We start from the raw sequence: 72,089 nt of genomic DNA on the forward strand, positions 1-72,089 counted from the left end.
AATTTGCTCTGCCAGTGGGTGCTTTAATCTTGACCACATCTCCTACTTGGAACCTCACATCTTTGACGGTATGTAACCTATCGAACCTGGTCTTCCTGTCCCTCACGGCTTTGTGCTCTCTGTTTTGCCACTGTGACTCTGTAGAGTGGCCTGTCCAACCTTTGTACCACTCCATCCACCCTGGTACTAGCCTTGTGTTGGGTTTTCTCGCTCTAAGTAGTTCGAATGGGGGGATGCCTGTGGTTTGATGAGGGGTCAGCCTATAGGTCAGCCTATAGGTCTCCAGACGTTTCACTACCTCATCCTTCCAACTCAACCCACTAGCCCTCGCTAGTTGGATCCCCTCTTTTGATGGTCTTGTTGAACCGTTCGACCATCCCATTAGTCTCAGGGTGATACAGTGCACAATTTCTTTAGAGCAGAGTTGTATCCCATTGTCTGTCAACAAGCTGCTTAGCAACCCTTCCCTGAGGAATACCTCTTGTAGAAAATCTGTGACAACCCTCGATGTGAACTCAGACACAAATTTCACTTCTAGCCACCTGGAGAATAGATCCATGAGTACCAGGATGTAAGGCGTGCGATGCTCTCAGGTCAATGGGCCCACAATGTCCAACGCCGCATCCACCCATGGACCCACAGGGAGTGGCCTACACTGCATGGGAGGTGTGTGCTGTTTTAGAACCTTGTCGCTGGCTGAGCACGGTACACAGTCTCTTATCTTCCTCTCGATTTCGATATCCATACTCGGCCACCAGTAGTCTACCCGCAACCTTTGTTTGGTTTTGGTATTCCCTAAGTGCCCTTCGTGAGCCAGGTTGACTAGACAGTCTCTTGAGGTCTTGGGTGGGAACAATCTTGTGCCCCTGAACAGACAATCATCTGTGAATGATAGTTGGTTTCTGACCATCCAAAATGGTCTTAGTGCCTCTTTCTGTTTATCTTTGTCTTTCCAACCTTCCTTAGTCTTCTCACACACTTCTTTTAGGAGCCTGTCAGCTCTCATAGCTTCCTTCCAGCTACCTTCTACGATGGCTCCTTGGGTGATGATGCACACATTCTCTGCCTGCATCTCTTTATCATCCTCATCATCCTCCTCTCCAATGCTCACTTCCTCCTTCACCTCGCCCACAGGGCGCGAAAGACAGTCAGCTGCCAGGTTCCTTACTCCCGCTATGTATTCGACATCGAATGTGTACTCTTGGAGATTCACGATCCATTGTCTGATCCTGCTTGAAATGGAGTCTAGTCCTTTCTTGCTGAAGGCTTCGACCAGGGGCTTATGATCTGTCCTCAGGTTAAACTTTATTCCCCACACGAAGTCTCTGAATTTGTTTATTGCCCAATGCACTGCTAGTGCTTCTTTCTCAATCACCGAGTCATTGAACTCGGTCTTGCGGAGAGATCGTGAAGCAAACGCTATTGTTTCCTCTCCTCTTTCACCCATCTGCATGAGGACCGCTCCCAATCCTTTCGAACTTGCGTCGGTGGTCAGCACAGTCTTCCTCCTCGGTATAAAGGATTTTAGACTCAGGGCTTCGGCTAGTGCTTTGTTTGCATCTTCAAACTCCTTCTGGCACTCCGCGTTCCATTCGAAAGTCACCCCTTTCCTAAGTAGGTTGCGTATGGCATATGGGCACCTGGCAAAATTCTGCATGAACTTGCTATAAAACTCCACCATCCCCAAGATTGATTTTATCTCATCTTTGTTTTTTGGGTGGAGCGAGGTTGATGATAGTGTTTTGTAGATCTGCTTAGGGGCGAATTCCCTCTGCCGTCACTTTGTGACCCAGGAACTCTGGGGCATATTATCAAGGGATTTATCTCAGCTTTTTTGGCTTTAAAAGTCAAGAAAGCGGAGATAAAATTATCTCCCTATTACCTTGCTGTCGCTAACACCAGTTAGGACAGCTAGTAGGAGATAGCGACAATCTTGGGCCCCGCTTTGCATATCAGAGAAATTTATCACTAATGACATGCAAAGTGGGCGTGCCAAGATGTTAGCGACTGGAAACAGTCGCTAACATCGCTATCTCCTATTACCAACTTTTGAAGATATTCGCGCTAAGTGCGAATATCTCCAAAAGCTAACACCTGCCCTGAGCAGTTCTTAGCCATGTTATCCAATGGGAGGTGGATAACATGGCTAAGAGCATTTGCTCGGTAATGCATGAATATCGCATTTCGGCCGATTTTTTTCGCTTAGGAGAAGGCCCCTACGCGATAAAAATCGTCGCTACACGGCGATAAAATTATTGCCGCTAAGCCAACCTAGCGATAATTATCGCTAGTTGTTGGTAATATGCCCCTCTATTTCGGCACAGCCAATCTTGCACTTTTTCTTTTTCACTGTTAGTCCCTGCTCTTTGAATCTTTCCAGAACTTGCCTCAGCCTGGTGTCATGTTGTTTGCCATCCTTTCCGAAGAGCAGCACATCATCCTGGTAGCACATGACCCCAGGAATGCCTTTAAGTAGGTTGCTCATTATCCTTTGAAAAACTGCCGCGGCAGAGACTAGCCCGAACGGCATCCACTTGAATTTGTATGCCCCCATGGGCGTAATAAATGCTGTGAGTTCTTGCGAGTCAGGGTGGAGCCTGACCTGGTAGTAGGCTGAGGTCAGATCCAGTGTGGTGAATACCTTTGCCCCCTCCAATGTACTTATCATTTGTGAAATGTTTGGAAGTGGAAACTTGTTGACTTTGACTTCGTTGTTTAATGCCCTGAGATCAATGCATAGTCGAACAGACCGATCCCCCTTTTCAGCTGCGACTATTGGTGCCAGCCACTCCGTGACCCCTATTGGTTCGATCACCCCCAACCTGCACAACTTCTCCAACTCCTCCTTCACAGCCTCTTGAATGGCGATAGGGAGATTTCTAACTTTGGCTGAAATGGGCTTGGAATTCTCCTTAAGCCTTATTCTGTGGGAATAGTTTCTGAAACATCCTAATTTCTCTGCAAAGACTTCTTTGAACTTTTCCTCTATCCCTACCATGGTCTTCCCCACCTCCTGTACTAGTATCTGGGGATTCTTGTTGGGATTAAGATATATGCCTAATTCTTTTTGAGCTTGCCACCCCAGAATGTCGTCCTGTTTTTTAGACACGTAGATCTTGGCAACCATCAACTTGTCTTTGTAACCAACCATGCCCCAGAAGTAACCTTTCATGTATATGGGCTGCCCCCCATAACCTCCTGGTCGTACATCCATTCTCTGCAGCATCAGTTTACCTTTCGACACTTTCTCTAACTCCTCTGCAGATATGATCGTCATTTTGGAACATGAATCAAACACATTGCTTCAATTTCTGTCTCTTCCACTGTTATTAGATCCTTAGGATTGCTCACCGACTCACCCTGTACTTGTAACACAATTTCATCGCAAAAACGGATGGTACCATCCCTACTCTGTTTTCTGTCATTGTAATTGCTCCTGCAGCATTGTCTGAAATGTCCCCTCTTTCCACACTTATTGCATGTTGATTTTAGGGCAGGACATTCCTTGTCACTCGCCATGTGACCTGGCTTGCCACACCTGTAACAGTTTCCTTTGAAACCCCAACTCCTCTTGACCTCTCTGTGTTCCTTTTCCTGTTCCTTGATTGTGAGTACACTGTCACTCTCCACAGACACTTCACCTACCTTTACTTTACCCTCGCCATCTTGCTTTATTTCATTCACGCATTGCATCATGTGTTCCACTTGTTTCGCCACAATGAGCACCTCCCCCAGGGGCTTTTAGACACAGCTCCTCTCGTACACGCTCAATTTTACATGTTAAGACAAACTGGTCTCGAATTCTCTCTTCACATGCCCCCCCCCCAAACTTGCACGTAGCTGCCAGCTTGTGCAACTCAGAGACAAACTCTTCTACGGTTTCCCCTTCCTTCTGCCCTCTCTTACCAACATGGTAACGCTCCATAATGGTGCTTATTTTCGGTAAGTAATGTATGTGTAGTTTTTTCAGGCTTATCTCATAATCATTCAACCCCCTCGCGTCATTTGCGTTCAACTCTGGAAGATGCTGCAACACCTCCTGTTCTTCCGCACCCAGGTAATGCATTAATAAAGCAACTTTCCTTTCAAGCCCCAAATTCGGCCCACATACCACCACATAATTTTGGAAAACTTTTTTCCATTTGTTCGACTTGAGGGTTGGCTCCCCTGGGGTGGGCAAAAAGAATGGGGGAGGTGTGACATTCTGCATGGCTATACTGGGGCTGTGATGAATTGACACCTAAGATAGAGATTGGGAAATACTTCAAACATGCAAAGCACTTTAATCAACGTAACTTTCACCTTCATTGAAAGGCTTAGAAATGTGGTAGGGAAGGCAGCCAAAAGGATACACTTAAAAGTAACAGGAATGAGTTAAATATATGCCGCTGAAATAAAACCTATTGCTGGAGCTCACAAGGTGGCGCTGTTGGCCAGTTAGACTGTTCCAGTCAATGGCAGAGTCTTTCTCACGCTCTGCTCATTATTATCTTCCTCTTCTCCTTCAGCGAGTTTGTTTCATTAGGTAATGGGGGTGATTCGGGGAGTCTGTCTAGACCGAGTGTTGACCCTCACAGGCGCCCAACTCAGTGCTGATGATCCGAGACAACAAAGTTCCAGCAGAGGATTCCTCGCGCTGTTACTGTGCGAGGTGTCCCACTGTCACCAACGTTGAGGGGAAAGCTGTACCGGCCAACGTGACCGAACATCCTAAAGTTCCTGTCAGAGTCACAGGAGACCGCGCGTCCAGTCAGTACTTCTTCGATCCTGACTGCTTGGCCGACGTCACCCGCCTGTCAGGACGACACTCACCCTGTTCTCCACAGCGTCTCTCCGCAGGCCCCACTGCCCGTGGCTGTCTCCATCAGAGTGAACAGAACAGCTACTTTCTTCGCTGCCCACCAACGCGGATCAAGAGTGCACCCCTGTCCTTCGGCACACTCTTACTGGCCACGCAGTGCCCTCTCAAAGAGAGTAAGGCCGCATTATGTGCCTGTAGACAGAAGTCTCTCTCACAGAAGTTCTTCAAGACTTTTGTCCCAAACTACAATTCCTCCTCAGCTCTTTCCCCACTGTGCTGTTCCGTCCCTCCACGCTTCGCCACACCGCTCCTGTCCGCACCTGGCGAGATGGTTTGAACCTCCGTTCCTCCTCCCCTATGCCAGCACACCCGGTGACAGTCCACACCACCGCTCCCTGACACCAGCGGCGGATACCCAGTACCTTTGGTGATGCAGTTGACCGCGCTACCAGGAGTAGGTAGGTGGGTGCCTTTACTTCTTGGCTACTTTCGAACTTCCTCTGCATGCATCATGAAGGAGGGCTCCTACTATCCCGCAAGCGTTTCTCCCACACATAAGAGGAAATACTTCTTTTTTTCTTTGTTTATTCCTCTACTCACAGTGCTATTACTGTATGACTCTTGCTTCTTTTCCAGCATGTTGAGCTCCCTTTTTCGTTCTCCTCCGCTCCTTTCATCCCGTCCTCGTCGCCAGTGTAGTAGACTGGTCACTCAGGAACACCGAAGACACACGTGAACTCAGTATGTATCTATTAAAAGAGTTACAGGGAAAACAACCCCAGCCACAGCTGTATTCTTCACTCTCGTTTTCTCACTCCTCACAGGGAGCACGCTTCAGAATGTTCGCCACTGTGACATTCTGAAGCAAGTCACAGTGGTGTCAACCAATTACGAAACTAGAGGAGGGGGTGAGTGACATAATCAGGGTTCCCCCTAAGGCAGAAGATACCACAAAGTATTTGTTTGATTACAGGAGGCTCGAGAGAGGGAATTCAAGGCAACACAGAAAAAGAACGCGTCCCCTCTTCCGGGACGAGCAGGATAGGCTTTGACGTAGTTGGGACTTTCTACTTGACCCGGAGGTTGAGAGTATTCTTTGTTACCGACCATTTCAGTCCTGCGGAAAAGCATACCAGGTGACATCCTGATAGCTGCTGCCACCGGTGCTGTAACAACTCTATATACATCAAGGAATCTTGCACCCCTGCTACCAACTATCCTGCAATTACTCTGTGTATGTGAGGAAAGCTTTAACTGCTGCTGCCACTTATGGTGTAATTGCTCTGTACATGAAGGAAGCTTGCTCCCCTGCTTCTCCGCCTATGCTGTAATCACTCTGTACATGATGGAAGCTTGCACTGCTGCTCCACCTATGCTCTAATTACTCTGTACATGGAGGAATCTTGCACTGCTGCTCCACCTATGCTGTAATTGCTCTGTACATGAAGGAAGCTTGCACTGCTGCTCCACCTATGCTGTAATTGCTCTGCACATGAAGGAAGCTTGCACTGCTGCTCCACCTATGCTTTAATTGCTCTGTACATGATGGAAGCTTGCACTGCTGCTGCCACTTATGGTGTATTCCTCTGTACATGATGGAAGCTTGCGCTGCTGCTGCAACTTATGGTGTTGTTATGTGGGAATCTAGGACCCTAGTGTAATTGTTCCCGATTCATGCCCATATATAGGTATAAACCATCCAGTCCTTATATAGGTATAAAGAATCATTGCCTTATTTAGTTATAGCCTGCGCAGACCTAATACGGCATGGCTACTTCCACTAAACTCCGAGAATCCACATTGATTTTGTGGTAAAACCAACCTTCAGCAGTCAGTAACCTCCCCCTGCTTGGATACTGATTTCTCCAAGAAATCCGGGAGTTTTCAAGGAACTAAGGCACTAGTGACGGTATTATGTCCAATCTTACGTCAAACTCTGCACCTTCAGGGGTATAAATATTCCTACGTTTGCTCAGTCAAACACACGGTGGTTCCAGAGCAGATCGACTAACTACTTGCCCGACGCCCTGCTGCTGCAAGTGCTGAAGGAAGCCGACCCTCCAAACTGACGCACTGAAAAGACGCTGTCTTTTCTCCTGACGAGAAATCCAGCTCCAGTGTTTCCAGGCTACCCTTGCGGGTTGCTGGGAGATCGAGTCCTGAGAGAGAGATAAAAGACCTCTATCATTCTAAAACCAAGGTACGGAGCTGATTAGATCCCTAGAGAATTCTTGAACAGACTCTTGGCAGAGAAATACTAAAACTTAAACTACTCCTCACTTACTTCTTCCCTCGTACTAGGCTTAGGTTAGGTACACCGGGGTAGGTGTATGTTAGAAGCACCAGTTGAGTACTTTTAGACGCTATTTTATCATTGCATGTATTTTATGCATTTTATGTATTCTATGTTTATGGCTTAGAAACCATATCATGCTCTTACAGTGCTATTTTATAACACTATTCATATTATATGCATTGTACTTCTTAACTAGCATTTCAATTGTAGCAGTGCATTTCTTATGCTTAAGAAATAAGACTGTTCAATAAATACTTTTATTGAAAACGCCCGTCTCTCTATTTCTAAGCAACTCTGGTGAAACGAAGCATGCACATCTGACTGAGTGAAATAGCTGTCTATTGTTTCCGCGACTCTAGAGATACGTTTAATTCTGTGGGAAACAAAGTTGTCATGTTATATGGTTGTCTGAAACTAATCCCTTCTTGTTTATTCGAGAAAGTTTCTAGTGACCTCTGAGCTAGCTGGCTCTCACAATTAAGTCTAATATATTCGGCAGAGACCTAGTCGACTTAAGTCCTACGTCTAAGCTGCAGGATATATTATTCCAATGCGCAGAGCCTATTGGGAATATAGGAACTACACTACATGGCGCCCAATGTTTGGTAAGGCGATAATTTAACGCTAGATACTAGAGTAACTCAGTCGTGCTTTTCACACAGACCCATTTCTCCCGTAAAAACTCCAAAATACGCTTGGAGTGGGTGAAAGGCTAATATCCGCCGAAACTGAGTAGGAAAAAAAAATCCTAGGTATTAGTTTTTGGTTTGATTCAACGTTGAAGGATACAGTGTTCCAAAATATTGTGCACCTAATCTTTGTTTCCTTGAAACTTTTTCTGCAAAAACTCTTCAGTCAGTAAAAATGACAGAGAGTGACGACGAAAGGGAAAGATAGTAACCTTACAGAATGACACCGATGCTATACTCCTCCCGGTCAATGTAAGGAAAAGTATAACTTACAAACTGATAACTAATGGAGTATCAGCAAGAGGTGGCAAAGTAATCTTTGTCATAGAGGCACATGAATATCGGCAGACAGAGGTATTCTATTCATGGATTCAGTTCCCTGCAGCGGATGCAGGAACGCACGAGTTCCACTACTACAAAGTAGCGGAACCCCCAGAGGAATATGTTCCTTTAGAGGACATTGAAATTCCATTAACTTACCCAGAGCATCAGCTCTGGTTTAAAGGCACCCTAAAACATGAAAATCACATTACCAGGCTCGGTCCACTAGGTAGACCAGGAGCTACATGGCCGGTACTAGCCAGCCATACACCACATCCAGACATCGAAAGGATATCAGATGCAGAATTATTAGCTCAGCTAAAACAATTCATTAAAATACATAGACAATTGGTTCAATATGTCATGCGGACATTAACAGTCCAACCAGCTGTAAGAATTCCACAGCACACCCCTCACCAGGGGAACACAAATAAAATCACAACACAGACTATACAGTCAGTCATTGGTAAACTACTAGCAAAACGAGAACAAATTCCGTTCTGGCTAGCACAAAAAATTACTCAAATAGAGGCAGTATTTCCTGATAGTACACCTCATGAGAAGCACAGGATTCTGACAATCTGTTTACCTATGGGGATTGCACCACACATAGAGGACTGTGACACTTGGGGTATAGTCTTTGCTTCAATCTACACTAAGATACATGGTGTTCCGTCCATGGCGGTAATACCAGATGTTCTAAGACAGATTCAAAATGAATACGGTCCAGAACCAGCTTTAAATCTAGGTATGAGATTACTGAAAGATTTCAAACAGGTCTCGGCTACACTTTTAGCCAATATTAAAGGTGAAGCAGCATCAGTGGCAATCGCCAGAAATGAAAAGAAACAGACATTACTGAGCAACTTTATGAGCTTGCCAGAAAAAAATCCTATGAACAACTAGGTAGAGATAGTTTGGGTGGGAAACCACTAAAACCACAACTAACAGAGAATCCTGAAAAAACTTTTATAAAAAATAATCTCACTACTCCTAAAAAGAAGTGGGAGAACACTAAACAGACACTTCCTAAAGAGAAACACTCTTAGTCCAGAGGAAGATCTCCTCAACGAGGAGGTAGGTCTCCCCAACGGGAACCCTCTGAAAAGAGATACAACCTTAGAAATAGGGATACTTTAAGAAAACCTGATAAATATCAAGATAATGACACACGTCCCTCTCGATCCTTTCAGACTTCCTTGCAGAAATCGGAAAGAAGAGGATGGTCAGAACACAAGGAAGAACGCATTAGGTCCAAAGACAAAGAACCCATTCACCAAAGTAAAAAAGCTCAATTTTCCAAAAAGAAGGTAGCAAGCATAAAGATCAGACATGCCGAGGATTCTGAGGACACAACTCAAGAACTGGGAATGGGCTCAGACAATGCAAGACAGCGCAGCAGAAGTAACCATAGTTCGCAAGATCCTGAAGGATCATCTGGAGACAGTGGACTTGAATGAAAACATTCAGGTTGAAACTGCCGACACCAGAGTTAGTGTACCCCACAAGTTATATGAAGTAACACTCCGGATGGAGGGGGACATAACTAGAAAATAAAAGCTCTCTTCTGGGACAAGCTTTCCAAGGGTTATGACATACTTCTAGCTGAAAAGGACTGGCCACCTGCAGTTGTAAGGGAGTGCCCACATGGCGAAGAGATAATTATGCCAGCCTTCCCAAATTGCATTCCAATTCATAAAAAATATACATATGCCAGGAAATGGGCAGTGGCCCAAGCCCCAGCATTACATAAAAACCATGTAGGATGGGATGAGGATTCTCCTCACCACAAAATCCAGTTAAAAAATCAACCTACTGCTCAGAGGCAGTATCCAGTCAAGCAAGAAGCTAAAAAACAAGTCAGGGAGATCTTAGATCAACTTGAATATCAAGGGGTGATTGAAACATGCACCTCATCTAGGAACAATCCTTTGTTTCCTGTCTCCAAACCAGACAATACACATTGTCTAGTTTTGGATTACAGACACCTAAACTCTTGTTGCAAAACTTTTGCAGTACAAAATTCACATATTGCTGCACTGATGAATAACATCGTGCGCAAAAAATATAAAACCACAATAGACATTTCAAATGGGTTTTTCTGTCAAAACAGTGCACCAGAAAGTAGGCATTTGACCGCTTTCTCAATCTTGGGGTCACATCGGCAATTTTGCCGTCTCCCCCAGGGATTTAAGAATAGTCTGGGGTTATTTTCAGCGAGAGTAGCAGAAATACTACAAATGTACGATGATGAGGCATTATCTTATGTCGATGACATCTATCTTACAGATGATGATTTGAACGTGCACTTGAAAAGAGTGAACACCATAATACTCGGGTTCGGTTCTGAAGGGTATAAATTCAATTTTAAGAAATCACGAATTGACCACCTCAACGTCCTATTCAAGTGAAGGCAAAAGCCTGGCAGCAAACTTTCTTGAGAAATGTACACTGCTGCAACCTCCAAAGACGCTGAAAAAACTTACAGTCAATTCTAGGTTTACGTTCTAAACTACGCAGAAGGGGTTAAACCTCAGACCAACTAATTGGACTCAAATACTTACAGAAATTTTACGTTCAGTACAAACAGACATGTTGACTAAAACAAAATTAGATATACGCAATAATGTGCGCAATCTCATGATCCGTGTCATCCCAGGGAAATGCGGATTCACATACCTGACCTTTAATGAAGAAGAAAAGGTACCAATTGCATTCAAATCACACTTGTACACACAAGCAGAAATGAAGTTCACTTCAACAGAAAAAATTCTGACAGCGGTTCAAACTGCAGTAGCAAAAGAGAGAACTGTGGCGCAGGGTAAACGCATATTGATCGTTACACCTGTACCTGCCTTAGAGGCAGTAACAAAAGCAAGCATTCTTAATGCTAAGGCTTTACATCCAAGATGGATACAATGGGTTAATTCTCTTGCTGCGACAGACGTTGAATATGTCTTTGACCCTAATTTAAAGACACAAGAATTCCTACAATACGAATACGAATGTCCTATGCCGACCGAAATTCTGCCTCTAGAACATTACGGCTGTATAATATATACAGACGGATCAGCACAGCCTGCAATTGGTGGTAAACAAGCTTATAGTGCTGCGTACGCGATCGTTAAAGGTCGTTGGCACGAAGGTAAATTCAGACCTATGGTCACTAAAACTCAATCACTCGGAGACTGTACAGCTCAGCGAGCTGAACTACAGGCTTTCAAGATGGCGCTTGAAAATACCGATCGCGAATTCCCCACACTAATAGTGTGTGATTCGTATTACTGCGTCCAGTCTTACAATGAGTATCTACAGAACTGGGTTCAAAACGGTTTCAAAGACGCAAAAGGTGGCACAATTAAGCATAAAATGCTTTGGGAACAAGTAGTTCTGTTACCGAAAGAACTACAAAAGACTCACGTGATTCATACACTGAGTCATCGACGTGAAGCGTTCACGTTGCAGGGAATTCATTGGCTGATGGAGCCGCGAAGGCAGCTGTGCAAACGGCTTCTGTAGCTGCGATTACTTGGTAAAAAACAAAAATAGACAGCGAAATAATGCAAGCTGTAACTGCTTCAGTTAAAGACAGTGGTAAGACACTCCCGAAAGGCTTTCCAATAAAGTACTCATATACCACTGATGCGAATAATGTTCCTTTTGCTCAAATCCCTGGAGTGGGGGATAGGGCAATTCCAAGCATGAAACATAGGTTAGGACTGATCTTGGCAGCACATGAAGGACTGGCATCTGCACACGCAGGAGTTTCCGCCACAGTATCATTATTAAAACAGACGCACGCTGGGAAAGGCGATGATGTTTTAATGCTGGGGTAAAACTTTAAAACCCTTTTTAAAACTGTACCTTCATTGTATTTTGCACATCCTTCCTACTTTCTTCCTCTGACGCCCCTTTCGCCTCGCGCTCCTCGGTCCACCACGGGGTTTCCCCGATGGTTGTGGAGGGAGCGCACGGCAGGCAGCACCTCCGGGCTAGAGGTTGGAGGAGGCAGAGTATAAAACGCAGCCTGACAGCCACGCGCAGCAGACGCACGCTGGTAAAGGCGATGATGTTTTAATACTGGGGTAAATCTTTAAAACCCTTTTTAAAACTGTACCTTCATTGTATTTTGCACATCCTTCCTACTTTCTTCCTCTGACGCCCCTTTCGCCTCGCGCTCCTCGGTCCACCACGGGGTTTCCCCGATTGTTGTGGAGGGAGCGCACGGCAGGCAGCACCTCCGGGCTAGAGGTTGGAGGAGGCAGAGTATAAAACGCAGCCTGACAGCCACGCGCAGCAGACGCACGCTGGTAAAGGCGATGATGTTTTAATACTGGGGTAAATCTTTAAAACCCTTTTTAAAACTGTACCTTCATTGTATTTTGCACATCCTTCCTACTTTCTTCCTCTGACGCCCCTTTCGCCTCGCGCTCCTCGGTCCACCACGGGGTTTCCCGATTGTTGTGGAGGGAGCGCACGGCAGGCAGCACTTCGGGGCTAGAGGTTGGAGGAGGCACACCGTAAAACGCAGCCTGGCGGCTACGCGCAGCAGACGCGTGCAGCGGGCGCGCCGGCGGCGCACCGAATGCGTGCCAAAGGCAAGCCCGTCTGCGCCCGTCCGCCCCAGTCTGCCGCCAGGAGCCAGGAACTCTGCCATTTTTACGATCAAAGAGCCCATTGATCCCAGGATAAACTACAAATATACCAGACAGGAGCTAACTGCCCTCAGGTCCTCCTTCCCCACGTTCGACACACGTACAACTACTTCTCTCTGCAGGCACAAATTCCCTGTTGCAGTGGAAGGCCCCCTTGCATGCATTCATTGCAAGTTCCAGACCATCCCACCCTTGTCCTCTTCAAACAACCCCGACACTATAATTCTGCCTGCTATCTCGGACGCCACCAAAGCAAGCTGGAACTGCTTTCTAGCCAACGTGCATTCCCTCCCCAAGCATGCTATTAACATCTGGGATCTTATATCCTCTTCCGGCCCAGACATCGGCTTTCTTACTGAAACATGGATCAAACCGGCCTCTACCCCGGCCATCGCCATTGCACTTCCTGATGGCTATCGCATCTTAAAAGCAGACAGGCCACGGAAAAAAGGCGGAGACATTGCTATCATATATAAGGATCCTATGAAGGCCTACATGCTAGACCAAATCTGCAATGACACCATAGAAATCCTTATATTTCGAATAGGCATCCACTCTCTGTTGAGCTGGAAAGGAGGTTTGGTCTATCGCCCACCAGGCCCGCTCTTTCCTTCTCTACCTCATCTAATAAATATGATCACTCCTCATGTCATATCCTCCAACAAATTCTTCCTACTCGGAGATTTTAATGTACACAGCGAGATCCCTACAGATCCAGAAGCAGCTTCCCTCCTGTCAGAAATGACTGCATTAGGGCTGACCAAAATCAATGATGCGCCTACACATACTGGAGGTCACACACTAGATCTGATCTTTTCCAACTCCCCAGAGACAACTTATCACTCCACCAAACGCCTTCTATGGTCAGACCACTCTATAATCGATTTCAAACTTAAAGGCCCCCATGAACGCTCAGCTAAGATAAACCCACCCAGACAGGCCCACAGACAATGGCACACAGTATCACCTGTCCTTTTTCACGAACATTTTACTCCCCCTGATGAGCCAACCCTAGACACTGTGGACCAACGTCTTAAGGCCCTTCAGGACGCTGTTAAATCTACCATTGACACCCTTATTCCCCTTGAACAAACCTCTCACGTCCCCAAGCGCACCCAGACCCCTGGTACTCGTCCGCACTTAAAGAATAAAAAAGTATATGTAAAAAGCTTGAGCGCCTCTAGCGCCGCACTAAGGACGCTTCTGACAAGGAGCAATTCAAAACTGCCCTTGGTACCTACCATAAGAACCTAAAGGCGGCCCGGAAAAAGTACATAGCCACCCAACTGGAGCAAGCCGACAACGGTCCTAAAACCCTCTTTCAGGTCCTTAACAGCCTCATTAATCCCACTGCCTGTAGTCTGGCTGAAGAACCCACTCAATCCCTGTGCGATGAAATAGCCAGTCATTTCTCCCAAAAAATCGATGACATCTACAATAAAATATCTGCTTCAAATGCCAATCTCAGCCGCAACTCAGTCACTGATCCTGCCCACAGACCACTTAGTCTCATCACCCTGGACAAATTTCCCCTGCTGATTCCCGAAACCAAATCCATTCTTTCCTCAGCCAAATCAGGCTCTCTCAAAGACCTTCTCCCAGCCAAAATGGCCAAAAAACTCGCAGCCGAACTGGCCGCACCATTATGTGCAGTCCTGAATAGCTCCATCAAAGAAGGCAAGCTACCGGATGAGTGGAAAGAAGCCCAGATTATGCCCATTAGGAAAAACAATAAACTCTCGCTTGAAATCATTACCAATTACCGGCCAATCTCACTTCTCCCCCTCTACAGTAAGCTATTGGAAAAACACATTAACATCCATCTTTCCAACTATTTCGAATCCTCCAACTGTCTGGACCCCACACAATCGGGATTCCACCCTAAATACAGCACCAAATCCGCCCTTGTCAATGTGATCGATGACATTCGTATGCAGGCGGATGCTGGTCGAGCGGTAATTCTCATACTGCTCGACCTCTCCGCCGCATTCGATACCGTCTCACATCAGATCTTGCTCGGAAGATTAGAAGCAGTTGGGACCCAGGATACGGCACTAGACTGGATAAGGGACTTCCTGAGTGGCAGAACACAAACGTTTCATCTCGGACCTTACAGCTCAGAAACCACTTTAGTCACCAAAGGAGTACCGCAAGGCTCTTGCCTAAGCCCCTCGGTTTTCAATATTTATGTAGCCCCTCTCGCCGCACTCTTCAGGAAAAGCGGGTTCATCCCAATCACGTATGCGGATGACACGCAGCTCCTCCTCGCCTGCGACAAAGACACACTGGACATTAAAAACACTTTCTTCGAAGGAATGAGGACAATAACAACCTGGATGAGCAGAAACTTCCTGCAACTAAATGCGGGCAAGACCGTGATAATGCTCCTCAGAGAAGCAGTCTCTACTTGGTCCCCCAGTTGGTGGCCGGAAGAAATGGGCCAGGCACCATCACCCAAGCTAGTTGTCAAAAACCTTGGAGTTCTAATCGACAGCAAACTCAACCTGGACGAACATATAGCCACCACAAAACGAGCCTGCTTTCATGCACTCAGCCTTCTCCGCAAAGTTTTTCACTTTCTCCCCACTTCCACCCGAAAAACCCTGGTCCATGCCCTAGTTCTCAGCCGTCTAGACTTTAGTAACGCCCTGCTCATCGCGGCCAAAGAATCTGCCCTGGATAGCCTTCAAGTGGTGCAAAACACTGCTGTCCGCCTAGTAACCAGCTCACCGTCCCGCACCCCCTCACAGCCCCTGCTCCGTAAACTCCACTGGCTACCTATTCGCATGAGAATCAAATTCAAAATCTGTTGCCTTGTGTTTAAGAGCCTTAACCAGCTTGGTCCCTCATACTTGACCAACAAACTGACCAGACACTCACCTTCGCGCACTCTTCGCTCGCAGGGGAAAGGCCTTCTCTCCATCCCGCGAATAAAACAAACCAGAATGGGAGGCAAATCATTCTCCCATCTGGCACCCCAATTCTGGAATCAGCTCCCATTGGACAATCGCCTCTGTACTAACTACTTCAGCTTCCAAAAAAAAACTAAAAACCTCACTCTTCAGCTAATAATCCCCCACTGCCTTCCTGCTGCGTCCACAGTGCGGAGATACCCCATGTGGGGTGAGTCAGGCGCTCTACAAATGATAAAAATAAATAAATAAAATATTGGTGGCCGCGCATGAGGAAACAAACTAGAGACTATGTTCTAGAATGTGAAATCTGCCAGAAAATGAAAGTATCAACAGTGAAACGTCCTACACAGACGCCCCTCCTGATTTCCGATAAACCACTAGCGTGTGTTTATCTGGACCACTGTGGTCCCTTACAAAGGGATGGTAACTATAAATATATCATGGTCGCAGTGGATTCCTGCACAAGATTTACTTGGATGTGGACACAGCGCTCGGCTGACGCCAGAACTGTTATAAAGGATTTGCGAGTCTTTATCGGCACATACGCAATTGGCACGCTACACTCTGACCAGGGTCCTGCGTTTAGCTCTCGAGCTTACAAGGAGGCTATGGCTAGCTTGGGCGTTGCATTGCGGTATTCTAGTCCCTTTCATCCTGAGGGTAATGCGGTAGTGGAAAGAAAAAACCGTGACATAAAGCAATCCATAACAGCTAAGGTATTAGGTTTGGGTGATGGGTGGGTCAAACATCTAACAAGTGTCCAACGTAGTCTTAACAATCTGCCAAGAAATTCTCTGGGTGGAGTCACTCCGTATGTACTAATGTTTGGTACTAGAATGATAATCGAAGACCTCGATAGTCAGACTTCAGTGGTGGAATAAAAACTCTTTGATGTCAAAGATCGTTTGACTGTTTTACAGGACTTAAATGAAACAAGAAGAAGTCTGAGTAATACAATACAGAAGCAAACGCCCACTGAAGAGAAACCACCTGTCCCAGCAAGGCCTGTCTGGATTCCAAAGATTGGGGATCTGGTCAGTGAGAAGATCGCGATGAAGAAGGAATTTGGGGCTTCTTACAGAAAAGCAGTACCTGTCTTGGCCATCCAAGGAACAAGATCAGTAGTACTACCGCCCTTTGCTGGTAAAAGGGAGAACAGAGTTGTATCCATCGACCTGGTCAAACCAAAATCATGTGGCCAATAATAAGTAGTAGGCCCAGTGGAGTCCCGAGAAGTAGCAGACGACCAAATCTTGCTACAATCTAAGAGGTTCAAACTGAAAGACTTATCACTTTTGATAAGCCTGCAGTAAGAAAAGAAGGACTATGTAAGAAAGCCATGGAACTTGTACCTCTGAAAACCCAAATAACAGTTCGTCAAGAAACACCTGTCTACAATGATGTACCGTCCGAGTATACAAATATGACAAAGAAAGAGACAGCTCCAGTGATTTCGAGTAATCCTGATGCGATCCCAACAATTGACAGAACTGCTTCTGGCTACTTTATCAACTTCGATAACTTTTATGAGGATCCCAGTGAACTTGAAGATGAGCCAGCAAACAAAACTCTCAAGGAAAAAGTAACAGAACTCCTTCATCTACTAAAGAAAACATATCTGGTTTCACCATGGGTGGAATTTTGGATTGGATTGGGTGTACTTTTCCTCCTGCTCTGCCTCGTGCTAGTATTGAGCTTGGGAAGGATGATTGATGGAAAATACAGTACTATGGACAAAGCAAGTAAGAAAATCAACTTGGTCCTGAAACCTTACAAATCATCTCATCGTGAAAAAAGAGGACTGTCAGCAGTAAACATCACAGCCGTTCCAATACCTGGTGGTATAGCATGGGATAGAACTGATTATGACATCTATGGTCCAGTTTTGCTTTCGAAGCTTCCACACCAATTTAAGGTTTCTTTGAGTGACTTTGTCGCACCCAGTGAATTTTCAGATGATTGGGACTTTGAGACTATTAACAACATGATGAAAAATTTAGAAATAGCAGCTAAATTAACAGAACATGACTATTTAGAAGGGTCATCAGATTATGAACAAATGTATTGTTTTAATCATTATGGTCATCATTATTTGCATAAATCTGCAAGCCCTAGAAATGTGTTTTATTACAATCAATAGGAACATTGTCCAACACTGCCAAAAGGCAGTTCGAGAAAATTCTTTGAAAAATGTCCATACTTTACAGGGTTTAATGTTACAAATCCAGAAATGTTTTATTTTAAAAATATAATTAAGACAGGAATGAAAACAATGTTGACCATTACTAAACACATTTATTCTGCAAACTTTTATGCTCAACTGTCTACTTTAGGGTTTGACTACTGGAAAGACAACATTGAGACAAAAACTGCCTGGGGCACTACAGAATGGAAGGTACAAGGTTTAGAAGCACTATTCAGAGCCTGCACTATACCAGAACAAATTTTGTTTTTAAATGACACTGTTCAACAGACTACTTGTCTTGGCTTAGCTAAGATAAAAAATTTCAATAAACCGTCTTTACGTTAACCTGCACCGGACAGTAATAACGCTTCGGATGAGGAGGTAGACGTAACCTTTATATTAAAACCGAACAGAACTGATCCTAATTGAAAAAATGGTTAATCTGGCAAAAAGACACTAATAACTGTCATGAAGGATTCCTGAACAAATCACAAGGATTCAGATGGAATAGGCCAGATCCAAGATATTCCCAGAGACAACATCCAGGGATGGTAACTACTTACAGTGTAGGGAAGCTTTGCCTTGAATGTCTTCAGAAATCTACACTCCCAGAAATAAAACAAAACTTATCTTTACTTAAAGAAAGCAATGATTTGCGAGATTTCTTAATGGGACCTCGCAAGCCAAGGCAAAAACGTTTCATATACGTCGGTATATATGCAGCTTACAACGAAGCTTGGAAATTAACGCAAATAGAAACTGCAGAAAAAATACGAGCAATTGATCGTATTAATTTGGAGAAAGCACTTTCTGTAGTGGACAATGGGTTAACGACTCTGTCCTCCAGAATATATTCTATGGACAGCATCATGTCATCTGCTATAGACATCATAGAACAAGACTTACTAAAGTTACAACATGGTCAGTCTCAATTACGTTCTATAATGCTGTTAGGCTGGACGTTGCAAAATCTGCGTTCAGGCTATGTGCCATGGCATCTAATCAATACAACGTCATTGTTTGCTGTATTTAACCTTACAGAAAAACAAATCTCTTTGGCACAAAAAGGAGCAGACTATACGGTGCTGAGCATTTAAAAACTAGATAGATTACAATTGACAGTTTCCGAGAAACCTGTGATTGAGTGGATAATTCATGGCTCCATTTGAATTCCAGTCACGCCATTCCAGTTTCAGTATTGCCTAGAGCATATACCAGCGGGCCTGTATGAAAGGTTGGGTAAGGAATACATTAAGTCGACCTGGGTTTTACCATATACACACAAGTGTAGGAATAGGGGACATGAAGTTTTCCTTAGTGGCAATAATTGCAAAAAATCACTAAGTGGTACACTTCTGTGCAATGAAGTTAATTTACATGGAGCCTGTGATGGTTCTGCAAATAACCTTTCATGCCACCTGCACGCTTCACCCTCTCCTACGATAATACCGGTTTTCAGGCAGCTATCCAATGGCAGTTACGTTATGTTGAATGATCACAGCTGTTGTGGCATGTTGCCAGGAAAAAGTTAACTCGTAACTGTGTCGTCCACGGTCACTTGTTGTATGCAAGTATTGTATCAAAAAACTGAGACAGAAAGGGAGACGGCTATATGGCCTTCATTGAATATCTCTTCTATTCGAATTGATACTTTAAGCAGAATGAAAGCTATTCTTTTACAAAAAAATGTGCCACTTACCTCCTCTAGAGAAACGTATGATCTGCAAGAAGCAAGGTCTTCTGCAGAGATACATGCATTATTATCAACAAACTGCCCAGTGCATTTTGCAGAAATGTTAAGCCAAATCTGAAACATGTCTGATACTAGCGACATCGCACATGTATTTAAGACGATTTTTTCGGGACTGTTAGCACCATTTGAAGCAGTCCTCGGCATTGTTTCTAATTTCGTGCACTCTGTGTTCAGCGGCCTCCCTCTCATCTTGGGACTAGTAGCAGGAATTCTATTTTTATTCCTTCTGCTCCGATATGGCAAGTCCGGTCACCAGCAACACCGAAACTACAATGGAACAATGCCTCCTTGCAATGAGATATCGTGAAAGGATTTCACAGATTCTTGGCTTGGCTCGTTTAAGAGATCTGAACACAACCTGGTTTCTTTCATTCAAACCAATCTGGCAAGATTGCATCTTACGTGTTCTTCGATGCCTGCTTTGCGGACAGGAATGCGTGTTGGACATTTGTCTTACACTTCCATCAGCACTGCCATCGGATGTCGACGCTTTGCTAGGTCCTGTAACGGCTCATGCATCGTGTTGCCCCCAACGGCTGCCAATTCTGATGACGGCATTCATTGAGGTCTCACCGGCAAGTCTAACTGAAGGTGAGATACGAGAAACTACAGGCATACAGGTACATTCTACTACGGACATTGCTAATGCATCAAACGCTGACGGCGATGATCCCCACTTCTGCACTTTTGATATGCTAAGTGAAGTGGTTCCACTTTCACCTACTACGGTTAGCTGTTTCTTTGCGAGCCTTGACAATCTGATGTTTTCTCCCGACTCTACTGGCACTCTTGAGAATAACTTCTGATATTTTCACACAGTGTTCCCTGAACTCTTCAATTCGGCCTTCATTTTTTCGAAACATTCCACTGAATTGAACTTTTTTCCAAAAATAGGACTTTGGCACAGGGTAATCTGGTTGAAGTAGAAACTAGGTCAAATAGTGGTGTGCTGTCTTGAATGGAGAGAAGGATTCACAAGAAACCCCGTGTCGGTAACTTTGTTGGGTCACTCTTAGCAGAAAAAGTCCCATCAGACCACCCATTAGGCAGCATATCATCATTTGGGGATGGGCAGTTTTTCAATTTACCGCCCAATGTAATGATGCGGAAAGGGAGTGCCCAAAATGAAATAAAGTGCAGTGCTATGAATAAAGTGATGGTTGTTTAAAAATGACTACCTAGACTAAGGCATTGGCTTATCGAAGTAAGTATAGGTGTCATCATTAAAAACACGCCTGGTAGTAGATGAGTGAAACTACATTATGGCGCTGCGTGAGATGGTCGACTAGTTTCAGCTAGATGGAAAGGTGTTCCAGCTTTCATCAGGACCTTGAATATAATACGCTACTGCAACATAATCTGAAGGGTGTACAAATATGAAAAAGCAAAAGTTGCCTCAGAATGTTTTACAAAGAAAAATGTCACCCAGAATTTGGAACCTCTTTGTCCTCAGGAGACAGGAAAAGGATGTCCTACCTGTCAAGGAAAACACAAGATACGATATATATGTGTTACCCCACCGGTGTTCACATAACCCCACAACCACCAACAAGACAGAGCCACACCTGCATGAACACTTTGCGTTCTGCATTACAAACAAACTTATTAACTTTATCACAAAGAGGCATTTCCTCACAGTGATACTTACCCAACTTTGTGTGGGTGAAAAACCTCACCTTGCCCGGCAACCGCTCGGGGAATAGAGGCCCCGCTCTAATGTGTAAAAACAAAGGACACGCTTAATACATAGTTAAAAGGTGTCCAGCCCAATCGTGTTCATGCAGGTGTGGCTCTGTCTTGTTGGTGGTTGTGGGGTTATGTGAACACCGGTGGGATAACACATATATATGGTATCTTGTGTTTTCCTTGACAGGTAGGACATCCTTTTCCTGTCTCCTGAGGACAAAGAGGTTCCAAATTCTGGGTGACGTTTTTCTTTGTAAAACATTCTGAGGCAACTTTTGCTTTTTCATATTTGTACACCCTTCAGATTATGTTGCAGTAGCGTATTATATTCAAGGTCCTGATGAAAGCTGGAACACCTTTCCATCTAGCTGAAACTAGTCGACCATCTCACGCAGCGCCATAATGTAGTTTCACTCATCTACTACCAGGCGTGTTTTTAATGATGACACCTATACTTACTTTGATAAGCCAATGCCTTAGTCTAGGTAGTCATTTTTAAACAACCATCACTTTATTCATAGCACTGCACTTTATTTCATTTTGTGCACTCCCTTTCCGCATCATTACATTGGGCGGTAAATTGAAAAACTGCCCATCCCCAAATGATGATATGCCGCCTAATGGGTGGTCTGATGGGACTTTTTCTGCTAAGAGTGACCCAACAAAGTTACCGACACGGGGTTTCTTGTGAATCCTTCCCTCCATTCAAGACAGCACACCACTATTTGACCTGGTCTCCTCTTTTGTGTTTTGTATCTAGTGTTGGGGCACGAGTTGACAGGTCATTAAATTATTTCCCCTTGACCCTCCACACATTTGTTTATGTGAAGTAGAAACTATTCTTAAAGAACAAGATTTCGTGTTTGAACTTCCTATATGACAATATTTGGCTTCAACCTCGATTTCCAAGGAAAAAAAAAAATTATACTATGGAACTGATCTCAGGTATCGATTAATGACTGTACTTTCGTTTTATATAATGTGAAGATATATGCTCATAGTTTATATTTGATTTCATGATGCCTATGATTTTTTAACTTAATGTATGCTCCTTTCATGCAAACAAACCTATTAGAAAATGCATTTTTTGTATTTTGGGGTGGGATTGTACAAACTTTGCTTTGAAATATGTTCAGTGCTTATGTATGATTGAACTTAACATTCGTGGTGTGGGTGTTATGTGGGAATCTAGGACCCCAGTGTAATTTTTCACGATTCATGCCCATATATAGGTATAAACCATCCAGTCCTTATGTAGGCATAATGAATCATTGCCCTATTTAGTTATCATTGCCCTATTTAGTTATAGCCTGCGCAGACCTAATACGGCATGGCTACTTCCACTAAACTCCGAGAATCCACATTGATTTTGCAGTAAAACCAGCCTTCAGCAGTCAGGAACCTCCCCCTGCTTGGATACTGATTTCTCCAAGAAATCCGTGAGTTTTCAAGGAACTAAGGCACTAGTGACGATATTATGCCCAATCTTCCGTCAAACTCGGCACCTTCAGGGGTATAAATATTCCTACGTTTGCTCAGTCAAACACACGGTGGTTCCGGAGCACATCGACTAACTACTTGCCCGACGCCCTGCTGCTGCAAGTGCTGAAGGAAGCCGACCCTCCAAACTGACGCACTGAAAAGACGCTGTCTTTTCTCCTGCCGAGAAATCCAGCTCCAGTGTTTCCAGGCTACCCTTGGGGGTTGCTGGGAGATCGAGTCCTGAGAGAGAGATACAAGACCTCTATCATTCTAAAACCAAGGTACGGAGCTGATTAGATCCCTAGAGAATTCTTGAACAGACTCTTGGCAGAGAAATACTAAAACTTAAACTACTCCTCACTTACTTCTTCCCTTGTACTAGGCTTAGGTTAGGTACACCGGGGTAGGCGTATGTTAGAAGCACCAGTTGAGTAATTTTAGACGCTATTTTATCATTGTATGTATTTTATGCATTTTATGTATTCTATGTTTATGGCTTAGAAACCATATCATGATCTTACAGTACTATTTTATAATACTGTTCGTATTATATGCATTGTACTTCTTAACTAGCATTTCAATTGTAGCAGTGCATTTCTTATGCTTAAGAAATAAGACTGTTCAATAAATACTTTTATTGAAAACGCCCGTCTCTCTATTTCTAAGCAACTCTGGTGAAACGAAGCATGCACATCTGACTGAGTGAAATAGCTGTCTATTGTTTCCGCGACTCTAGAGATACGTTTCATTCTGGGGAAACAAAGTTGTCATGTTATATGGTTGTCAGAAACTAATTCCTTCTTGTTTATTCGAGAAAGTTTCTGGTGACCTCTGAGCTAGCTGGCACTCACAATTAAGTCTAATATATTCGGCAGAGACCTAGTAGACTTAAGTCCTACGTCTAAGCTGCAGGATATATTATTCCAATGCGCAGAGCCAATTGGGAATATAGGAACTGCACTACAGTGTAATACTCTGTGCACTTGAGGGAAGCTTGCGCTGCTGCTGACACTTATGGTGTAATTACTCTGCACATGAAGGAAGCTTGCACTGCTGCTGACACTTATGGTGTATTACTCTGTGCACGTGAGGTAAGCTTGCACTGTTGCTGCCACCTATGCTGTAATCCTTTTGTGCACTTGAGGGAAGTTTGCACTGCTGCTCCAGTTGCTTCTGTACTGTGTTCTGATCTTTGTGTTATGGAAGGTGGTGTAGCAGGTAGGTCCAGACCTCAAAGGGGCCCCAATGCCGAGGCCTTGGATGCACTACGTAGCTATTCTGGAGTAAAGGGCAATGGGCATGGGACCCACATGGAGGTATCACTTATCTGTGGTGGGCATCATACAACCTAGCCCATGTTCAGTGGCAGATATCTGAGGCCTGAGGGCCTTGTTCTGGTCTCTCCGGAGGGCTCAGGAACTTATAACATCACCTACAGCATCCTTCTTCTGACGCACATGCTTCCACCCACCAGAGTGGCATGCTTCATCATCGGGCCGTGCTCCCTCCTTGCTGTGCTGGCACTGCAATGTCCAACGGGCCCTGCGAAGGGGCTCTTTGCCAGAGATCTATTCTCCATCTATGCATCTGAAGACACTTAGCCACCTGACGTATGCCCCTAAGTAAGCTATAGGCAGAGTGATCGTAGATCGAAAAAAATTATAACTGGATTAAATTTAACTAAGGCTATCCAAATTGCTTTTATTATGAATAGATGTCCTTGTTATGGATAAAACCAATAAGGTGGAACCCTTGGTGGGCGAGGGTCTGTGCATCCTAAGAAGGATGCTCTATGTGTATTGGAAAAGATCCTGAATTTGGTCTTTTAGGAACCTTTTCTCAGTATTGAACATTGTTTGAACTATTCAACACCGGTCTGGGAGGTCGTGTGCTGGACCGTCATTTCTTCTCTATCCCTCTATAAGAAGTTGGGTTGCTGGCTGAGAGGGATAAAACCCTACTCAAGCAGAAAACAAAATCCTGGTCCTGGTGAAGTCACAAGCAAACCCTAAATTAACCTGTGCTGAAGCCCCTGGTAGCTTGGTACAGGCTTAACTTAGCTCAATGTGTAAAGTATTTGTGAAACACTTCAAACAGTAACACATTGAAAACTCACCACAAAAGGAACTCACTCCTGATTTAGAAAAATAGATAATTCTTTCATAAATAAAACAATACCAAAATGACAAGCATCAAATCAGTAGAACTCTAGATATGCAGGTTTAAAGATTTCTGTGAAAATAGCATATAAAATCACAAGAGCCAATGGTGGATATCTGAGAATGCCAGACTGGGAACAACGTCACAAGTTCAGGCTGACTGCAATGGAGCATGGGTTGCCTACAGGGACTCAGTTATGCTTGCTGAACAGAGTATGTTAAGTCCTGGTTTCGAAGCGTTATCAGGTCCCGTGCAAGGATGTGTTGCGCAGCCGAGGAGATGCATTAATTCCGAAGAGCTATGATGTGAGGTCCTGCATCATCATCGAGGATCCCATCGATGAGGACTTCCGATGTGCTGTCCGGTGTCAGAGATGCGTTGCACAATCGTGGCAATGCGTGGGTCCAAGAAGCATTGGAGCTGCGATGCGAGAACCTTTGTCATAGTTGACACAGCTGTTGATGAGAGGTTTGTGATGGGAGGGCCTGTGTCAGAAAAGCTTTCCACGGGTGGCAGTTCTGATGTGGGTTGCGAGGTTGATGTGGAGTCCTTTGCTTTGGGAGAAAGCTCTCAGCGGAGGTGATGCATTGGTTCTGTTTGGGTTTGCGTCCTACAGCAGAGGAGATGTGTTGGCTCTGCTGGGTCCACAGATGGGCTGGTAGAGCACCTTTAGGCACACTTATAACAGCCCAGGACTGGAGTGGCACCACTTGGCAGAGTAGGACTCACAGATGGCAGAGTCCAGGTGTTGCGTTCAAAGTTGTTGGAGCCTTCTGTTCCTGTGGCTCTAGTCAGGAGACCAACCAACTAGCCTTTGGAGTCACTTGGGGTCCTGGGTTACAGCAAATGCAAGTCCAGTCCTTCTCACCTGAACAAGTGGGCAGCAGGCATTAGGTCAGCACAGCAAAGTGGCAGTTCCTTCAGAGTAGCAGTTCAGCAGAGTGGCAGTAATTTCAACAGCATAGAAGTCCTTCTTCTAGGTAGTGCACCCATAGGTCAAGAAATGTACTGGAAAGGTGGTGTCTGAGTTCCAATATTGATATCTGGCGCCCTTCCTCTGGAAGTGGGAGAAGCTCCTCAAAATGTTTCCTGAAGTGCACAGGCCTCCTGCCTTCCCTGCCCTGGATCTAGACTGTTAGAAATGGGGATCGCAGGTTGGCTAAGGCTTGCGGCAAAGCCAGGCAGAGACCACCACTCTAGTCAGGGCAAGAGAGTTACATGCCAAAGATAACCCCTGCTCTCCCCCTTGGTAGCTTGGCACTAGCAGTCAGGCTTATCCCGGAGGCCATGTGTAAAGCATTTGCGCATGCACACAGCAACAACATCCCAGGCACAATACAAAAGGAACTCCACACAAGGTTATATCAAAAATAGCCTTTGTATTATCATAAAACCCATTGGAATGGTAAACACATATTATACATGGTGCCACCTGGCTCTAGGTCATATCTACAAGGGATTATTTACACCTGACAGGGCCCACTGGACCACTGTCAGAACCATCACAAAGCGAACTTCGTAAAAAAAGACATATCATAAACGAACAACCAGTAATCACTGGTAACCACTGTACTCAGCATCAGCCTGTAGGATAAACTACATTATGCACAGTATCACATTAGGCGCAAATTACATTCTACACCAACCTCACCAACATAAACACATTATGCAATCATCTCATAAATCTAAACGCATTAGACCCAAACCTCCTAAGCATACTCACATTAGGAAATAATCTCAGTGGAACATAATCTCACTAGCATAAACCATAATATGCAAAACAACCTCATAATCATAAAAAACACATTTAGAGGTATCAAAATAGGGTGCATAAATCATACTACATGAATCACATTTCCTAGCACCACATAAATCACATTTAGCACATAGTCTCCTAATAAAGACCATGGTAGACATAAATCACATTAGGGCCTGGCGCCCTACAAACCTCCCAGTCCCCCTGGCCAAACGGCCATCTCCAATGGGGCTCAAACGCCCTGCGTCCAAAATGTCAGGGCTGCTGCCTAGCCACTGCGCAAACCTAAACGTAGCAGATGGCTCCAAGTGCTGCGCAGCTGTGAAGATATGGGGCAAGGGAGTGCATCTCACTCATAACTCAGACATGTCCCCCAAAGAAAAGAATGGCCTAAACGTTGCAGCTGCCCACCACTTGCTGGGCAGCTGTGAATCTCAAAATGAGGCCTGGCACCACTGTGCCCTCTTATGCAAATGTGCGCCAAATGTGGGCGCTGCCCTCTATTTGACGGGGTAGTGGGGAAAAGTGGCCTGAGCCCTTCTCTGGGGCTCCAGAACAATAAAATGTGCCCTCTTGGTGCAGCTGGCACTAAGTGAATGGGGGAGCCCCGATCACTGGGCTCCTTCATGTGCCTAAGAGAAAGAAAATGCCCCGTCATTGGAGTGGCCCGCGATGGTGGGCCCGCTCATGGGAATGGCCATCTCCAGCACACAGGCTCCTCTAGCCCCTTAAGGACACATCTCAAGAACGGTGGAGCGGCACGCTCTCTGGCGGGACTACTCGGAATCTGTGCCTCGACCGGCACCACCTCGCCCCCTGAGCCCTCACTCACCAGCTCTGGGGGCAGGACACCAGTACAGCCTCTCTTCACACGGGCCCCCTCCTGGGACCCGGGACTTTACTGCGGAGCCCGTGAGGCTCCAGACGCCTTTTCCTTCCAATGTCCAGCGCGGGGTGGACTCCCTCCTGGATTCTTTGGTTTCTTCACCTGGCAATTACCAGCGCGGGGGCTTCCCTTCCTCACAGGAGCCCCGCTCGGCACTCGCGTCCCCGGCGGTAGCGGGTGGCCCTTCCTGTGCATGTCTCACCCAATGCCAGGCAACCTTGCCTGACTTCTGTGTCACTCGGCCACGGCAGCGATCCTTCAGTCGGTAAAGTGCGGGGTGGGCACCCACTTTTAGATAGATGCATAGGCGGACAATGAGTGGTAGGCTCCCTCCTAATTAAATTTAATAAGTGGGGTGGGCACCCACACACACAATCAATTTAGCGGGGTGGGCTCCCGCTTGGCAGTCATCACGGGCGAATTCCTCCAGTGGGGGATTCCCTCTACAGGGCCAGGCAGTGCCGCGCTGCACAGCCCACGCTCCTCTTCCATGGGGAAAGTAAAATAAAGCGCTCCCAGGGTCTAGGAGCCACAGCTCCTTTAGGAAAAATCCAGGAGAGGTTCAGGGGCAAAGCTGGGCCCAGGGAGACCAGCACACAGGGCCCTCCAGCAGGGAGGCAGCCCCCATGGCGGTTCTTCCTGGGCCCCAGCAGCCACAAGCCCCCCAGGAGTACAAGAACAAGAGGTGAACATTTTCATGGGGTCACAGCCCCTATATTTATATTAGCAAATCCCTTTATGTCACAACACAGGGTTTGGGGATACCAGTCAGAACTGGTTTAGAGGGGCTTTGGAGCACTTTGTTTTGCCCTGCTCCTCTCCCCTTTATCAGGTGGGGGCTCAGTGATCAGACACACCACAGGGGGCGGAGCCAGCATTGTGGAGGGAAGGCACAGCCCTATTCATGTCCCAGGTGCAACTCATCCCTCCCATCTGCATGCAGATCTCTCCATTCATCAATGGGCTAACTCACCCTCGCTCCTGGAGCCACCCACACCTCTCAGCTCCCGTCAATCACAAGTGAGACAGGCAGTTCACATCAGGCAGGCAGACCCACAGTACACAGAAATGCCAACTTCTAAAAGTGGCATTTCTCCACTAGTCACCATAAATCTGTGCACACCGTTGCGCAGCATTTCTTCTCACAAGTTCATACATACTAAACTCGCCCCTGCACTCCTCTCATACCAGGAATTACCATGGACACACATATCCCCCATGCATTCCTATGGAAGGGCAGGCCAATCTCACCACACGCACTCAGAGCGCGCACGCACTCCACAATGGGCCACAGTGCTAAAGTGCCCAGAGGCCTAAAATCACTACTACCATGTCAGAGCTTAAGGCAAAAAGTTCAGGGGTGAACCTGCCAAAAAGTGCAAAGTCCAACACAGACCAACTACAGGGGGTATGCAGAACTTTGTGTGGAGCCAGGGCAAGGCCTATTCAAATGTAAATAGGGCTGTGCCCAGCAATGCCCTACCATCCTGCTAGTAATGGCCCATCCAGGTACACCTGAGCTCTCTAGTGTGTGTGGCTGTCTAGCATGATTTAGGGTGTCAGGAGGGTACCTGCCGAGATTTTCTCAATGCGGGTAGTCACGACCGTTTGTGGTGAGAAAGCTGCCACTCGAGTAGAAAATCTACTCCAGCTTCAGTAAAACGAACTCTGAAAGCAGCACCCTCTGGCTTACTGCGTGGTGCCGCTCATGCTGATTTTTCAGCGTGGAGCAGCACCCGTTTGTGGAACTCCCTACATCTCACAGAGTTTTTATGAAACTCCACAGAATTCCGTGGAGTGAAACTCAGCGAGGTCCACCCATCCCTATTAAAAAGGAAGGTTTTCTTGGCACAAGATTTCTTTTGCCAGGTTGCATTGGAAGTTCAAAACTGCACACACAGTTTGCAAAGGCACACTTGAGACAAGTTTAAAGGGCTACTTAAGTGGGTGGCACAATCAGACCCTGGGTACATGTAGTGCCACTTTACTAGGGACTTCCAAGTAAATTAAAAATGCCAATTAGGGATGAACCAATGCTACCATGTTTCAAGGAGTGGGCACATGAGCCTTTGCACTGATTAGCAGTGGTAAAGTGCTCAGAGTTCTAAATCAAAAACCAGATCAGCAAAAACAATTGGAGGAAGGCAATACGTTTAGGGGAAGCCCACCCTTTGTCTGACAGGTCTAGTACCCTTCCTTTCTGTTTTTAGCTCTCTGGAGGGATGACAGTTAGGTAAGTCAGTGATGGCCGCAATGTTAGTGTCTGTGGCAGCGGTGTCCAGATCCGTCAGATCTAAACTCTGTCTCCAGAGGTTTTCCCTTGGCCCTCATTGGTGTCAGAGGCCAGATGTTCTAATGGCTGCAATAGGATGGCTCTTGAGTGGCTAGCCACAGACAGTGTGAGAGAGCAGTTAAACAGAATGACCAGGCGCCTCCTGCAAATAGCAGAGGGGCACCACAAGTCGCCCCACGAGCAGGAGCCAGGGTGGAGAGTCCTTCCTCTACTTCACCACAAAGAGGGTCTTGGTGGCGTCATCGGGAAACAACTAGGACTGGAGGCCTTTAAAACATTGTGAGGCAGGGGTTCGGCCCCTTTTTCCCCTCCACTGTGCATCAGCATCCAGCGTTCAGGAGCAGACTCCCACCCACCCACTCCTGTAAGGCGGAATTGCTAACAGTAGAAACAAACATTAAAAATGCAATAGGTCTCGCCTTTTATTAAGTTAAAGCCATTTGCTTAGCTATACAATACCATTAGCAAAGCATATGGCTTTAACTTAGTCAAAGGCGAGACCTATCGCATGTTCAATGCTTGTTATTCCCTTACAGCAGCAGATTAAAATTCTGTGTTAAAGTGGACAGTAAGCAGGAGAAGGAACGTTCATAAATCATGCACCTTTAGCACAGCACTCAATGTTTAATAGACATCTGCTTGCTGCAGAGGAATACTGCTCCTGGGTACACCGAAGTGTTGAGATATTTAAAGAGCTCCTCTGCGGCGTCTGTTTGTAATACCCACGGCTTTTAAGCCGGTACATTTTGAGAAACTTGCAGTAAAAAAATCATAGTCTAGCCGGTTTTGTAAAAACACAATATTTCGGGACCCCAAACCACTATGGATTACATAGGGGCTGCGTTCATTGTGCTTGCGCCATTTGGGGGTGTCATTAACTTAAGCAGTTTCCATGCCCCCGTGGCAGCTCCGGGAGGACGCACGCCACCGCAGGATTCATAAATCGACAAACGACCCTAACAGCTGTGAACATGGAGTCTCAGGTGATGGTCAACAACATCCCCCTCTCCCCCTCATTAGGACGTCAGTTCCCCCATCTCCACTAAATCCATGCAAAGCTATCTTTCAGAACAAAACCGTCATTTCCATGTAGCTGGAACCAGCTGGATAGAAGAATTGTGACCAGATACATTATGTAAATGAGCCTGTGTTCCCCCGAAACTTAAGCTTGCCCTCTCTGACCCCGACCTGCTGAATGATCCCTGTCTGGGTCACAATAAATGAGCGACCACCAGGAAAAGTGCTCTCTAGGTTGCGAACTCCGCCTCCCTCACCCGGGCACACCGAAGGCTTGTCTGAAAGCCGGAGCCCATCCTCGACGACCGTGAACCTCAAAGACTGCTCTTGACTGGCCTCCTGGCCTCAGTCAGCTCCTGGACCCCCTGGACATCAGTGACAATGAATCCCGCCAGGAGAGAGGCAGGTAAACAAAGCACTGACAATTGCTTTCATTCTCCTGCAGTCCATTCTCGTGCATGCAATTAGGTGAGGGGCTCAAAGTAAACAAATATTTTTTCTGTAATTAACACAGCACCTACTTCATGCAGCGTATGTGCATTGAATCGAGGGGGGCCGGGGTATATTTAAAATTTAAGCTGACGTGCTATGTGTTTGAGGGAGGAAAAGCAAAAGCATGCCGCCATGCGCACGCAAGGGAGGGAAAGCGAAAGCACGCTGCCATGCGGGCTGTCCACATGCTCGTGCATTTTTTTGTCCATCCGTGTGTGTTGCCATGAAAATACAAAGCTATTTGGCACAAGATGGCGTCGGACTGTCCGTACGTACGCGTGCATGTTTAGCTTTGGCTGAATGGCGAGAGCAGCCATCTTTGTCCTTCCGTACGCGTGCATGTAAAGCTTTGGAAGAATCGATCACAAAAGGCACTCTCATGGCGAGAGCAGCGCATGCACGTTGCTAACACCAGGCGAGACCTAAAAAGGGGGGCTACCCAAAAAAGTGGGACTGATATTCTGTGATGACTCCATGGAGGGGTGTTGATTGGTGTTGAACTTTTTGGGGAATTTGCCTGGTGACGGATACCCCGGCAGGGAAGGAGCACTAGGTGGTGCCCTGGTGTACGTGTTGGCATGGAACTGCGGTTATTCACCATTCCTCCCTGAGACAGAGGGGATGTTGCCACCAAGATATTCTTGCCAATAAGCCTTGCAATGCCCTTGGTTAAGGGCAGGGGTGATGGATAAAGAATAGGAGCCTTCTGGCACTGTGCAGTCGGAAGTGCCACTCTCCAATGTAAAGCGGAGACAATTATTGTATTGCTTGTAAATATTGCTTGTACATTTTTGTATCTTTAATTCTTTTGTTGATTTTATGTACTGTATTGTAATATCCATAATATCTGCTTAACCATGGTTCTCTTTTTTACTGATGCTGTGTGAATAAAGGTAAAGGGCTATGCCTTGGCTAAACCATAATCAATTGGAGTTGTCTCTCGCCTTGCAAGTTTTCTCAGTGGGAGTGGCGACTTGCACGTTGTGAGCGCGGTAAGAGACAGTTGCTTGTGCAGGTAGCCCAAGGCTGCACTCACTCTCGGCCATGGTCAAGTGGCACGGGGCCTGCGGTCCTCTGGTGCCCAGAAGACGGCGAGAGCCCTGGGGAGTCGAGCTCCAGCGATGGCCTTGAAGGGCTGGGTGAATCAGTGATGGATGAGTGGACCTGTGCTTTCCTTTCGGGGGCTGGAGGTTTCCCACAGAAAGATGGCATTTTTCAGTCCTTGCTCCACAGCTCTGTGGCTCTGGGCTCTGTCCTCGGAGTTCCATTGCTCTTGCCTGGTCGGTCCTGATGATGATGTCATGGAATGTTCTCTCCCCTGTTTGTGGAACGCATGGACGTCATCAATGGGTTCTGATCTTGGTGCAGCTGGAGATGGATGTGAGGCTGATAATAACATACTCCTGGTGGGGTGGATGTGAGGCTGATAATGAAAAACCAAAGGTGGTGATGGACGGAGCGTTGACAATACAAACACTCACCCCCAGTCAACTGATCTGGGTTTAATCCATCCCCGTTCCTTAGCTCACTCCGCCACCCCAGTTCAGACATGGCCATATGCAAATCAGTCTGACCATGTGCCTCATGGGAACAGTCCAGCCCGAACTGCCAGCGATATCTTCCCTGGACCGGAACCAAGCTTCCCAGGACCGGTTTCTGGCATTACAGCCATCTTCAGCCGGGCTTGCTTGACTCCAGTGGCAAAGTGAGCAAGGGACTCACGTCTGAGCATACCCAGCCAACTTAGGGCGAACAAAGAAAAACCAAAGGTGGTGATGGACGGAGCGCTGACAATACAAACACTCACCCCCAGTCAACTGATCTGGGTTTAACCCCTCCCATGCCGGTGACGAACCCCAGCCGTCACGCCCCGCGGTGGGCGTATGCTGATGACGGCTGGGGTTCGTCACGGCCCCGCCCTGTTCGTTTGTTTACCGCACAGGGGAAAAATCGCGGCCGCAGCAAAGGGGTTAATCCATCCCCGTTCTTTAGCTCACTCCGCCACCCCAGTTCAGACATATCCATATGCAAATCAGTCTGAACCTGTACCTCATGGGAACAGTCCAGCCCAAACTGCCAAGCCATGTCTTCCCTGGACCGGAATCAAGCTTCCCAGGACCGGTTTCTGGCATTACAGCCGTGCTTGCTTGACTCCAGTGGCAACGTGAGCAAGGGACTCACGTCTGAGCATACCCTGCCAATTTGTGAGGCTGATAACAACATACTCCTGGTGGGGTGAATGTGAGGCTGAAAATAACATACTCCTGGTGGGGTCAATATGAGCTGATAAGAGCATACTCCTGGTGGGGTGCATGTAAGCTGAAATTAACATACTCCTGGCGGGGTGAATATGAGCTGATAAGAACATACTCCTGGTGGGGTCAATATGAGCTGATAAGAGCATACTCCTGGTGGGGTCAATATGAGCTGATAAGAGCATACTCTTGGTGGGGTGGATGTGAGCTAATAAGAGCATACTCCTGGTGGGGTCAATATGAGCTGATAAGAGCATACTCCTGGTGGGGTGGATGTGAGCTGATAAGAGCATACCCCTGGTGGGGTGAAATGAGCTGAAAATAACATACTCCTGGCAGGGTCCTCTTACGTCCCACGCTGCAGAGTACCTTCACAGTCACTCGTGTGTGCTCACTACTAACACTCTTAGGCCCCCTCCCGATTCTTGTCAGCCAGGGAGTGTCGTTGTCCCCCTGGTCACAGCCAGTGCAGGAGTACAGGAGTCTAGTGTGCCGATGCTTGTGTGCAGCACGGGCAGACGTGTCAGTGGCCCCTGTTTGCAGTGCACACGTGCACACTCCGCACCACACCACTGCTGTGAGAGCCCGGGAGGCGGGGGCTTGTGAGCGGAGGCCCGTTGTCACTGCAAGCTTTACTCCTGTGTGTGATGTGCTCCTGTGTGTGCTGTACTCCTGTGTGTGCTGTGCTCCTGTGTGTGCTGTACTCCTGTGTGTGCTGTACTCCTGTGTGTGCTGTACTCCTGTGTGTGCTGTGCTCCTGTGTGTGCTGTACTCCTGTGTGTGCTGTACTCCTGTGTGGCTGTACTCCTGTGTGTGCTGTGCTCCTGTGTGTGCTGTGCTCCTGTGTGTGCTGTACTCCTGTGTGTGCTGTACTCCAGTGTGTGCTGTGCTCCTGTGTGTGCTGTACTCCTGTGTGGCTGTACTCCTGTGTGTGCTGTGCTCCTGTGTGTGCTGTGCTCCTGTGTGTGCTGTACTCCTGTGTGTGCTGTGCTCCTGTGTGTGCTGTGCTCCTGTGTGTGCTGTGCTCCTGTGTGTGCGGTACTCCTGTGTGTGCTGTGCTCCTGTGTGTGCTGTGCTCCTGTGTGTGCTGTACTCCAGGGTGTGCTGTACTCCTGTGTGTGCTGTGCTCCTGTGTGTGCTGTACTCCAGGGTGTGCTGTACTCCTGTGTGTGCTGTGCTCCTGTGTGTGCTGTGCTCCTGTGTGTGCTTTACTCCAGGGTGTGCTGTGCTCCTGTGTGTGCTGTACTCCTGTGTGTGCTGTACTCCTCCAGGGCCTGTCCCGCCCCGTGAAGGAGTCCCCTAGAGTGGGGCAGAGCCGTGGGCGGGCAGAGGCCCCGCCCGCCCTGCAGTCAGGCGCTCTGTGAGGCGTGTCTGTCCGTCTGTCTGCGGAGTGAGCGCTCCCCGCTCAGAGCTGCGGTACAGGTGCGTGAGAGGACCGCACAGGGACACGAGGACAGCTGCCCCGCCCCAGGATGAGGGTCGCCCTGCCCCCCCGGATGAGGGTCGCGCTGCTCCTGCTCTTCGCCACATCCGGGCTCATCATCTCTGCAGGTGAGCGCCGCCCCGGGGGTCTCCAGAGACAGGCAGGGGCCGGGACCGGGTGAGGGACCCTCCGCCGGTCCGACCGGGACGGGCTGGGGACGGTGCTTCGTGTCCCAGAACAGCCCCCCTCCCCCCACCCCATAAACACTCATACCGGGCCTTTAAATCCTCCCTGGTTGCAGGTCCGGGCACCTGCATGATACTGTGGTACCCAGCAGGCTCCGCGCGAGCCTGACCGGTGCAGAGCCAGGTAGACCGAGGGTCCCAGAGGGGGCGATCTGTCCTTCCCGGCTCTTTGTGGCCCAGTCACGCAGGAGGGGCGCCAATCCTTAGACCAAAGTGAGGGGACTCGCCAAGTGAGGCAGTGTACAGCTGACATCACAGCGGGTGACATCACGGTGCGTGACATTCTTTGCACATGGCATCACAGGAAGTGGCATCACAAGCCACCACTTTACAGGTAGTGACATCACAAGGAGTGACATCAGACGCTAAGACCTCACACATGTTCAGCGGGCCTATCATGAGGACAGTTGAGCACATTACGAGAAGAACACAAACCCTCCTGATTTAGGCAGAAGACTCACGCTTTTGGAAGCCACATTAAACAATATTGTATTTTGTGGGCGTGAAGCAAGGATTGAACAAACTAACTGCCACCAGCCTTCCCCAGCAGGCCTCATATTTCATGTGCAGCACACTTCCATGTGGATGTGATTGCTTCAGCTGCCTGCGCTCTCCGGAGGTGAGACCCCTCTCCTATGCAAAGCATGCCCACTCAGCCCTCCCCACCCCTTAATGACCCCTCTCCTATGCAAAGCATGCTCACTCAGCCCTCCCCACCCCTTAATGACCCCTCTCCTATGCAAAGCATGCTCACTCAGCCCTCCCCACCCCTTAATGACCCCTCTCCTATGCAAAGCACGCTCACTCAGCCCTCCCCACCCCTTAGTGACCCCTCTCCTATGCAAAGCATGCTCACTCAGCCCTCCCCACCCCTTAGTGACCCCTCTCCTATGCAAAGCATGCTCACTCAGCCCTCCCCACCCCTTAATGACCCCTCTCCTATGCAAAGCCTGCTCACTCAGCCCTCCCCACCCCTTAGTGACCCCTCTCCTATGCAAAGCATGCTCACTCAGCCCTCCCCACCCCTTAATGACCCCTCTCCTATGCAAAGCATGCTCACTCAGCCCTCCCCACCCCTTAATGACCCCTCTCCTATGCAAAGCCTGCTCACTCAGCCCTCCCCACCCCTTAGTGACCCCTCTCCTATGCAAAGCATGCTATGCAAAGCATGCTCACTCAGCCCTCCCCACCCCTTAGTGACCCCTCTCCTATGCAAAGCATGCTCACTCAGCCCTCCCCACCCCTTAATGACCCCTCTCCTATGCAAAGCATGCTCACTCAGCCCTCCCCACCCCTTAATGACCCCTCTCCTATGCAAAGCCTGCTCACTCAGCCCTCCCCACCCCTTAGTGACCCCTCTCCTATGCAAAGCATGCTCACTCAGCCCTCCCCACCCCTTAATGACCCCTCTCCTATGCAAAGCATGCTCACTCAGCCCTCCCCACCCCTTAGTGACCCCTCTCCTATGCAAAGCATGCTCACTCAGCCCTCCCCACCCCTTAGTGACCCCTCTCCTATGCAAAGCATGCTCACTCAGCCCTCCCCACCCCTTAGTGACCCCTCTCCTATGCAAAGCCTGCTCACTCAGCCCTCCCCACCCCTTAGTGACCCCTCTCCTATGCAAAGCATGCTCACTCAGCCCTCCCCACCCCTTAATGACCCCTCTCCTATGCAAAGCATGCTCACTCAGCCCTCCCCACCCCTTAGTGACCCCTCTCCTATGCAAAGCATGCTCACTCAGCCCTCCCCACCCCTTAGTGACCCCTCTCCTATGCAAAGCATGCTCACTCAGCCCTCCCCACCCCTTAGTGACCCCTCTCCTATGCAAAGCATGCTCACTCAGCCCTCCCCACCCCTTAGTGACCCCTCTCCTATGCAAAGCATGCTCACTCAGCCCTCCCCACCCCTTAATGACCCCTCTCCTATGCAAAGCATGCTCACTCAGCCCTCCCCACCCCTTAATGACCCCTCTCCTATGCAAAGCATGCTCACTCAGCCCTCCCCACCCCTTAGTGACCCCTCTCCTATGCAAAGCATGCTCACTCAGCCCTCCCCACCCCTTAGTGACCCCTCTCCTATGCAAAGCATGCTCACTCTGCCCTCCCCACCCCTTAGTGACCCCTCTCCTATGCAAAGCATGCTCACTCAGCCCTCCCCACCCCTTAGTGACCCCTCTCCTATGCAAAGCATGCTCACTCAGCCCTCCCCACCCCTTAGTGACCCCTCTCCTAAGCAAAGCATGCTCACTCAGCCCTCCCCACCCCTTAGTGACCCCTCTCCTATGCAAAGCATGCTCACTCAGCCCTCCCCACCCCTTAGTGACCCCTCTCCTATGCAAAGCATGCTCACTCAGCCCTCCCCACCCCTTAGTGACCCCTCTCCTATGCAAAGCATGCTCACTCAGCCCTCCCCACCCCTTAGTGACCCCTCTCCTATGCAAAGCATGCTCACTCAGCCCTCCCCACCCCTTAGTGACCCCTCTCCTATGCAAAGCATGCTCACTCAGCCCTCCCCACCCCTTAATGACCCCTCTCCTATGCAAAGCATGCTCACTCAGCCCTCCCCACCCCTTAGTGACCCCTCTCCTATGCAAAGCATGCTCACTCAGCCCTCCCCACCCCTTAGTGACCCCTCTCCTATGCAAAGCATGCTCACTCAGCCCTCCCCACCCCTTAATGACCCCTCTCCTATGCAAAGCATGCTCACTCAGCCCTCCCCACCCCTTAATGACCCCTCTCCTATGCAAAGCATGCTCACTCAGCCCTCCCCACCCCTTAATGACCCCTCTCCTATGCAAAGCCTGCTCACTCAGCCCTCCCCACCCCTTAATGACCCCTCTCCTATGCAAAGCCTGCTCACTCAGCCCTCCCCACCCCTTAATGACCCCTCTCCTATGCAAAGCACGCTCACTCAGCCCTCCCCACCCCTTAATGACCCCTCTCCTATGCAAAGCACGCTCACTCAGCCCTCCCCACCCCTTAATGACCCCTCTCCTATGCAAAGCACGCTCACTCAGCCCTCCCCACCCCTTAATGATCCCTCTCCTATGCAAAGCCTGCTCACTCAGCCCTCCCCACCCCTTAATGACCCCTCTCCTATGCAAAGCCTGCTCACTCAGCCCTCCCCACCCCTTAATGACCCCTCTCCTATGCAAAGCATGCTCACTCAGCCCTCCCCACCCCTTAATGACCCCTCTCCTATGCAAAGCACGCTCACTCAGCCCTCCCCACCCCTTAATGACCCCTCTCCTATGCAAAGCACGCTCACTCAGCCCTCCCCACCCCTTAATGACCCCTCTCCTATGCAAAGCCTGCTCACTCAGCCCTCCCCACCCCTTAATGACCCCTCTCCTATGCAAAGCACGCTCACTCAGCCCTCCCCACCCCTTAATGACCCCTCTCCTATGCAAAGCACGCTCACTCAGCCCTCCCCACCCCTTAATGACCCCTCTCCTATGCAAAGCACGCTCACTCAGCCCTCCCCACCCCTTAATGACCCCTCTCCTATGCAAAGCACGCTCACTCAGCCCTCCCCACCCCTTAATGACCCCTCTCCTATGCAAAGCACGCTCACTCAGCCCTCCCCACCCCTTAATGACCCCTCTCCTATGCAAAGCACGCTCACTCAGCCCTCCCCACCCCTTAATGACCCCTCTCCTATGCAAAGCACGCTCACTCAGCCCTCCCCACCCCTTAATGACCCCTCTCCTATGCAAAGCACGCTCACTCAGCCCTCCCCACCCCTTAATGACCCCTCTCCTATGCAAAGCACGCTCACTCAGCCCTCCCCACCCCTTAATGACCCCTCTCCTATGCAAAGCCTGCTCACTCAGCCCTCCCCACCCCTTAATGACCCCTCTCCTATGCAAAGCATGCTCACTCAGCCCTCCCCACCCCTTAGTGACCCCTCTCCTATGCAAAGCATGCTCACTCAGCCCTCCCCACCCCTTAATGACCCCTCTCCTATGCAAAGCATGCTCACCCAGCCCTCCCCACCCCTTAATGACCCCTCTCCTATGCAAAGCACGCTCACTCAGCCCTCCCCACCCCTTAATGACCCCTCTCCTATGCAAAGCACGCTCACTCAGCCCTCCCCACCCCTTAATGACCCCTCTCCTATGCAAAGCACGCTCACTCAGCCCTCCCCACCCCTTAATGACCCCTCTCCTATGCAAAGCATGCTCACTCAGCCCTCCCCACCCCTTAGTGTGTCTGTGGTGGACACCTGCACTCATTGTAGGAGATTGGGGCTTATTTTTCCCCACAGACCATGACAAAGCAAGAGAGAGAGAGACAGAAAGGGAGAAATGAGAAACAGAGATAGGAAAACAATGCTGAAGGCAGAACTAGGATGACAAAAGAACCAGCCAGAATAAGCAAATGTAGTAATGAAAGAAAAAGGTTATGGCTCCCTGGCATTCAGCAATGGGACCCTGAGAAAAAGTTTAGGGCTCTGCATTTGTTTTTACAAATTACACGCTGTCCCTCCTCCCCTCCCCCAAATGTCACCTCCACATTTAGCAGCAGACGTCTCACATGTTCTTATTGTTGGCAGAACTATTTCTAACCACCCCCACGTTCACCAGCCCAACCTGCCAGCTCACCCTGGAATCAGGACCACCAGAAGGTCCATACCAAGAATGGACCGTACATGTCACAGTAAGTGGTCTCGGCTCCACATGAAAAAATTGTGTTAGCTGCCCTTTGTCCAAGGATAAGAACGAAACATCGATCAAGCTAACTCACGAGAAAAGGGCACTTGCGATTCCAGCCCCAACTAGCACTTTTGGGAAAAGATTTGCCTTTGCAAGGAAATATTGCTAGTTTGTATCGAAAAACTATTCGTATCAAAACTTTTATTCGATTGGCACTTAGCAGAATCATAAAAAGTAAAAAAGTACATCATAAAATTACGGTACATAGTTAAAACGCAGTATTATGATACAAGTAAAAACTGATTGACATTAAAAACTTTTAGTAAAAACAATTATAGCAAATTGTATACAAGAAGACATGGAATCATGAAAACAGTAGCTCAAACTTTACAGCGGATTTTCAAACATGATTTTAAGAAGCAAGCTACACATTTAGCGGCATTTTGTGAATCTAGTGACTGCAGGTTCTCAAACCCATTGCGCGAAGAAGGGGGATAATCCAGCGCTTGCGGGGTTGCTCGTAATATCGGCAGAACAAGGTTACATGAATTGTGGACTGGGATGATATTCCATCACAAGGACATTTAATCAGATCATGTGACCAGTTTAACTCAATGGGGAAAGTAACAAGGCGAAAGAAAGTATTAAATCGAAACCTGGTTAAAACAAATTTTTCATAATTAGATAAGAAAAAAGTTAAATATGGCTGAATTTCAGGGGAGGTCTGAACCATTAGGATCTGCACATTTGTTGGCTTAGTTACTTCTTGAGAAAGACGTAAATCTCTGAGGTGGTTTAAGCAGAGATTTTTCAGGGCACTCCTGGTCTGATGTTGAAATAGGCTCAGAGAAGTAAGATGTGCAGTTCAAATCCTTTAAAAATTGGAGACATATGATAGCCAAGGAATTTTGCTCCAGCTTGCCAAGGATAAGCAGTCAGTTATTAATGAGCGGGTTAAATGGCATTGCGGTTTATTCCAAATACGGTGCCATAGGAGGATCGGCTGACATCTGATGTTATCTGTTTAGTAATCGATGCCCAGCTCGATGTGGCAACCGTATATTGGGGCGCTTTGAGGAAGTGCCAAAATGTATTTTAAGAACCCGTTTTGGACCTTTTGTAAATCATCTACAGGAGCGTAGCCCCAAACACCTGCGCCGTAAGTTGCTACGCTATGGCATTTGGCGTGATAAATTTTGAGCAACTCGGCTGGGGCTGGTTTGCCCAATTTTCTAGAAAAGGAAACCAGAGCTGGAGTTGCTCTCTGATAGAGTAACTTTTTACTTGCCACTGCTTGTTTCCAGGATAATTGGTCATCCAATAGGATACCTAGATAAGGATATTCCCTGGCACGTTCCAATCTAACTTGTTCTATAAAAACAGGTTTAGGGTTCTTCGCCTTGGGGCCGATGTGCATGACAAAGGTTTTGCTTTTATTTACTTTCAACCCCAAGGAAAGCATGAACTGGCAGTATTTGTCTAATTGTCTTTGTAGCTGAATTAGTGTTCTTGCTAAGATAACTGAGTCATCCGCGTATAGTAAAGCGGGAATAGGGCGATGATTAATAGATGGAAGGTCCTGGCTCCTTGCTAACATGGCCGATTCCAGCCCGTTGGTATAAAGATTAAATAAGAAAGGGACCAGGACACAGCCCTGTCTAAATCCTTTGTTTACTGGGAATGAATGAGATAGTTCGCCGCCGATCCCATATCTCACGCACGCAGTAGCATCGGAGTAGAGTTCGCGGAGAAATTTTATAAGAGGAGGGTCTACCCCCAATTCACTGAGAATGGACCACAACCTAGAGTGTATCACGCAGTCAAATGCTGCGCTGAGATCGACGTAAACTAAGTACAGATTACCTCCTTTTGCCCCTACGTACTTGCCTATTAGGAGGGTGAGATTCACTACCTGTTCAACAGTGCCAAGCCCCTCCTGGAATCTATACTGGAGATCAGTTAGAATGTTATTCCCCGACGCCCAATCCTGGAGGCGATCCAAGATCAGTCGGCTTGCGACTTTCCCCAGGGAGTCCAGGAGAGAGATGGGCCTGTGACAGGCTGGGTTATTGCGTTCACCCTTTTTAAAGATAGGGAGCAGAATAGAAGAAGACCAGGAATCTATTAGGCCTATCTTTGAAACTGCTACCATTACCTGGGTGACGAGGGGTGACCAAAGTTCTATGTTACTTACAAAGATATCGAGTGGGACTCCGTCGGGACCGGGGGCCTTACCAGTTTTAGAGGATGATAGTGCGTTAATGACCTCGTTTAGGTCGAAATAGAGGTCAATTGGATATATTTGATCCTTGATACGATCCTTATCCGTCTGAGCCACAGTTATAGCGTCGACGGAGGAACTGCCAAATATCCTTGAAAAGTGAGCCACCCACTCGTCAGCCGACACAGCCACATCTAAGTGTTGGGGGGCTGTGGCATCTACCAAAAAGGGTGATTTAACAGTGCGCCAAACAGGGAGCTGTCTTTACTTAAACAACTCTCATGTAGTTGGGCCCAAAGATTTTTCTCTATTTCCTTTTTGCGGTTGTGTTGTGCCAATTTGTAAGCCTTTCTAAGTTTGGCTTTCTCAACTGTGTCTCTATCTTGACTATGAAGGGCTCTTTTTAGGGCGGTTAACGCTTTACGGCAGGTAGAGTTAAACCATCCTGTGGATTCCTGTTCTCGGGGTTTATGGTGACAGAATAATTCTGCCCGTATGATTTTTAAGATCTCCAGAAAGCTGGATAAAATCAGCTGGGGTGTGGAATCCTCTGCCAGGCAGTTATTCAACCAAGGAAGGGTTTTAGATATAACTTTGCCAGTAATTACTTCAGGATCAACTTTGGACCATTTTACGGAGAAACCGTTTACTTTATCCATGGTCAAAGATTGTTGGTTTAATAAGCTGATGCTGGTGGGGTGAAAAAGAGCAGTGTTGATTGACAGGATAATACTATTTGGGAAGTGATCGCTGGATATATCAGAACCTGTTTTAAATAATTGCAATTGGCCCTTTAATATTTGGGAGCATAGAATATAATCAATGAGACTTGACAGACCCCTACCGTGAAATGTAGGCTTAAAATCAACGGGTGGGTCCACAAGGTCATATGCATATTCCAGTTCCAAGGAGAAAAGACAGTCATTCAGGGTATTACCTAAATACGAATGTGTGAAATGGGTCAAAGGGCAGTCATTTTCATCTTGAAGACCACAAATACCTTTCTTGTGATTGTTGCACAAAGGACCATTGAAATCCCCCCCCCCAAATCACATAACAGATAAGAGAGGGGTACTTGTTTCGTTGTTCTTTTATAAAAGAAGTGATTTCAATTAAAGTCTTGACACAATCAGCAGGCAGGAGGTTGTTATACAAATTAATAAAACAGTGTAACATGCATTTAATAAATGAGACCATTAAAATTTGGAAGCTCACGCTGGTAAGAAGGACTGTTACGTTCATTGATGGTAAGTTATTTGCGAAATATGCTACTAGGCCTCCCTTTGGTCTACCGTGAGTTGTAGTACTAGCTGGAACATGGTATGTTTTATAACCCTGAATGTGTATGGGCTTGATGGCCCAGGTTTCCTGTAAGCATACTATTTGATGTGCGTTCACTATGTCCAACCATGGTTTGTGGTTTACTTGGAGCGGAGACCTGCTACGCTCCAAAATAAAACAGAAAGCATCCGGTTAGAGGTAGCTGCGTTGCTTATATTCGACGAAACGTCAGAAGGTAAAATTCCTGGGCGTGGGGAAGTGTGTGTTATTAGGACAGTGGGATATGGTACAGAATGATCGTCACACTTGGTAGGGTTATCTTGCACTAGATCTAAGTCTAATGAACTTAAAGAAAGTGCTTGCCTGGTATCGCCAGGGTACTTAATCGATGTTATTACTTCCAAGGGCACTAGTGATTCGTAGGCCATTTCTACAGGAGAGGGTGGTGATGTTGAAGTGGATTCTGCCATTGTAACTAAAATACAGTTCGTGGGATGGAGGCTCGAGGAGCGATGAGCTGGTTGCGATAATTTAGACTCGTGGAGGGAGGGACCTGTGCTATCCTGATTATTACAGGCTGGTGGTCAATCCACCATTTCCAAGCAGTCGAAAAACTATTCAAGTGGGGAGATGTAGGACCATCAAGCGATACCACAAACTTTGGCCAGTAACCAGAATGTACTCGAGACTACGCTCGCTAATAAGAACTTCGCCTAGCCTGGATGTACGACGTTACAACGCGTACTTTTACAATGCGTGCCGTTACTACGCAACTTTTACAACGCAAGTCGTTACAACGGCTTGCGTTGGGGGGCGCTGGAAAGTAAATATTTTAATTTACTATTCCAACTCCAGTCCCCGTGGATAGTAGGGAAGGAGTTGGATAGTAAATTAAACTATTTACTATCCTGGAGCGCCCCCCAGCGCAAGTCGTTGTAACGACTTGCGTTGTAAAAGTTGCGTGGTAAAAGTACCGCGTTGTAAAACCTTCGTTGTAAAGGTTGTTCCACGCCTAGCCGAGACATGTTACACGGCCAACAGGGTGCACAGGAGATGGCCTGCTTGACCAACTTGTTTACAATAACACTAACCCGTGTGCTCGTCTATTCGCTATAAACTCATCCTGCAGGAGCCAGCCTAGGTAAGCACACATGATCTTTCATTTCATACATAGCATTACTCTAAATTACATCAATTCCCCGACCTAAAAGCATCATAACAACACAGCTACCCTGTGTTATTGTTTTATAATCAGTGGTCGAAGTGGGCAGAATCTGAGGGGCACGACGTGCCCATACTTAAAAAAATTTAGACAAACAGTTCCTCTACTATTTATGAAAGGACAACGGTCCGAGACGGTTACATCCGACAGTTGAAATGCTTCGGCTGAGGTGCAAGACAGGGAGTCTCCTGTGGTTTGAAACCAATGGAGGGGCAGAAAGCTAAACAAGCCTTCTTGCCAGGGTGCCTGCTTGCCTGAAAGAATTGAAATGTGCGCAACTAGACAATGTGCAAATGTAACGGGTGCCCTAGAGGATTACTCTTTCAAGAAGGGGGCTGTTGCCCTGTGCAATGCGGTGACCTAAAGGTGGCATTTGCCTGTGTGCGCTGTTACGAACCCCACATGCCAGGAGGGGACCGTGGTGAAGTGAGATGGCTGTTGTGAAGGAGACGCAAGCCATTACCCATGGAGGAAAAGCAATGATTCAACTACCCAACAATCCAGGAGCACCCTGACCTGCCGCCAGATTCAGGGAGGTTTACTGTAGGCGGAGCAGCGCCTCTACTGTAGCATCGAGACGTCTGCTTCCCGCCGGGCCGTAGACGTGTGCCAGGGCATTCCAAGCCGCCATGGCAACAAGAGCGGGTAAGACTAAATACTGGGCCGTCGGGCCTCGGGGGCATCTTGCTTTGACTGACATGTTGCGAGCGAAGGCACTTTGACTTTCAAAGACTTCTTCTTTTTTAAGGCTCACTAGCGAGGCCTAGCTGGAATGTCACCTCATGTAAATGGGGAATAACCATGACCTTTTGACAGGGAAGTGGGACTCGAGAGCTGACCCAGGGAAAGCAAGTTTCCCTGCCTTAACTCCTTAGCCACGGCACAAATTCCGCCGCAGTGCGGGAGTTCTATTGAATGGGCGGGGCCGCTTCGGCCAACGGACGTGCGCTGCACTATCGAGGTAGTGCTCGCGACGGCTGTTGGCCGACGTGCGTACACAACGGATTAACAAGACTGTGAATATTATTTTTACACAAAATGCAAGGATGACTGTATGGAAATGCCCATACGCCACCCATGTAATCCCTACGTGACTGACACACACTAAAACAAGGCAGCACAAAGCGCCGCATGGCATTTTTGTAAAAAAAAAAAGTATTTACAAAGCCACACAAAAAACGATCCTATGAGGCCACTCCCTCTTTGCATGTGTGCTGGAGTATACATGCAAAGAGGAAATAATGAGGAGAAATAAAGATATAACTCCTTGTTACGCCAGCCTCAGGTTTGGTGCAAACCTATGTTTACAAGTAAATATGGGCTTGCATCCATATACATGGGTGGATGCTTGGAAACGCCCAAGCACCTCCCAGGTAAAGCCTACATTTTACAAAGCCGCACAAACAGGATTTGTGTAGCACTGTAGATCCCAAAATAGATTGTGCTTAGAGTTGTGCCAGAAAAGTGACGCAACCCTAATGCAAAATCTGGGCCTCAACTTATACATTTATTTTTTAAACTCTGCCACAAAGAAATGGGCAACAAGGAGAAATGTGACAGTAAAGCTGTTCTGCTGTATTTGTTGCAAAGTCTGAATTACTGGGATTTAAAGTGTTATTTGTAGTGAGAGAGAGCAACACACCTGACATTCTTACAGTGCATGCATATCTCATATATACGATTGAGCCTCTCTTAAGGACCTGTGAAGTGCGAACAGGCGGTGTGCTTTTGTTTCCATTCCACTGCATTTACATCTAGATGTGAGGCTACAGGCAGCTCCCAGCCTGGACATTCGAATGAATGGAGGTCTTTAATGGCCCCTTAAATTCAGCCTTTGTTATGGCCCAGCTGGAACCTGAAATACCAAAGGCCCCTCCCCGCCTGCACGTTGCTGCTCGAAACAAAAGCAGACAAAGAGCAGGAGCTGCTGAATGTGTCCCGGTGTTTGGAAATTACACCGGGATGAGTTCAGCATATTTTTTAGTGGGGCCTACATAGCTGCCAAGGTTTCAGATTGCTTATGTGTGACATTTTCCTGATTTCACTGTAATTATGAGTGACATTCAACCACTATGAGTGACACTTTCTTGTGAGCAAAATCAAGAAATGAAGACAAGGGAAACCTATAAATATCAGAAATCACACCCATTTGAGCAACGAGAAACTCTAACAAGATCCTAAAACTGCTTTAAAGCACCAGAAATTGATTGAATTGACACTAACCTAGTAAAAGCGGTAACTGTCACTAAACAAAACGCCCCAGCACTGCATTATTCACATGAGTGATCTTGCCATTTATGTTGTTGCATGGAAACTCTTGGACACACAAATAATCCAGCCCCATAATTGTCATACTTGTAGGAGTGCGATGGTCAGTAGTTCCGTTGCTACTATAATTGGCTGCATAGTAGGAACAGTGTGTAGTGCAAGCTGCTGTGGCCTCCTGACGAGAGCCCTGACACCATTTATTAATATTTTTTTTTAAATCACTTTTACAGAATGGTGTTTTTTACGGGCAGTTCCTCGCTACCCGCCAGTTGTTTTTGGCACTGTTACTGGACTTGGTACAGCCGTTTAGATGGTTCGCGTCAGAGGCGGGGTCAGGTTCGCACGATGCTGGGCGAGCGGCAGTGGCGTAACGATAATTGAGGGGGCCCCCCTGCCAGGTATGTGGAGGGGCACCCTCCGGACTCTATTAGGAGCTCTCAGGCCAAAGTGCAGTGCTGAGGGGGCCCCCTTGAGCTTGAGGGCCCCTCCGCACTGTGGGGGATGCGTGGGCCTGTGTTACGCCCCTGGCAAGCGGTCCCTCTTACTGAGCCCCATCATGCCAACTGATCATCACACACTTACACCAGCCTAGTTTTTTCTAGACCCGCTCAATCGCTGCCGTTATCCTACCTGCTGAATCCTAGTAAAGCGCAGGTAGTGGGACAGGGGCCACTGTGTGTGCTAGCACTATTAATAAAATTTAAAAGCACATGATTTTGCAGAGAGCTACCTCACAAGGCACTACTTACTAATTTTGGGATGTATGACGTTACAACGCATACTTTTACAACGCATACCTTTACAATGCATTTTTTACAACGCAACATCCTTTACAACGCATTCCATTACAACGCATGCCATTACAACGAATTTTTAAAAACTACCTTTACAATACATTCCATTACAACGCATACTACCTTTACAACGCATCCCATTACAACACATACCATTACATTGCATGTATGGTAAGTATTGGATAGTGTAGGGGTAAAAATTACTATTCTAACCCCAGTGGGGTGCAACAGTAGGGTAAGTGTTGGATAGTGTAGGGGTAAAAATTATTATTCTAACTCCAGGGGGTGCAACAGTAGGGTAAGTGTTGGATAGTGTAGGGGTAAAAATTACTATTCTATCTCCAGGGGGTGCAACAGTAGGGTAAGTGTTGGATAGTGTAAGGGTGCTATGTGTTGTAATGGTATGCATTGTAATGGTATGCGTTGTAATGACTGCGTTGTAATGACATGAGTTGTAATTGTATGAGTTGTAGTGTCATGCGTGGTAATGGTTGCGTTGAAATGGCATGCGTTGTAAGGGATGTTGCGTTGTACTGACTGCGTTGTAATGGTAGTGCGTTGTAAAGGTTGTTTCCCCTAATTTTGCGACACGATTCTTCATACAGGCCGCACCTCACTGCAAAGACTCCCGCCACAACAAACACTGGCCCATGATTGTGCGACTCAGCAGCAGCTACACAGGAGAGGCTGGTGTGCTGAGGAACAATTCCACGGCCCTTGTGGAGGTCAGCTGAGCCACCAGACGGTTCCAGCGCATGTTTGATTAAATAACCACTGCACAACTTGGTGGTGGTGTGAGCAGCGCTGCCATTGCCACTGCCTGCAGCCTGCCACTAGTTTATTCCAACTACAGCCATGAGCCAGCTGCTCACCACTCGCACCGCAGCGTCATAACATATAGTCATTAATCATGCTGCGGCGCGCGTTTGTGAATTCTGTTAGATTGTAGCAGCTCATAGCTGCAGACTTGCGCCCAAGTCTGCCGGAAGCAGCGCGCACGGCACGCTGCCACTCCAGAGGAGATTGGGAGACCAGCCTTAGTTTTTAAGTATTGGTGCATGATTTACTTAGCGCTGAGGAGGTGCTATTATGCGTGACTTTGCATTTCAGTGCACCCCACCCATATTTTCATATTTTCTCATGTTTACGAGGGCAGTTACGACCCCATAAATTGGTAGTTCTTGGTGCGCACACCAATCAATGCCCTTCCGTCACACCTCAAGGGAGGGGGCCTCCAGGCACCTCCAACAGCGAGCAATGTCCTTCTAGGTCACCAAGGACCCCACCCCAATAAATATTCTCTCAGCACAGGACTGGCCAATCCCGTCCAATAACCCAAGTAATGCCTCCCGTTGACCCCACTCAATATGGTGCCGAAGGACCTCAGGAATCTCTAGTTACACTCCACTCTACAAAGGGATCAGGTGCGGACAGGACCATGCCATATGAAAAAAACTGAATTTGGGGCTTGGTGGCGTGCACAGACAGTTTGCCCCCTCCCACCCATCTGCCGCAGTCGCCATGGAGACAAGTATGTGGCATGAGATAGTTGATTTGGACCATCCACAATCGTGAGGAAACAGCTAGTTCCCATAAGGCTAGACAAGCATCTCTCCAGTCCTCGTCATCTAGTTCAAACACCCATCCCCCCCCATTGATGGCGAAGGTGCGGGATGAGATCCGGGGGGTTGATTATAGGGAATGATGGATCATAGACATCGCACCTCTGCCCAGGCGGCCAGTCAGAAGCTTTGCTTCAAGAGGGCTTTATTCAGGGAACTGCATGTCTGCCGGGATGTGAGTCAAGAGGACATGATGCAGCTGTACGTAACAAAAAAATTACCCATGTAATACGTTATGTTGTTCTTGCTGTTCTTGAAAGGGCATCAGGAGCCCCTCCCCCACCCCTTTACGAATGTCACCCAAATAGGTAATGCCAATGGGGTCCATTGAGAGAACCCGGCAAGGCCAGCCACCTGGTTTCGCCCGATGCCCCGCCACAGTTTGTCATTTCTGTGAAGTGGCGCATCCAGTGGGTGAGGCACAATGCCATCCTCCATAGAGCGCTGTCACCTGAGTGCAGGACAGAGCCATGGAGAACAGGGGGGTGCCATAAAGAGGCAGTAGACAGGGTCATCCGATCCCCCAGTGAACCACTCATTCACCGGGACCGGGTGAGCAGCGAGATAGTAGGCATAGAGGTCAGTGGGACCAAGGTCTCAGTTAAATGGTGATTTCTGGACTGACGAAAAGGCCACACAGTGATGCACACTGTTAGATTTGGGGGTCTCTAGTTGGCACAGGTAGGTATTTGTGACAAATAGGGACCCTTGCCTCTAGTCAGGGTAAGGGGGTACACTCCTAAAATAACCCCTGCTCACCCCAATGGTAGCTTGGCACGAGCAGACAGGCTTATCTCAGAGGCAGTGTGTAAAGCATTTGTGACCACATACAGTAACCCAGTGACAACACTACAAATGGACACCACACAGGTTTTCTATAAAAAATAAGTATACTTTACATAGATTAAACACAAGACCATAAACAACAAAATTCCACAATACTATACTTAAGATGGTAGTTCTAGCTTAGTTCTGTTCAGCTCTTAAGATGCGACACTCTGCGTCAATGTATCTTACGATGCGTTGCGCTTCCACAACAAGCAATGTTGCAGCGATGGAAATGCGCCAAAGTTCCAGTGCTAAGAAATAAATACGTGAAGATCTTCCAGATGCGGCATTCTTCTCCGATGATGCGAGAAGTCTCGATTCGATGCGTCGGCTGCATCGGCGACACCCTTGTTCAGCATGCGACGGCAACAGCTTCAGCTGCGACACTCTTCTCTGACATTTGTGGGAAGCTTCCGCACAATGCGACAACTACAGCGGCGACATCCAAGATGCGAAGGCAGCAGCTCCGACGGCGGCGTGCTTCTCCGGGGGATGCAAGGCGCTTTCCTCATTGCGAGACACTTCTCTCGATGCGGTGCAATACGACAGCTACAGTGCCGACATTCACGATGGGACGGCAGCAGCAGCGACAACGACATGCTTCCTCTTCGTTGCGTAATGCTTCTCTAGATGCGGTGCAATACGACAGCTACAGCGCCGACATTCAAGATGCGGCGGCAGCAGCAGCGACAGCAACACGCTTCTTCCTCGTAGAGTCGCGCTTCCAGCTCCTTGCGACACGCTGTCCCTCAGAAGGCCCAAAACAGCAGCAGGCACTTCCAAAGAACTCTGGGAAGCTGGGGGGTGAAGTCTGTTGTCCCTGAGACTTCAGCAGGAGGCAAGCTCTGTTCCAAGCCCTTGGAGATCCTTCACAAGTTGAAAGTAAAGCGCACAAAGTTCTTTCTCCCCTCTTTGGCAGTCAGGCAACCACTGCAGGCCAATCCCCTATGCTGCACTTCAGCTTAGGAATAGTCTCTCCTCAGTTTCTTCAGGTTCCTCCCCTCAGCAGAGGTTTCTTCTTGTAGTCCAAAAGTGATCTAATTCCTTGGGATCGGGGTCCCAATAATTATACCCCAAAATCCTTTGTCCTCTGAGGGCAAAGGGGCCTTTGCCCAGTCCAAACCAGTTCTGAAGCACTCTGTTTACAAGACTCCTTCTTTCCTTTCACAGTGCAGGGCAGAAACATCAGACGCCAAACAGGAGGTGGAGCCAGCATTGTGGAGGGAAAGCACAGCCTTGGAGCACTTTGTTGGCAAGATTCCTTCTCTTCATTCACTGTGCAGGGCAGAGACATCAGCCACACCCAGGGAGGTGGAGCCATCATTGTAGAAGGCAGGCACAGCCCTATTCAGTTCCCAGGTGCAACTCTCCCACCCATCTAGATGCAGATCTCTCAATTCACCACTGGGCTGACTCATTCTGTCTCCTGGAATCCCCCAGCCCTGTCACTCAAAAATACCAGACAAGGAATGCACAACCTAGCAGAGGCAGGCGTTGGATAGTTAGACAAGAAAATACCTACTTTCTAAAAGTGGTATTTTCAAACACAATGTTAAAACCAACTTCATTTAAAGATGTATTTTATCATTCTGAGATCAGGCATACTAAAGTCGAATTTCTACCATGTTCCCTGAGTCAGTTAGGATTATAAAATATAATAATCTAACTGCCCATTCTGGCCTATGTAGAACAGGTAACCTTCCAATAGTGAAAAACAAAAATGGCTGTAATTCACTATTAGGACATGCCACACACACCAGGACATGTCCTGCCTTAAACTTACAATGCACCCTGCCCTTGGGCCTACCATTGGGGGTGTCTGATATGGAGAAAAGGGAAGGTTTAGGGACTGGCAAGTGGGTGCACTTGCCCAGTCAGCATGGCAGTACCAGACTGCAAACAGGCTCTGCAATTGCAGACCTTAGACACATTTTACAAGGCTGCTTCTGTGGGTGGCACAACCAGTGCTGCAAGCCACTAGCAGCATTTGGATTTACATGCCCTGGGCACACTCACTGCACTGACCTAGGGTCTGACAAGTAAACCAAATCAGTCAAATCAGTCAATTATGGAATCATCAATTTACAATAGGGAGAGCATATGCACTTTAGCACTAATCAGCAGTGGTAATGTACCCAGAGTCATAAAACCAACAAAAACAGGTCAGACAAAATACAGGAAGAAGGCAAAAAGTTCAGGGATGACCCTGTAAAAAGGGCCAAGTCCAACACACACCCACCCACCCAGATGAAAAAAGTTCGAAGTGAGGGACCGGAATCACACATGGGGAACAGGATAGGGATAGTTCACCATAACATATAGGTTTCGAGGCAGGCATATCATTGTAAATAAAGCAATTTGTCTCATCAGATTAAATGGTAGTATTAGAATTGGGGGTCTCTAGTTGGCACAGGTAGGTACTTGTGACAAATAGGGACCCTCTCCTCTAGTCATGATAAGGGGATTACACTCCTAAAATAACCCCTGCTCACCCCCTTGGTAGCTTGGCAAGAGCTTTATCTCAGAGGCGTTGTAAGTTAAGCATTTGTGACCACATACAGTAACCCAGTGACAACACTACAAACGGACACCACACAAGGTTTTATATAAAAAATAAGTATATTTTATATAGAGTTACCACAAGACCAATAAACGACAAAAATAATCCACAGTACCATTAGATTTCAATAGTTCTGGTTAAAAGGCTTAAATCAGGGTTCGTGCGAGTCGGTAGCCCCCGGTCTTGCTACAGCGTTGTTGAAATAACACAGAGTCTAGCAAATCCAGCGGACCGCATTGGTATGGGCCCACTCAAATGTCACAGTACCTTTTACTTGAGGCGGCCGGCACGGATGTGTGAGCCGGTTCCGGTGTTCGTTGTGGTGCAGAAAAGAAACGCTCGAGGATGCGTTGTCCCTCGATACGGTGCAGGCAGCAGCCCGTTGACAAAGTCGGTGGATCCAAGGCGTGGTTTGCAGGGCGAGACGGTGCTTCGATGCGGTGCTTGCAGCTTGCGGTGTGGCGACACAGCCGGAGTTCGGGAGCTGGCTTCGATCAGTCTGGACAGCGGTGTGAGTCGAGCAGTGTATCGCAAAGCATGCGAGGCGGTGCCCAACTCCGGTGAGTCACAGGACTCGAAGTCAGCAGCAGTGACGGCGTCGGTCAGACCAGTACGAGTCGGTGTAGCGTGGCTGTCACGACCTCGTATCCTCGGGGTCAGGGTGATGCTGTAAGGGGTCCACCTCCAGACTGCCCTAAGCTCTGAATATAAAACCACAGAGCTTAAAGGAAATCAGGCGAGGGAAAAGGTCAGGAAGGGACTGGAACGGGAAGGGAGGCTGAAACGAGAGAAAACAACAGAACACACATATGTTAATATGCACACAATGCTGACTACTCTCGGTAATTCTCACTAAAACACCACCTACCACTCTTGCTAACTGTAAAACTTCTTCTCCCTCTTGGTAGGTAGCGAACGGAATCACTTCCTCCTACAAAATCAAATCTGTAACACAGAAAACAACAAATCAATAATCCAGAAGGCGGCTCCACACCCCTCTTGCACTCCTCCAATTATTCACCCTCCATGCGTACCTTCCAGCCTTCCTGGGATCAACTATAAACTAAATATCCTTAGAGATTGTCCTCTTAATCAGCAGAGGAATAAATCCAGAAAGTGTCAAACAAGGTAAACGATATTAAGAACACAGTCTTGCAAGGCTTCACAAAAATCCGAATTCCAAGAATGAAGCCAAAACAAACAATGTTCTCCGAAAACCAAAATCCAGCAACTAATGTACTTGGAAGCGCCTCACAGCAGACGCTTTTACTCACACGGATCCACAATGTGCACACACCAGCCGGTGAATGAACCGCGTGCAACAGCTGCTGCACGACAAACCAGGAAGCCTTCGCTCCCTGCTGATGTATCCCCTCAGCCGAGAGAATAGGAGTCTTTCCAGGCAGCCGCCTGGAACACAGCCGCGTCCCCCGCTCCAAATACGATGATCTTCAGAAACGCTGACTCCAGCCCCGGCCGGGACGGAGAGCGAAGGGGGATCAAGAAAGACCAGACAAACACACGGCGGAAGCCTCACGCCGCTCTTCCTCGTAAGGGAACTCCGCTTGGCAGCACAACCAAACGCGGGAAAACACAGGTTCAAACCACCAACTCCAAGGAACCAAAATCACGTACACAGCGCCCCCTCTGGTGGTGTCCTAAATAGATGATGACGCTTCCTACCATTTTAAGCCTTCTGGTAGCTGTAGTTTATGTCACTTTTTAAAGCAATGTTCTCGCAGCCAGCGCTACTGGCGCTCAATTCATGACAGTATATCCCTCCTTACCAGCGCCTGTTTGCCCCTGGCTTACCCGGATGACTGGCAAAAAAGCGGCGAACAGCAGCGGGAGCATGGACACCAGAACTCGGCTCCCAGGAATCGTCCTCGGCAGTATACCCTTTCCAGGACACTAGAAACCACAGTTTCCTCTGCCGGAATCGAGAATCCACAATCCTGCGCACCTCGTATTCCAGGTTCCCATCTCGCACAACCGGAGGGACAGCCCTTCTGTGAGCCGCAAAGGCAGGCTTCAATAAACTGCAGTGAAAAACCGGATGAATCCGCAAGGAAGCCGGAAGCTTAAGCTTGTATGCCACAGGATTCACCCGTCTCACCACCGCATAAGGCCCGATGTACCGGGGATGAAAAACACTCCGGAAGCGAAAACGGATGTTTTTTGTGGAAAGCCACACTCTGTCCCCCACCTTATATTCGGGTCCTACCCTCCGGTGTTTGTCTTCCCATTTCTTGTAAGACACCTTCGCCTTATCCAGAAAAGCCTGCACCTTCCTATGGATTTTCAACAGCGCCTTCACTTGGCCGGCCACTGTCGGATGATTAACCACATCACTGGGAACTGACACAGGCAGGATGTTTGCATGAAACCCAGAATTTGCTCGGAAAGGTGACTCCCCGGTGGAACAGTGCCACGCATTGTTATACGACAGTTCCGCAAGCCATAACAAAGAAACCCAAGATTCTGCCGCCTCATCCGCATAACAGCGAAGATATTTTTTCAAAGTCTGATTTAGTCTCTCAGTTTGACCGTCTGACTGCGGATGAAAACTTGTCGACAAGGCCGCAGAAATATGCAATGCTTTACACCAGGTACGCCAGAACCTGGCTACGAACTGTGGCCCCCTGTCCGAAATGATGACTTGCGGAACCCCATGAAGCCGTACCACTTGAGACAATAACAACTGGGCTGTTTGGGAAGCTGAGGGAAGGTTTCTACAGGGGATAAAATGGCCCATCTTGGTGAAACTATCCACCACGACCAAGATGGCATCATTCCCCTTATCCAGCGGTAAACCCAACACAAAGTCCAAACTGATCACCTGCCAAGGCCGCGAAGGGGTGGGCAACGGCATGAGCAACCCTGCTGGCTTGGCATGTGTATTCTTGGCTCTCGCACAGGTCTCACACTGAGTCACCCACAGCCGAATGTCCTTTGCCAGTCCCTCCCACCAGAAATGACGTCGCACTTCATGCACAGTTTTTTGGTGGCCCTGATGTCCGGCCATTAGAGCATTGTGACACCAATTGAAAGCCATTAAACGAAGGGCATGGGTCGGAAGAAACAACCTGTTTTGCACCATTGGTAAGCCATGTTTCAGTGACCGATGAGCGACCACGTCTGCCCACTCTTTCCATTGCTGAGGCGAACGCTGCTTAGCCACTTCCTCCAAGAACTGTTCCACTCGGACTGAACACACCACCACCTCAGGGGAGAGTATAGATTTAGGAGCCATTCTCTCACCACAGTCCGTACTCAAACACCTAGACAGAGAGTCAGCTTTTCTATTCTCAACTCCAGGTCGGAACGTAATGGTGAAGACATATTGCGCAAAGAATAACATCCAGCGCATCTGGCGCTGAGACAGATGTCGTGCCGTCTTCAAGTACACCAGATTGCGGTGATCAGAGTACACCGTCACCGGATGTCGACCCCCCCACAGGTAGTGCCTCCACTCCTCAAACGCCTTCTTTACTGCGAGCAGTTCTTTTTCGGCTATGGTATAATTCGCCTCCGCCGGATTAAGTTTCTTCGAAAGAAAGGCTACAGGATGCAGCTGACTTGTTACTGGATCTCGCTGTGATAGAACTGCCCCAATCGCTACCTCAGAGGCATCCGCTTCAACCACAAACGGAAGATCCATCTGTGGATGCATCAGAACAGGAGCCGTACTGAACGCTGATTTCAATAGGTCGAATGCCTCTGTAGCCTCCTGTGTCCACATAAAAGGTACTCCCTTTTGCAATAAACGGGTTATAGGAGAGACCAGCTGGGAGAAATGGGAAATGAACCTCCTATAGTAATTTGAAAACCCCAGGAAGCACTGGATGTCTCGCACATTCAAAGGAACCGGCCACTCCAGAACCGCCTTCACCTTCCTGTCAGCCATTCTGAACCCTCGAGGGCTAAGGATCACCCCCAGAAATTCCACCTCATCCACTCCGAACTCACACTTACTCAGTTTACAAAACAAGTGATGTTCCTGCAGTTTTTGTAAAATCAGTAGAACATGGCTCACATGTTGAGCTGATGACACTGAATAGATCAGCAAGTCATCAATATAGATGATCACAAACCGGTCCAAGTATTCTTTCATGATGTCATTTATGAAGAACTGGAATGCCGCCGGGGCATTACAAAGCCCGAACGGCATTACCAGGTATTCATAAAGACCGAAACAGGTCTTAAAGGCTGTCTTCCACTCATCACCAGCCCTGATCCTAACCAGATGATACGCCCCTCTCAAGTCCAGGCGCGTATAGATACTGGCCTCCCGGACTTGATCCAAAAGGACAGTGATGAGTGGAAGCGGATACCTGTTGCGCACCGTCACCTTATTCAACTGTCTGTAATCTATACATGCTCTCAATTCCTTATTCGCCTTTGAAATGAAAAAAAGTGGCGAGGCAGCAGGGGAGCGTGAGGGGCGGATAAAGCCTAGAGAACAGAAATTTTCTAGATATTTCCTCAGGTGCTCTGTTTCTGAGACTGAAAGGGCAAATACCCTACAAGAGGGAACCACTGCCCCCTCTATCAAATCTATTTGGCAATCATAATCCCTATGCGGGGGCAGCGCCTCCGCTTTCGCCTCGCTAAACACATCCTGAAAACAAGCATAATCTGAAGGCAACTCTACCTCCTTTTCCGCTACTGTGGCAATAGCAAACCCCCGAGCCAAAGAGGTCGCATGGGACACCGAAGATGCTAAACAACAACGTAGACACTCCTCAGACTCGAAGGTAACCGATCTTGCTCTCCAATCAATAGTGGGATTGTGTTGCCACAACCAGGGCATCCCAAGAATTACCTCATATTGAGGAGCCTCAATTATATTCAACACAATACATTCTCTATGACTACTTATCTCCCCGGACATGACCAATTCCACATCCTCGGTGCGTGCTGTGACAGGTCCAGACTTCAACTGCTTGCCATCCACCGCCAACACTAATTCTGGGATACCCAAAGGGACCTTCACCAACCCCAATCTATCGACCAGACCTTGATCAATAAAATTGCCTGTTGCTCCTGAATCAATCATGGATACAACCGGATGGCTTTCATGGTCTGTGTTCAAAAGCATGGACAACACGATATGATTCTCGGACTGCTTACACGTGGATATCTCTAAAGACGGAATTTCCACTCAGGGGATGACTTATGCTCCACTATTACACCCTCTGCACTAGGAAGACCAACCCGACTAGCCCCTGTCTTAGTAACTGCTAGCTGTTTGGCTGGAGAATAGAAATTCGACTTCTTTGGCCTCATGGAACATTCCCTGACAAAATGCCCCTTTTTTCCGCAATACATGCAGAGTCCCAAGGTTCTTCTGCTCTCCCTCTCTGCCTTAGTTAAGGGAGGTCGTATCGCCCCTATCTCCATTGGTTCTGGTCCCGACTCTTTGACACTAGACGGTCCCCCCACAAGCAATCCTCCCACAGGCCTCTCACCCCTCTTACGTTCTCCACCCCTATCAGTCATACGGTGATCTAACCTTAGAGTGAGGTTTATCAAGCCAATACAGGTTTTAGGCTGGGGATCAATCTGCGCCAGCACGTCTTTGAGTTCCTCATTCAAACCCTGATAATACAGTGCCATCCGTTTCTCCTCGGGCCAGGACGTTTCCACCACCAACCTGTTAAAAGCAGTCATATAGGTTACAAGTTCTGACTTCCCTTGACGCAACCCCAGCAACTCCCTATCTGCACTCAACGTGGTAGCACGTCTGTCAAAGACTCTTTCGAACTCCGTACGGAACTCATCCCAGTCAGACAATAAAGCGTCATCCGTTCGCACTAAAGGCACAGCCCAATTGGCCGCATCCCCCGTTAAATAAGATATAGCAAACGCCACCCGTGATAGATGTGAAGGGAATGAAGCGGGTCTACACGAGAAGTGCAGGGTAACCTGAGTCAGGAAAGTCTGGATTTTAGCCGGATCCCCAGAATACCTCTCAGGACTGGCCAACGGAATAGGGGGAGACACATTAACCTGTATAGGCGAACCACCAGTAGTGGCATCAAAGGGGTTACGTGCCTGCCTGTCAAACCGTTCTTTCAGAGCTGCTGTTTCGGCTCTAGAAGCCTCTAGTTCGCTTTGAACCAAACTGAGCGCACGCAAAACATCATCCAGAGTAGCCATCCCCACAGCACCCCCTGACCAGGAGAATAACAATACTTGGGTACGTGATTCTGTCACGACCTCGTATCCTCGGGGTCAGGGTGATGCTGTAAGGGGTCCACCTCCAGACTGCCCTAAGCTCTGAATATAAAACCACAGAGCTTAAAGGAAATCAGGCGAGGGAAAAGGTCAGGAAGGGACTGGAACGGGAAGGGAGGCTGAAACGAGAGAAAACAACAGAACACACATATGTTAATATGCACACAATGCTGACTACTCTCGGTAATTCTCACTAAAACACCACCTACCACTCTTGCTAACTGTAAAACTTCTTCTCCCTCTTGGTAGGTAGCGAACGGAATCACTTCCTCCTACAAAATCAAATCTGTAACACAGAAAACAACAAATCAATAATCCAGAAGGCGGCTCCACACCCCTCTTGCACTCCTCCAATTATTCACCCTCCATGCGTACCTTCCAGCCTTCCTGGGATCAACTATAAACTAAATATCCTTAGAGATTGTCCTCTTAATCAGCAGAGGAATAAATCCAGAAAGTGTCAAACAAGGTAAACGATATTAAGAACACAGTCTTGCAAGGCTTCACAAAAATCCGGATTCCAAGAATGAAGCCAAAACAAACAATGTTCTCCGAAAACCAAAATCCAGCAACTAATGTACTTGGAAGCGCCTCACAGCAGACGCTTTTACTCACACGGATCCACAATGTGCACACACCAGCCGGTGAATGAACCCCGTGCAACAGCTGCTGCACGACAAACCAGGAAGCCTTCGCTCCCTGCTGATGTATCCCCTCAGCCGAGAGAATAGGAGTCTTTCCAGGCAGCCGCCTGGAACACAGCCGCGTCCCCCGCTCCAAATACGATGATCTTCAGAAACGCTGACTCCAGCCCCGGCCGGGACGGAGAGCGAAGGGGGATCAAGAAAGACCAGACAAACACACGGCGGAAGCCTCACGCCGCTCTTCCTCGTAAGGGAACTCCGCTTGGCAGCACAACCAAACGCGGGAAAACACAGGTTCAAACCACCAACTCCAAGGAACCAAAATCACGTACACAGCGCCCCCTCTGGTGGTGTCCTAAATAGATGATGACGCTTCCTACCATTTTAAGCCTTCTGGTAGCTGTAGTTTATGTCACTTTTTAAAGCAATGTTCTCGCAGCCAGCGCTACTGGCGCTCAATTCATGACAGTGGCGTAGCATGTCGTGGTGTCCACCAGTCGCGGTGCAGGCAACGGCTCGGTGACGGCATCAGGACGGAGTCGGTGAGCTCAGAGCTTGTGTTGCTGGAGGCAGACGGTGCTTGATGCGGCGCCTACAGGACACCAGGCCGGTCGGGAGAGTCGGTCAGAGCTCCCTGCCTCTGTAGCCACTGAAACAGCGTTTCCAGCAGCAATTCACAAAGGTTGGTAAAGTCCACTGGTCTTGGGACTTCGGTCAGGGGGCAAGCTCTCTTCCAAGCCCTTGGAGATCTTTTCACAAGTTGAAAGTAAAGTACACAAAGTTCTTTCTCCTCTCTTTGGCAGTCAGGCAACCACTGCAGGCCAATCCCCCAAGCAGCACTTCAGCTTGGTAATAGTCTCTCCTCAGTTTCTTCAGGTTCCTCTCCTCTGCCGAGGTTTCATCTTGTAAGTCCATAAGTGATCTAATTTCTTGGGATCAGGGTCCCAATAGTTATACCCCAAAATCCTTTGTTCTCTTAGGGGAGAGAGGCCTGTGCCCAGTCAAAATCAGTTCTGAAGCACTCTGTTTACCAGATTTCTCCTTTCCTTTCACAGCGCAGGGCAGGCACATCAGACGCCCCACAGGAGGTGGAGCCAGCATTGTGGAAGGCCTGGAGCACTTTGTTGACAGTCTACCTTTGCTTCCTTCAGTGTGCAGGGCAGAGACATCAGACGCACCACAGGGGGTAAAGCCAGCACTGTAGGGGGCGGGCACAGTCCTATTCAGGTCCCAGGTGCAACACCTCCCTCCCATCTAGATGCAGATCTCTCTATTCACCACTGGGCTGACTCATTCTGTCTCCTGGAATCCCCCAGCCCTGTCACTCAAACTCCAGCCAAGGAATACACAACCTCGCAGAGGCAGGCTTAAATGGTTAGGCAAGCAAATACATACTTTCTAAAAGTGGTATTTGCAAACACAGAATATTAAAATAAACTTCACTAAAATATGTATTTTATTATTCTGAGTCCAGGCATACTAAACTCGAATTTCTACCATGTTCTCTGAGTCTGTTAGGATTATAAACATGTAGCCTTGGAATAGTGAAAAACGAAAATGGCTTTAATTCACTATTAGGACTTGGCACCCACACCAGGGCTTGTCCTACCTTATACTTACAATGCACCCTGCCCTTGGGCCTACCATAGGGGTGTTTGATATGAAGACAAGCGAAGGTTCAGGGACTGGCAAGTGGGTGCACTTGCCCAGCCAGCATGACAGTACCAGACTGCACGCAGGCTCTGCAATGGCAGACCTTAGACACATTTTACCAGGTTACTTCTGTGGGTGGCACAACCAGTGCTGCAAACCCACCAGCAGCATTTGGATTTACATCCCTGGGCACACTCAGTGCACTGTACTAGGGTCTGACAAGTAAACCAAATAGTCAATCATGGAATCACCAATTAATACATACAGTAATTTACAATAGGGAGAGCTTATGCACTTTAGCACTGATCAGCAGTAGTAAAGTGCCCAGAGTCATAAAATAGCCAACAACAGATCAGGAAAAATATAGGAGGAAGGCAAAAAGCTCAGGGATGACCCTGCAAAAAAGGCCAAGTCCAACAGGGAGACAGACCCACTTATGCAAAACTCAATCCAATGTCAATTGAAGTGGGCGAAAAGAGACCAAGCCAGGTCGGGAAGGCAGGAAATGCGGCCCCCAAAGTACATAAAGGAATTCTCTCTGGTCGAAATATCAGGGCTCCAGATTTGTCCCATCGCATCACCAGGAACTTACACCAGGACAGAACTGCCTCGGCATATAACCGAAGAATCTCAAGGCACCTTGGACCCGTTGTCTGAGGATTGCTGAGAAAAAGGAGGACATTGTCTGCCTATTGAGCAATGCAGCCTTCCATATCCCCCCCCCCCCCAGTGCCAGCCCCGGGTTTGCTCATCGCACCGTATCAGGCGGGCCATCAGCGCTATGGCAAAAGCGAACAGCAGCAGGGACAAGGGAGAGCCCTGCCGGATACCCCTATGACTTTGAAATGGTGGAGAGAGAATCCGATTGACCCAGACCTGCACATAAGGGGCAGTATACAATTTCACTAGCTTACAGAAAACAGGGCCAAAACCAGCACGCTAAAGCACTGCATCAAGAAAGAACCAAGAGAACGTATTAAGGGACTTTTGAAAGTCAATCAGGAGGAGAGCCAGTTCTCCTCCCAGGGAGAAGACGTGATGTACCCTTTAAATACAATGACAGGTACTCCTTCCTGGCATAAAGCCACACTGGTCTGGGCGCACCAGATAAGAGAGAGTTTGGCTAATCTTGGTCGCCAACACCTTTGAAAAAATCTTAATATCGGTGGTGATGAGGGAGATCGGGCGGTATGATACACAGCACTCTGACCGGCTGGCGAGCTTAGGGAAGGACAACAATTGTGGCGATATCCAGATCTGGGGGAATGAAACTGTGCTTTAAGGTGTCTGCATAAAAAACCTACAAATGCGGAGGTAAGAGACCCCGGTATTGTTTAAAAACCTTGATGGGGAATCCATCTGGGCCAGGGGTCTTCTCCAATTGGAGATCAGTTATTGCCGGGTCTATCTCTTCAGCAGGTCCAGTTTACACTCTAAGGAGGGGGAATGACTGGGAGGGGCATATCCCCAAGAAAGGGACGGCAATGCTCTTCCGGAGGAGGTGGGCGTGCCGCATACAAGTCCTGATAATAGACTGCGAATACTTGGGCAATGGCACGCAGTTCTTCACACAGGGTACCAGAACTATTTCAGATAGCCAAAATACCCTACTGAAAACCTCCAGGGTTGCCAACCAGTACAGTAGTTTACCTGGTTTGTCACTCGAGGTGTAGACCCTTTGGGTGGACACCCTCCAACATTGCTCTGCCTTCTCCAACGAGATCTGGCAGAGCTTGACGTGCACCACCTCCAAGGAGCAGCCAGCGGCCTCTGATCAGAAAACCATTGGTCCCATGCTCCAGTTCAATGATCTGGGTCTCAAGTTCAGTGATTTGAGCCGCAATCACTCACCATGCCGCTCAAACCCCTTTAGACGGACCGCAAGACATCAGATCTTAACACCTCAGACATATGTTTAGCAGGCCTATCATCCGCGCCAACCCCAATGCATAATCTGGGCCACACCGTATACATGTATTGCTTAAAACTCTGCCACAAAGAAATTGGCAACAAGGAGAAACATGGCAGTACATCTGTTCTGGTTAATTGGTTTCAAAGTCTGCATTTTAAAATATCTTATGGGGTTAAGGCACCTGCTGCAGAGATCTCGGTGTGCCCAGTGAATCTCAGGGAATAATATAACAGTACGATAACTCTAGAGCTTAATGTATTTGCTGAAGATATCTGTGTTTTGTCTAGTCCCAGATTTGAATCAAAGTAGCATTGAAGGTTATTGTGTCTACTGCAAAACACATCATGTAAGATGCAGACGACAGATGGTTATTTTATGTAGATATGCAAGTGGGTTACCACTCTTAACACAGAGATCCCTTTGGCCATGAAAAGAAGAGGAGGTGCTGAGGGTATAGAAAGTGCACTGCAGCTCGCTTGCCTGACTCCAAAATGGTGGCGCCTTAGGGACATCGGGGCCAACGACTCCCTGGACAGACTTACAAGCCCTCGATCAGCTGCTGCCAAAGCATCGCCTGAAGAGCTTGCCCTCCTCCTGTGCCCATTCATCTTCGGCGTTGCTCCGGCTCCTCCATATGGCTCCAGATGATGTGGGACGGCTGTGAGGCGTGTTCTCCCCTCCTCCCGGGACAGCAAGACATCTTTGTTGATGTGCCCCCACTGGCTGCCTGACGCCCGATGCCTCCCCATACAGGCTATCTTCCTGGATTTTGCCTTGCCTCTTCATCGACTTCGGGGATCCCAGTGAACTTCTCCCAGGTATGGGGGCGCGGGAGCCACGACCGGCTGATGGTCTTCGGCGTTGATCCAGTGGACCCGAGCCCACACGCCTCCTCTCCCTTCCTGACTTTGATTTGCTTTAACTATGTACCACCCCCGGACTTCTCCTGGCACTTTGGGTCATACTCACTGGGTTACTCTCATGGACTTCTTTACTTTTTTCTTTTGTCCTGGCTGCCATTTTGCTGCTGCTCTCGGCCGCTTTTTTCTCCTGATCCGGGCCCACCATCTTGTCCATTCCCTCGGCCTTTACCCTTCTCCCTCGTTTCCCCCTTGACGATCCTCAAATGTTTCTGATTTGCCTTTTCTCCATACCCCTGTATCCCTCCCAACCTCCCTACTACCACCCAAATCTACTCTAGAGATAACTCTAATCACTAGTGTATGGAGAAACTGCTGATCCCCTATGTCCCCTCTCGCACTCTTAGATCGCTAGGCCAGAACTTAGCAGTGGTCCCGCGTTTTAAGTTGAGCAGAATTGGTGGCCGCTCCTTTCGAGTCCTGGCAGCGAGCTGGTGGAATTCTCTCCCTCCACAAATCCGGGCCATCGATGAGCTCCTTCAGTTTAGACGGGCTATCAAGACCTTTTTATTTGTTTAGCTCATCTGTTGTGTCTCTTCTCCTTTCTGCCCGCTTTTAATGCGGTGTTGTGTTTACCTTCTCAAAGCGCCAGGACGCCCCTTTGCTGGGGCCGCTGTGAGCGGTACAAATAAAAATAACATAACATAACATATGCTGTAGACCATTGTACTCTCTACCATTCCTATGTGACGCTTAGAGTTTATATATTTGTATCTCATCCTTGAGTGACTCTCTTCCTTGTGTGACTTTACAACTTGTACATTTGCAATTTTTCTGTCTGTATCTTTTATGTAACACACGTAATCCTAAATCCTTATGTTTTGAAACTGGTTCTTATGTAAAGCGCTCTGACACCTTCGGGTAAGGTTCGCGCTATATAAAATCACATTAAATAAAATAAATAAATAAAGTACTGGCAGTTCCTAAATTGTAATCCTTCTAATATAGCACAGTGAGGTATGAAGGATGCTATGTGATCCCTACACCTTGTAACCGTCACTGTTTTATGTAATACATCCCGTACATTGATTTACACACTTATATGATTAATTGTCACTATGATGTCCACGTTTAATGTAAGCAAAAGAAACACAATTGATGGACGGAATGCTGATTACTTCAAAGCATTCACCCCCAGTCAAGAGATCTGGGTTAAATCCATCATTCTTTTGCTCACCATGCCACCCCAGTTTAGACCTGGCTATATGCAAATCAGCCTTAACCCTGTGCCTCACGGGAACAGTCCAGCCAGAACTGCCAAGCCTGGTCCTCCCTGGACCTGAAACAAGCATCCTAGGACCGGTTTTGGCCTTTCAGCCCTCATCAGCCAGGATAGCTTGATTCCAGTGGCACAGTGAGCCCGGGACCCATGTCTGGGCATACCCGGCGCACTTGGGGCGAGAAAGCAAAAGACACATAATTGATGGACGGTCCTGTGCTCTCCATGCCACTGGAATCAAGCTATCCTGGCTGAAGAGGGTTGAAACCCCGAAACTGGTCCTAGGATGCTTGTTTCCAAAACAGGGAGGACCTGGCTTGTCAGTTGGGGCTGGACTGTTCCCATGAGGCACAGGGTCAAGACTGATTTGCATATGGCTGGGTTCAAACTGGAATGGCATGGTGAGCAAAAAAACGATGGATTTAGGCCCAGATCTCTGTACTGGGGTGAATGTATGACATTGTTCTGCATTCTGTCCATCAACTGTTGTTTTTGCATTTGTCACCCCGAGTGGGACGGGTATGCCTAGACGTGGGTCCGGTGCTCTCCATGCCACTGGAACTAAGCTATCCTGGCTGAAGAGGGGTGAAACCCCGAAACCTGTCCTAGGATAGTCATGTGTGGAGTCTCTTTTGTGGTATATTCATTGTGTTGCTGTGCCTCTGATAATAAGCCTGCTTGCGCTGCGCCAAGCTACCAGAGGGTGAGCACAAGTTGTCTTTGGTGTGTAACTGTTTGCCCTGACTAGAGTGGTGGGTTCTGCCTGGCTTAGGCGCATATCCTAGTCAACCTGAAATCCAATTTCTAGCACCTTTTTTGTGTTTTTTTGGTACATCAGTTACCCCGTGAAGTCTAGGAAGAGGGACGTGCCCCAGCTCTCGTGTTTTGTGTTAGTTCGGGCACACCATGGAGTCTCAGAGGAGGGCGAGCCCAGCTTATTTGTTTTGTGTTTTTTTTGGCAGGTGCCGCAGTACCGAACAAGGATAGGAACTGTACGCACTTCAATGGGCTCTGCCTGGAGACCTGCCCGAGCCCAATGGTCTCAATGGGTCGGAATGGATTGTGCCAGAAAGGCGTGTGCTGCAGCATCATACTTGGATGAAGAAAAAGCATGCTGTAACACATATTACAAAGATCCAAGACAGTACAAAAATATTGTGGTGCCTTTATTACTCAGTGCCTGAATTCGGGATCCTTCTAATGATTATAGCCATGTGTTCCTCCACCACGTGTGACATGAGTTACAGAAACACCTTTGTAAAGTGCTATACCATATACCTGGGGCTTGTAAATTAAATGCTACTATTGGGCCTGCAGCACTGCTTGTGCCACCCAGGAACCTGTCTCAGGCCTGCCACCGCAGGGCTTGTATGCAAAGGTTACTGACACTGTGACTTGGCATTTAAAACTACTTGGCAAGCCTTACAACTCCCCTTTTATTACAAATAGGGCACCCCTAATGTAAGCCCTGGGTAGCCATATGGGCAGGGTGCTGTGAAAATAAAAGGTAGGACATATGACTTTATATGTGGCATGTTCTAGTAGTGACAAACAGCCTATTTAGTTTTTCACTGCTTGGAGGCCTACTCCTCTCATAGGCTAGCATTGAGCGTTCCCTTATATATATTTAAGTGTTAATTTCTGATCAGAAAGGAGTGGCGTTGCCATGTTTAGTAAGTTTAGAATAGAGGTGATAAATTCTGCTCATTGATGTAGTTGGATTTTTCATGACTATTTTAGAAATGCTACCTTTAGAAGGTGGGCAATTCTGTGTGCTTATGACTCTTTGTGTTTTGCAGCCTTTCTCCAATACACGTCTGGGTGATAGCTACACTTGGGTCATACTTTCCAGACCGCCACAACACAGGAAGGGCTGTGTCTGACAAGGAATACATCTTCATTCACCTGCATACTGATAGTCTTCCTGGACTGGGAGAGGGTGAGGTGGTTCACACTTTAGTTTGTATAGGTCGGATCCTGCCCTCACACAAAGGGCTGATTTACCCCCTACTGATCACTTGGAGCTAGGGCCGGGTTGAAAGGGATTGTTGCACACTTCTTAGGGTTCCTTTGAAGTCACCCCTTCAAAATCAAATCAAAAAAAAAAAAAAGCTTTATTCGATTTTCGAGAAATCATAAAAGCATACAAATAAAATTTATACAAACGATAAAAGAATATTCATATTGACAAAGTTTCCAAGATAAATTCCTCAAGGGATCATAAAACCAGAAATAGAGTCTCTACATAAAGAATATATATAAAAATATTAAAGAAATATTTAATGGAATGCATGATTTCAACAATAGATAATACATTTCTCCTAGGGTGAGAGACTAATTCAGTGCTAAAAAGCATGACATCATTTTGCCCTGGTCTATTTAAGCAGCCCATAACAGTTTAACTCATGGTATTTCTGAATTTCATCACTGCCATTAAAAAACGAGAGACAGCAAAGATAACATTCACATCTTCTAGGAGCAATAATTTTGAAAATGCAAGTTTACATGTTCTTATTCCTAACCGTTTAAGTAAGGGTAAGAGGAATAATTTTCTCGGGCTAGTATACAGTTTGCAGAAGAACATAATATGTATGTTACTCTGTAAAGAGTGGTCATCACATGGGCATATTAGCTTCGATGAGGCCCAATCGTTCTGTATTGGCAGAGTGACCAAACGAAAAAAGATCCCTAGGCGCAGCCTAGTTAAGAGAAAACGAGCATAGGTTGCATTTTCAATCCCTAGGTACAATTGCAAACCTTCCGTTGGAGTAATTTGCTGGTAGGTTAGAATGTTGTCATTGTGTTTCTTAGTGTCCCATCGTACGCTCTCTAAGTGTGTAAATAATAATTTTTTAAGGGCAGATCTAGTCATGGTTTGTGTAGACTCTGGTTCGTCATAAAATTCCGGGTGACCAATATTAGAGAACATCGTTTGAACATATCGTAACCATTTGATTTTTGATACCCCATCCAAGGCCATACAGTCTTTAATGAGGGTTCTATTCAATTTGCATTGTTCTGTGGTCCAGATCTTATGCCAGAGCAAACAGGGTGATATTTTTATGGTATCGCTAAGGTATTTAACACCGACCTCGATGTGGGTCATAAATGTCGACGTTGTTTTTGGCACACCTAATAGGTAACAAATGAAGGTGTTCTCACGTGTTTGAATTGAGGACACATTCTCGACACCCCATATACCTGCGCCATATGTGGCTGTGGCTATACACTTTGCCTGGTAAATCTGCAGCATTTCCCTAGTGGGTTTACCCCCGATTTTTGCAGCAAAGGTTCTTAGAGCGCCTATAGCGCGAACAAAGGCAAGATTCCTGGCTGATACTGCATGTTTCCACCTACCCCACCTATCGAACACAATGCCCAAGTAGCAAAAAGAATCAGTAACTGCAATCCTTTGCTGGTCTAAGTATATTGTACATGCTGGTCTATTTTTCTTTTGGGAGCAGGGCATGGAGAAAGTTTTGGATATGTTCACCTTTAAATTTCTTTTACCCATAAAAGATGAAAATTCATTTACAGCCTTCTGCAGGCCTACCTTAGTTCTAGACATGATGGCCGCGTCATCGGCGTATAAAAGAATGGGTATAGGCCTTCCATTTATAGTGGGGAAATCGCATGACAGAGTTGTTAAACTGTCGGCGATAGAGTTTATATACAATGTGAATAGCAAGGGGGCAAGTATGCAACCCTGCCTAACCCCTCTATTTATTGAAAATTTCTGTGAACATTGCCCCTGGGTCCCGAACCTGACTCTGGCCCCTGCCTCTCTGTATAATTCTTTGATGAATGTGAGGATGATATGGTCCACCCCAATGTCTTCCAGTGTCGACCAAAGCAACGCATGGTCCACGCAATCAAATGCGGAGCTGAGGTCGACAAAGGTGACAAAGAGGTGCCCTTCTTTGGCCTGCGTGTATTTAGAGACCAAAAGGGACAGGTTTAAGCATTGCTCCAATGTCCCCAGGCCCTTTCTGAACCCATATTGGCACTCCGAAATAACCATCTTCCCCTCTTCCCAGTGTTGGATCCTCTTAAGGACTATCCTTCCAGCTATTTTCATAAGGCCGTCCAATAAAGATATTGGGCGGTAGCAAGCAGGATCGTCCCTATTCCCCTTTTTAAAGATGGGTACTACGATCGCATCAGACCAGGTGGGAATGAGGCCACACTTATTTCCCATGTTTAATACATTGGTTAACAGGGGGACCCAAAAGTCTGGTTCTGATTTATAGACATCCACTGGTGTAAGATCCGGGCCTGGGGCTTTACCTGATGGGCTTTCTCTAAGGGCATCTTCCACTTCTGATATAGTAAATACTAAATCAATGGGATAAGGAGATACTGGGGAGGCGGTGGGTTTGTCATCCTGGTTTAAACTATCTATGAGGGAGATCCCCTTAGAAAGTTTCAAGGGATTACCCTGTATCTTGTTTGAATAAAGGTTGCCATAGTGTTCTACCCAGAGGTCAGCCGTTATCGCCACCTCTATGGAGTTATCCCTGTCTTTTGAATTATACACGGATCTAATGACTTTCCAGAAAGCATTACTATCCTTAGACCTGGCTGCCTCCCCCAAGGATTCCCATGCCTCTTGCTTCAAAGTCGCCCGCCGTTGATTAATTGCCAGCTTGTAATCACGTCTTGCTTGGCGAATTTGTACCCTGTCTTTCGGGTTCGCAGACAAAACTTTCTTTAGATTTTTCAGCGTGGAGGTACATCCAGAGTCAAACCACCCTCTGGTCTGGGTCCCCTCGGGTTTGTAGTTTCTTGTCAGTGCATTCTTTATGTGGCGCTGAATGTTAGAGAAAGCAGCCATAAGGCTCGCTGCGTCCATGTCTTCCTGTAGGCAGGTAGATATGTCGTTAGGACAAGCGGACATAAGATTACGGAGGAAGGATGCAGGATCCACTTTCTCCCACTTAATTACATACCCGTTGGTTCTAACTAGAGAAATCTCAATATGGTGTGAGGGCCCACTGGATTCCTTTTCCTTGGTATCAGTCAGGTTTACCCCAAAGGTAATTGGATAGTGGTCAGTCATCGGGTCATCCCCCGTTTCCCAGAAGGTTACAAAGTCTGGGTCGGTTGATGATATAAGGGCAAAGTCAATTGTGGATCCGCAGCCTCTGCCATTGAACGTTGGGGCAAAGGGGACCGGGGGGGAGCATACTTGATTAATAAAGTTGAGATCAAAGGTGAAAATAACGTTATTAAGGAGGGACCCCACAGTGGAATGGGAGAAGTGTAAGGGACCGTCCTCTCCTACATCTGATAGGCCGCACAAACCTAGCTCGGATGACGGACAGACGGTACAGTTAAAATCGCCCACCCACAATATTATGTGTACCCCAGAGGCTTGGTCTCTCATTTTATGGATGTGGTGGATCATGGTATTCAAAGTTGATTCCACTTCATTAGACGGCAGGTTATTGTAAAAATTCACGAGGATTACCTTTTGCGAATTGCCCCATTTAAATGATATAATTTGAAAATATTGGTTAGATATGAATTTACAGAGTTTGATATCCCCTATATTCGAGATATATGTGCACAGGCCCCCCTTATTGCGCCCCTGAACTGATGGCGCCGCTGGTGAATGGAGGGTTCGGTAACCTAGCATATGTGCTTCCTCTATAAGCCATGACTCTTGTAGGCATATAATGCCATGCTTCTGCACGGTTTCTAGCCAAGGTTTATGGGTGATCTTACTGGCTAGGCCTGCTACATTCCAGGAAATCAGAGAGTGCATGGGTTTTCCAGTTTCCTTTGAATGTAGCTTTTGCCCACTGGTCCTCCTTGTACCTTTCAGATCTCTCAAAAGCATAGGATCTGCCTGTGTAATAACCTGAGCGGGGAGAGTGTGCTCTTTTAATAATTCTAAATCCGTCCCCTTGGTACTAGAGACGTCGGGTGGGGGGTTTAGTTTTTCATTCCGAGTAGTCTCTGTTAGGGGATCTAGGGTGTTGGTTTGAAGAGCAACAAGCCTTTTTCCCAGTCAATCCACCTGGTCGAGACATTCAAACCTATTCCTCGTGGGCGCTCCTTCCCACCAGTTGTTGGTTGGTTGCCAGCCATCCCCATATCCTTTCCCTCTACGGTTGTGGACTAATGTCCATGTCCCAAATGGATCAATGGTCTGTTTTGGGGGGTAGAAAAAGGTTAAGGGTCTGGTGACGATGGAATGGTCAGTTTCCTGGTTTTCCCATCTAGTGATATATTGGGCTGTATGGGGGTCTGCAAATGAGATCACTATGCAGTCTCCAGGAATAGACTTATTGGTACGACCCACCCATGGTACTCTCCTGGCCATTAGAACCCCTGTCCTGCCGGGGTTGGGAGGACGCCTATTCGTATTGAGCCAGTGAATCACCTTATTCTTTAGAGACCATTGGGTCTCCACAGAATGCGGATCAAGTGGTGGAACACCAGCCAAGATGGCCACATAGGGGCCCGCTTCAGGAGGGAGATCAATATATCCCCCCCGGAAATTCTGACGACCATAGTGCTGGTTAGCTATGTGGTCAGTAGAGGGGACAGTGGTCTTGGTGGACTTAAAGGCAGCATTAGTGGTAGGCTTGGATGAAGTCTGGGTTACTGGACGTTTTGGCATTGGTATGGAGAGCCTTGGTGTTATTGCAGGAGGGACATTTAACTTAGACCGTGGTTTGGGTATTGGATTTGGTTTTGGTAGTGGTAAAGGTGGAGGCAGGACCGAAGGTATTG

Source organism: Lissotriton helveticus, chromosome 6 (genome assembly GCF_964261635.1).
Source record: "Lissotriton helveticus chromosome 6, aLisHel1.1, whole genome shotgun sequence".
NCBI lineage: Eukaryota > Metazoa > Chordata > Amphibia > Caudata > Salamandridae > Lissotriton > Lissotriton helveticus.